Source organism: Carassius auratus, unplaced genomic scaffold (genome assembly GCF_003368295.1).
Source record: "Carassius auratus strain Wakin unplaced genomic scaffold, ASM336829v1 scaf_tig00216266, whole genome shotgun sequence".
Taxonomy (NCBI): Eukaryota; Metazoa; Chordata; class Actinopteri; order Cypriniformes; family Cyprinidae; genus Carassius; species Carassius auratus.
In genome coordinates this window covers 10,997-71,944 of record NW_020528482.1, presented here as the reverse complement: position 1 = coordinate 71,944, position 60,948 = coordinate 10,997, and the positions used below count along the sequence as shown (strand labels likewise).

General features: G+C 39.4%; 3 protein-coding genes across 9 annotated transcripts; 1 reads left to right on the top strand and 2 right to left on the bottom strand.

The window, feature by feature from the left end:
- Window positions 1-1,312: 1,312 nt before the first annotated feature.
- On the top strand, window positions 1,313-3,399 carry LOC113097416 (zinc finger BED domain-containing protein 4-like). The gene is made up of 3 exons (XM_026262659.1): window positions 1,313-1,545; window positions 1,926-2,882; window positions 2,985-3,399. The coding sequence occupies exons 1-3, from the start codon at window positions 1,389-1,391 to the stop codon at window positions 3,263-3,265; spliced, it is 1,395 nt and encodes a 464-aa protein (XP_026118444.1). The 5' UTR covers window positions 1,313-1,388; the 3' UTR covers window positions 3,266-3,399.
- A 5,890-nt stretch (window positions 3,400-9,289) lies between these two features.
- On the bottom strand, window positions 9,290-25,732 carry LOC113097414 (uncharacterized). Of its 7 annotated transcripts, none has more exons than XM_026262655.1 (11): window positions 25,267-25,732; window positions 25,041-25,161; window positions 24,649-24,880; window positions 24,235-24,511; window positions 23,976-24,153; window positions 23,798-23,874; window positions 23,386-23,557; window positions 23,165-23,289; window positions 22,198-22,369; window positions 21,817-21,965; window positions 9,290-13,414 (listed from the first exon to the last, which is right to left on the bottom strand). In XM_026262655.1, the coding sequence occupies exon 11, from the start codon at window positions 12,714-12,716 to the stop codon at window positions 11,640-11,642; it is 1,077 nt and encodes a 358-aa protein (XP_026118440.1). In that variant the 5' UTR covers window positions 12,717-13,414; window positions 21,817-21,965; window positions 22,198-22,369; window positions 23,165-23,289; window positions 23,386-23,557; window positions 23,798-23,874; window positions 23,976-24,153; window positions 24,235-24,511; window positions 24,649-24,880; window positions 25,041-25,161; window positions 25,267-25,732; the 3' UTR covers window positions 9,290-11,639. The 7 variants fall into 7 exon arrangements, with proteins under 7 accessions (XP_026118440.1, XP_026118438.1, XP_026118439.1 ...); XM_026262650.1 differs by lacking the exon at window positions 9,290-13,414 and adding an exon at window positions 16,373-21,705; XM_026262651.1 differs by lacking the exon at window positions 9,290-13,414 and adding an exon at window positions 16,373-21,667.
- Window positions 25,733-35,850: 10,118 nt separating this feature from the next.
- Window positions 35,851-39,015, bottom strand: LOC113097415 (zinc finger protein 271-like). Its single transcript, XM_026262658.1, has one exon. The coding sequence runs from the start codon at window positions 38,697-38,699 to the stop codon at window positions 37,467-37,469; it is 1,233 nt and encodes a 410-aa protein (XP_026118443.1). The 5' UTR covers window positions 38,700-39,015; the 3' UTR covers window positions 35,851-37,466.
- Between the last annotated feature and the right edge of the window lie 21,933 nt (window positions 39,016-60,948).

Here is a 60,948-nt window from a genome sequence, read left to right as displayed (position 1 = left end):
TATAGTCCACCTAACAGAGAGAATGAAAACTAATTAGTGAATTCAGACAATGATCAACAGCTGCTGTTAACGAGTAGAATCACTGAAGAAAAAAGAAACAAGACAAACACAAGAAATACAACTGACTTCAGCCACAGCTTTAGATGAAATCAACTGAAGATTTAAACAATCAACAAACAGCTTTATCAACTTCACTCATTACTAACCAGACTGACTTTATTTCTATCAGATCAGAGATCAGAGATGAAAAAATCTTATTGAGAATTACAGAGATTTAGATGATAATGTTACTGTTTCGTCTGACGTCACCATTGTGGAGATCAGTGTTTGCTTTAGTTGGGCTCCTGACCCTTGACTTTTGTACTTCAACTTTTGTTTCATTGTTATATTTGTATCTTTATGATACATCTGTTACAGCAATATTAATCTTCATGGTCAAGTGACTATGACGGTTTCTGTCAAGCATGATCTACTAGACTGACTTGTTGCTATAATAGTCAATTCATAATTTGGTGTTGAAATATATGAGTGAATAACACTTTTCTTTTGTTTGTTTCTTCAATTTTATTAGGGATGGCTGACGCGAAACTAACGTTTCGACACAGTGTCGAGATCCCGAAGCGTAGATGTTTCGAAACACTGCTCCGAACTGTGATTCAAAACACCCATGTCACGTGACTATGGCTAAACGAAGCTTCTGCGCGTTTCATAAGTGTCTCGACCGACAGGTGGCACGCTTGCCGAGTCTGCGTTTGATTGACAGGGGCGGGAACAAACCACACAATCGCACATCTGTCTCAACTGCCACAAAGTTTAAAAGAGGAGTTAATGCACCTTCACCTCGTGGGTTTTTGTGAGAGGAGAAAGATTTTGAGATAGCGTTTACGATTTATTGACATTTATAGTGCGATTTAGTTAGTTATATTTAGGTTACATTTAAGTTAAATATATTTACTGATAAACTAAAGACAGTGACAGATAGTTAGGATAGATATAGTGACATATTTATATAGGCTAAGTTAGATATTGACAGATAGCACAGTACTTAGAGATATAGATTTTAGATAGATTCATATATATATAGATAGATAGATTCATAGATATATAAATTTATATATAGATTCATATATTAATATATATATATATATATATATAGAGAGAGAGAGAGAGAGAGAGAGATTCATATATATATATATATATATATATATATATATATATATATATATATATATATATATACTTTCATAAATATATAGATTCATAGATAGATATATATATATATATAGACATTAATAGAATACAGAGAAATGGAGGCTCCACAGAAGAGATGCCGTAAATCTGTGGTGTGGGAGCATTTCCATTTGGAAACCCCAAATAAAGTGAGATGTATGTATTGTGATAGGCAGCTAGCCTACTTCAACAATACATCATCCATGATGCGCCATTTGAGGAGCACTCATCCTGCCATTTTGCAGTGTGCAGAGGATGGTAACATTCCCCCTGTACCTAGGCCTGCTACTGACACTGCTGGGCCATCTAAACAAGGTATACATTGTTTGATATAATATCTACTTCATGTAACACTGTTTAGAAAGTCCATAGTTTTAAATAGACTTAGGCTTGTGTCCACCAGCCTTACAACGTAACGTCAATCTTTTCCAAAACTCCCAATCATGTTGAAAACAGCTTCACTCTGAATATGTAAATGTAACATCTCACAAACTTAGTCACTGTATTACATAGATATTTTTATAGGCTTGAAGACAACATTTTGGTTTTCCTAATTGTTGTAATTTTATATTGTATTTGATCTGTCTTTGCACACTGAGCATACACTTTTCCAAACTTGAAAAAGCTTTTATTTTTTTTGAAATTTAGTTTTGTGAAAGTACTTTTAATCTTTTATCTTTATTTTCTTTTAAAAGGCAGACAGAGGGAATTGGATGAGGCTCTTGTAGACATGGTGGTAAAGGATTTGCAGCCCTTCACTATCGTGGAGGATGAGGGTTTCATGGCTTTTGTGAACAAACTTGATCCAAGCTATGTCCTCCCATCCCGGAAGGCACTTAAAACGATGGTAACCGAAAGGTACAACATTTCTAAGGAGAAGACAATGGAGGACCTAAAAAAGGCAGATTTTGTTAGCCTTACAGCTGACATGTGGTCCTCCATTAATATGGACGGATACCTTGGTGTTACTTGCCACTACACAACACCAGAGGCAAAGCTGGCAACTGTTGTACTGGGTGTAAGGAGGTTTTACCAAACACACACAGCCCAGCATCTCATGGAGGCTAAAGCTTTGCTAATGGCCGAGTGGGGAATAACCACCAAAGTTCAGTGTATGGTGACTGATAATGCATCCAACATGATCTTAAGTGCCCAGCTACTGAACCTTCGGCATGTCCCATGTTTTGCCCACAATTTAATTGTAAAAAAGGCCCTAGATCAAACCCCACTCATCAATGAAATACGACAGAAAGCCAGAAAGATAGTGGGGTTATTTAGATCTAGCTGCAAAGCAAAGGACAAGCTTGTGGAGATGCAGAGCTTGATGGGCAGACCAGCTCTGAAACTGATGCAGGAGGTGGACACAAGATGGAACAGCACTTACGACATGTTGCAGCGCTTGTATGAGCAACGAGAGCCAGTGGGTGCAGCGCTATCAAATTTAAACAGTGATACTGCTCCGCTGACAAGTTTTGAGTATAACATTATACAAGAATCATTGTCACTACTGCAGCCTTTCAAACTCGCAACGACAGAGTTGTCAGAGGAACTTAGAGTGTCTGCTTCAAAGCTCATACCACTTTACAGGATGTTGCAGCACAAGCTATCGCAGAAAAAAGGCCAATCAGCACAGGAATCAACTGCACAATTAGGTAGGCCACAATGACCATACTACTGTATGTAATGTATTGGCCACAACTGTCATATTATTTTTTATCAATATAACCAATATGGTTTGCTTGTGTTTTGAACAGGCACACACCTGCAAGAAGGTCTGCACTCAAGATGTGGTGGGTACGAGTCATTCAGAGCCTTGGCTCTGGCTACACTGCTGGACCCAAGGTTCAAAAATGTTGGTTTTGGAAATCCTGCCAAAGCCCAGGAGGCTGAAAAGCAGATCACACTGGAGTGTGCTTCGCTGATGCGTTCAAACACACCAACTCCTGGTAAGCAGTTTCACTCTTCATCTGACATTATGGAGTTATGTCATCTGAATAATTATGTGACTTATACTTCATATATGCTGTCAGTTTAGACTTAGTAACTAATTGTTGTTTTTACTTTCATTCAGAGCCACAGTCAACATCAGGCCCATCATCATCATCATCAACAACAACATCAACAACAGAAACCCAGGACAGTTTATGGGAACTTTTTGATAGTCGTATCCATGAAACCCAGGCGATACACAGTGCCACAGCAGATGCCACAGTAGAAGTTAAAAAGTACCTAAAAGATGCATTTTTGCCAAGAACCCATGATCCACTAAGTTACTGGAAAGAGAGAGCTGTGATTTTTCCTCATTTGTATGTCCTTGCTAAAAAATATCTATGCATGCCAGCAAGAGGATTGTGAGAGGATTTTTTCTAAGGCTGGAGAAATTATCAGTAAAAAAAGAAGTAGGCTAAGCCCTTCCACAGCAGAGCAATTAATATTTTTGAATAAAAATCTTAAAAAAAAAAAAAAAAAATTAGACCAATGTGGATTTATTTGTTTTATTCATTTTTCATGACCAAAATAACCTAGTTATTATTATGATATAGGATAATATAGGATATTATTATAGGATTTAAAAATATCACCACATTAACGAAAACAAAATATTTTTATTTATTTTTAAATGGCTTGTTGTCAAAGTTGTTTCAGATAACATGGGCAATTGGCCACTAGGTGTCACCGTGGAGACGGGTGTCGGTAAAGTTTCGAAGCCTCGAAACAAATACGGCACTTTGCTTCAACTGTTTCAGTGTTTCATGAAGCCTCGCTCTGCCCACCACTAGTATTAACCAAATAATGGAGCCACAGCCAACACACTAGAAGCGCTTTCTGCTTACCTTGATGTTTGATAGCGCCAGGGAATGGCGGAAGTGCGGAAGTGACGGAAACGCGTTACCGACGCAACAATTCAACATGTGACGTATCTCAGGTAGCACATCATTTACCTTTTTATACACTCTAAAAAACGCTGGGTTGTTTTTTCAACCCAACTGCTGGGTTGAGGGCGTTGGATAGGACTTTGGGATGTTTTAACCCAAGTTTGGGTTGAAAATAAGTATATATATTTAAAAAAAAAAAAACGGACGCGGTTTTCGCCTCAGACACGGAGGTCTTAACTGCCTCATATAACGTTACTGAACGGAGGATGTACTTTTAATATAACGTCTGTGAATGTATTTTGTCATATTTACATAAGATTTTACATTATCTGTACTTTTTGAGGCGTTAATAGACAGTTATGGTCACGGTTACGCTCATGTTAATTTGTCTTTTTTTTCGCGGTTAAACTGAATGTATGTTTGTCTCCTAAAGGAAACGGCATTGTGTAGTAAAGACTAGCATAATTATTTTGAGGCTGTTAAAGTGGTAACTGTTAAAAAGTATGTTTTACATGTAATATTTCTTGTCGAGCTCCTGTCTTCATTGTCCTCGCGCTGAGAGTTAAAGACACAGAAGCTGTTTGTGTGAGGAGTCACAGATCTGTGTGAGGATGAGGAGGAGGTGTTCTTCTGAAGAGAGGGACAGACGGTTTAAGGAGAGTAAACTTCAGAATAACATCGTTATTTTTATTTTTACTAAGACTAAAATAATGTTTGTTTTTTTAGATGTTGGAATCCAGAGACAAGATAACTTCATTCTTTTGAGACTGATGTAAGTTAAGTTATTATTACTTTTTTTTTTTAGAAAATTAATGTTTCTGCTGTGTCCTGCCTGTTAACTTCACATTTCTGTCTGTGTGTGTGTATATATATATATATATATATATATATATATATATATATATATATATATGTATGTATGTATGTATATGTATGTATGTATGTTAATATTTTATTGAAACCATTGATGTCCCTCTTTGCAGAACTCAAAATAACTGGAGTTAAGGACACAGAAGTCTGCTTGTGTGAGGAGGAGGTTTTCTCAGCTTCTTCTGAAGAGAGGGAAAGATCGTTTAAGGCAAGTAAACTTCATAATTTCATGTTATCAGTTGTTGTTGTGTTTTACTAAGAGTAAAATAATTTTTGTTTTTTGTTTTTGTAGATGTTAAAAGCAAGAGACATGGGAGAGCATCATTCCTTTGAGATTTTATGTAAGTTATTTTTAGAAAATAAATTTTTCTGTTGTCTCCTGCCAGTTTACTTCACATTTTGATGCAACAACAGTGTGATTACGTGCTCATTTCATTTAGACCATTGATGTCTGTGTTTTTTATTGCAGAAATCAAACCAACTTTGGAGTTGTCTGATTTGGAGAGTCATTATTCTTGGTCTTCGCTCTTAGAGGTAAAGTTCACACAAAAAATCATTTACTTGCCCTCAAGTCATTCCAAACCTATAAGACTTTTGTCTGTCTTTACAACATAAATTAATACATTTTCAGTTTTCTCATAATATTTGTTAATCCATTTATAGTTTAGATAATCAGTATTTTCAAGCTTCATAAATATAGAGTTATTGTAGAAGTAATGTGAATATGAATACATCTTAAATTATATGATAGCAAACATGTATGTTCAAAATAAAATACTGGTCTCTCAGACCAGCAATGGAGGACACAAAAAGAGAATATTAAATATATTCATATGTTTTCCAAAAAATGAGCAGAGTTTGTATGAGTCTGGAAAAACATGGGGAGAGTAAATTATGAACATTTTAATTATTTGGTGAACTAACGGTTTGAAGAGCAGCCCTCCATCTACATGAATATTGTGAGGTATGTGAATGTCATGTCTGTTTTAATGTTTCTGTAAAGAAGCTTTCTGAAAGCAATATTTATTCAAACAATATCGCATGTCCTCACACTAGTGCTGCCATTATAGCATTCTGGAGCACTGTGGTGGACTGAGACATTAAACAACCGCACAAAGTGTTGAAACTTTAAAACCGATTATTTACCTATCCTTACGGATGTGAATACACCTCTACCTGAAGTTGGATAGTTTAATTAAATGTTTAATTTTTCAAATGTGTTTCTCTTAGGCCACTGATGAAGAGCAGGCGGTGACTGGGATGAATCCTGGTCAGAGAGGAGAATCTTCTTTCCCCTAAACAGCACTGGTTTTAAAGGAGGACGCTGCCCTGGATGATGTAGAAGATGTCAGATGCTGTGCTGATGGGGTTTCTTCATGATTACATCAGATATGCTAAAGAGATCATGAAAATTGACCGTGATGCATGATCTGTATTCATGGACTATGAAACAAACTGTAGGTGTATAATTAAAAAAAAAAAAAAGTTAAATGCTTTTTCTGTGTTGTTTAGTAGAAGAGTTTACACTCTGTCATTCATACACCTGCTCACATTCTTTCACACACACACACACACACACACACATGCATCTGTTAAATGTTATAATATCAAAGTTAATGTTGTGATTTATTTGTGTACTGTCATGCCAGAATAGTTGGAAAAAAACCTAACTAATTGTAAATTTATTGTATGTGTTTTCGTATATTTTTATACAATATATACAATTGAACAAAGTCCAATTTGATCTTAAGTTATATTCATCAAATGTTCAATGCTTTATGAACTCTGTAGCTGTTAATGTCATCCTTTTCTGCATTTCTTCTAACATGTTACTGTTTGACTTTTCTCTTGTTTTTAATAAATATTTTCCTTTTGATAATTATTATTTGTGTGTAAAAGTGATATTTAAAATGAACAACATTTGTAGGTTTAATGCCTAGCTCCATTTGGGTTAATTTTAACGTAGAAATGCATTGTTTCCCCACATGGCTGCACTGCGAGTTTATTTTCTGCCAGCAGGAGGCGCTAAGAGCGGGAGAGGTAGGTTTCTCCGGTAACGGCTGCAGAGCGGTGCTGAGCTCACAAGTGCTGCCTTATCAAGCACATGCGAAATGATATCGAACATTTTCTAAATACAGTAGTTTTCCTTCTGAAATACAGTGATAAAAAAACACCCGCTCTGGTTTTTGAACCCTTCAATATAGTAATTTTAAACCATAAAAAAGGCAACCCAGCAGGCTGGGTTAAATATGATAACCCAACTGGTTGGGTTAAAATAACCCAGCGCTGGGTTTGTCCCTTTTTGACCCAGCGCTGGGTTGTCAAAATAACCCAAATTGGGTTGTTTTTAACCCAGCAGTTTTTAGAGTGTAGCCTGTGAGCGCCCTCAATTGGCTAAACACAGCAGGTGACGTAACAACTGCCACATCTACCCCTCCATTTTGCATCGGCGCCACGACGATGGACTAAAAAGAAATGGGAAAACCCTTGACCACATCAACTCCAAGGCCTAAACAAACCTGAAATAGAGTTGGAGACCGTCTCAGAACTAGCATATGCTCCATTTCTCTCTTCTCTTACAGCCTGAGGAAGATGATGAGGATTTGAATGCTGACCTGCCCTAGTTCGGCCAGAGCGCCGAGGTACTACCACCACCTCATTCTGAGAACCTTCTGATTCTACTGGGACAGCACTTACAGGAGGAATACCTGCTGATGACAACTCCTCTTGGATCCCCGACTGTACCAAGCGCCCAACATCTCGACACTCCGTTCCTTGAATAGTCTGAGGAGTCTCAGGCACCAACATCACCAAATCAACATCATCTACCTCTACGTACTCCTGAGGATCCTCTTGGTTCTCTACACTGCCAATGCATTGCTCGAAAGGCAAAACCTCTCGCTGAACACAAGCTTTCAACAGAGAACGATGCACTCTCCTTATCTTGCTCAGATCTGTAACCGGTGCAATGATATAAACTACACCTCCCTCTTCGGGAGGGCGGACCACCTGATAGATCACTGAACTCCATAAGTCCTGGATCTTATGGCGACCCCGCACTACCTTATCTCTCAGGTAGACTAACTGACCTTCAGCCAAGGGTAGATCACGTACATGCTGGTCATGCTGCCTCTTCCGACGATCTGCTGCAGCCTTCAGCCGTTCCCGTGCCCCCTCAAAGGCAACCTGCAATCGCCTACGATGTTCCACTACCCAACTGTGTACACTTCCTGCAGCAGGTTCGGGCACCCTACCTAGCAAAAAGTCTATCGGCAACTGGGGTTCTTGACCAAACATTAGGTAATATGGGGACTCTCCAGTCACTTGGTGAGGAGTGGTGTTGTAACAAAAGATTACTTGAGACAAACAGGACACCCAGTCTCTTTTACGAGAGTAAGGCAATGTTCGCAACAAATTATGCAACGTGCGATTAAATCGCTCGCATTGTCCATTACCGGCTGGATGGTACGGGGTGGTACGAGATTTCCTTACCTGATAAAGCTCACAAAGCTAACGAATGAGCGCAGATTCAAAATTACGCCCTGGTCTGAATGAAGGCGGCCTGGGACACCAAACTTGTAAAACCACTCCTCAACCAGGACTTGTGCCACAGCCTCAGCCCTTTGGTCGTGAGTAGGCACTGCCATAGAAAATTTACTAAACACATCAGTCATGACTAATACGTTTTCTTGGCCAGAGTATGAAGGTTCCAGTACCGTGAAGTCAATGGCAAGGACTTCATTAGGCCTTGAAGCTAATAGGTGGCCCATGAAAGCACGTGCTACTGGCCGATTATCTTTAGCAAGTTGGCACCGTTCACACTCTTGGCACCAACGTGTAATATCAGCCAGCATATTTGGCCAATAGCACCGCTGCCTCGTCAACTCACTGGTGCGTTCTACCCCTTGGTGTCCATGCTGTTGATGTAACTGTGTCAATACCTCATCCCTTAAAACATCAGGCAACACTAATTGGTAACACTCTTCACCTCCGTCAGGGCGGAATATCCTCCGATACAAAACTCCTTCTCTTGTTTCTAATCGATTCCATTGCTGGAGAAGACTCAAAACTGGTTTATCTAGCTGTCGCCACTCTGCTGACCCTGGTCGCTGACCCCGCTCCCAGAACTTTATTACCTGGCTGATAACAGGATCAGCCTCTTGAATAGACCTTAAGTCCAAAGCAGAATAACCTGGCAAAGCACTAACGGCCCTCACATCTGCCTGAACTGCAACTCCTATGCCAATGGCCTGCCACAGTGACTCAGGAATGGTCACGCCAGCAGCTTAACTCCTTGACTTCACCCTGGATGACTGGGTTCTGGCGGGAGAGAGCATCTGCATTACCATTACTCCTTCCTGATCTATATCTTACCTCAAAGTTAAATGCAGCCAGCTCTGCAGCCCAGCGCTGTTCTGTAGCTCCAAGCCTTGCTGTGCCCAGGTGACTCAGGGGATTATTGTCAGTGAACACAATACACTTGTGACCTAAAAGATATTCCCTGAATTTTTCAACCATGGCCCACTTGAGAGCGAGAAACTCTAGTTTCATTGAGCTGTAATTACTCATATTTCGCTCAGTGGGCCTTAAACTACGATTGGCATATGCTATCGGTCGTACCTTACCTTCAAATTCTTGAGAGAGGACGGCACCCAGACCCCCATGGCTGGCGTCTACTTCCAAGATGAAGGTTTTAGAAAAATCTGCATACGCAAGTACTGGGGTAGATGTTAATTTCCCTTTCAAGTCCTCGAATGCTGTCTGACACTGCTCTGTCCATGCATTAGTCAAACTCTGCCCTCTTCGTTTACCTGCCTTACCTCCTATCACTTCAGCCACCAGCCTATGCAGGGGTGCTGCCAATTTGGCAAATCCCTCCACAAAACGCCTATAATAACTTGCAAAGCCAAGGAAAGTTCGCAATTCAGACACCGTCTCAGGGCAACGCCATTGTGCAACAGCCTCAATTTTACATGGATCAGTTGCGGCCCCTTGCGCAGATATAACATGCCCCAAGAACTTCACTTCAGGCTTAAAGAAAGCACATTTCTCCAGCTTTGCCTTGAGTCCCTCCTTCTCCAGGCGACCCAGGACCATCTCCAATCGGTCCAAGTGCTGAGCTACAGAAGAGGAAAACACCACAACATCATCAAGGTATAAAGGACTGGCACCGTTGATCACCAAATAGTCACTCCATTAACCTTTGGAACGTGCTTGGGGCATTACAAAGGCCAAAAGGCATACGGTTCCATTCAAATAATCCAAACGGAGTACAAAATGCAGTCTTTGACCTATCTGGTTCTGAGACTGGAACCTGCAAGTACCCGCTGGCTAAATCCAATGTAGAGAACCAACGTGCCCCAGCCAAGGAGTCCAAAGTCTCCTCGATACGAGGCAGGGGAAATGCATCCCTTCTTGTCTTGGCATTTAGGTGACGGTAGTCCACGCACATGCGCAGACTACCGTCCTTTTTTTTTACCAAAACAATGGGCGAAGCATAAGGACTACAACTTTCCCGCACTATTCCAGCCTCCAATAGCTGGTTTATATGAGTTTTTACCACCTCATACTCTGAAGGAGGAATTCGTCGGTACCGTTGACGAACTGGGACATTATCTATCAAAGGTATGTCATGAGATATCAAGCGAGTAGAACCTAGATCGCCTTCATGACCTGAGAACACCGTCTGATATTTCTGCAGAAGGGCTCTAACCTGACCCTGCTCTGGACCTGACAACACCGATAAATCAAGGGATTCGATCTGATGGGACAAGGAATGAGCACCCGCTACACTATGAGACTGAACTGTAGCAGCTAATGGCTTTTCCTCACTGATTCCTGTTGGCAAACTGACCATAAATACCTCCCTCACGTTACCTACCACTGTGGTAGGGCGAAGAACTACCTCCACTGTGCCAACATTCACTACAGGAACATAAACTGTCCCTCGATTTACCCTTACCAAAGGTGATGCTAGAAGACCAGCTGGGAGGCCTGACTCAGGGGGCTCAAACAAAACAGTACTGCCGGGGTCCAAAGCTGCACAGGTGGCAGCCACCAGCTTCATTGTACCACCTGGGATACGACACACCCTACGTCCGCGTACACGCACACTTCCAACATGAACAGAGAGTTTCTTAGCATTTACCTGATGACAATATTGCAATGCACTGGACACATCAGGCAGTTGTGTAATCACAGGTAAATCAAAGAGAGCGCTGCCATGTTGCCCAAAAAGCTCCTGATAACACCGGCTAAGGATGTTCATCCCCAATACCCCAGGAACATCCAAACTCATGCCACCAGGAGGATCCCGAACAACAAGGACACCACACCCGATGACCAGCCGGCCACAAAATTCCACATCTAGCTCCAAATATCCAACATATGGAATGCTAAGCCCATTAGCGGCTCGAAGCTGTAACCATTGACAATTTTGAAGGCGATCCTGACCCCACGGTTCAAAATGTTGGCGGAAACAGCTTTCGGTAATTGTCGTCACCATCGAACCTGTATCCACCAAGCAAGGTACCGAAACTCCCCCCATAAGGGCAATCACATGTGGACAAGATGAAATCAAATTAGAAACTGAACGGTGTGTGGCCATTTTACTCGAGTCAATTTCTTCCCCACCCAGGCTGTGACTCCGCGACCTGGTGGGAACTAGTTTTCCGACGGTCTGGGGGAACGAGGACGTCTATTCTCAGCTGTATAGAGGCCAGCAGTAGGCTGGGGAGGGGGCGGGAACCTCCGTTCCCCATCACAATCACGAGCAAAATAGCCTGGTCGTTGACAGCGCCTGCATATAACTGGGCCAGAATGAGGGGAACGATTATGTGACGTTTGGAACCGGGCTAAAGTTTGGGTGAGCTGATTTAGCTGTTGTTGTTGCTGTCGCCACATTTCTCTTAATTCACTGAGCTCTGACTGTGGTGACGACCTAGAAACTTCAACCGTTGTCCCACCCCGTACCCCATACTGAAGTCCATATGCTAGCGGGACAGACTGACTACGCCCTCTTGCCCCCCCAGGCATCCCCTCTTGTTCCCACCTAATTGCTTCGCCGCGAACTTCTAACAAACTAATAGTAGGCTGGCGTCGTACTAGCTGCTTCAATTCTCGTCTTAGGGCACTATCCGGAACATGCTCAACAAATTGGTCACGCAGCAAGGTTTCTGTATTAAGGATGGACTGCGGGGCCCGATTCTTAACCCTTTCCAACAGGCCCATAAGCGCAATAGAAAACTCCAACAGAGTCTCGCCCTCTTGTTGCTTTCTGGAGAAGAAGGCCTCTTGTAATGCTACATATGACTGAGAACAACCATAAAGATCACGCAGTGCTTTAATAATCTTATCAGGGTCCCCACGTTCTAAATCAGAACGATACCTGATCTCTTCTCGAGCCTCTCCCTCCAAGTGGTCAAACAGAAAGAAGGCTTGGTCTGCATTTGACATATAACGTACCCTCATGCATGCCTGTGCCTCCTCAACCCATTCATCAATCCTCAAACCTGATTTTCCATTAAACTTTGGGCACCGCCGATCTCGCGGAACAAAAACAAATCGTTCAGGTGCAACGGCACCAGACGGTTGAGGGGTAACAGGCGGAACAGTGGAGGTACTAGGCAGGGTGGCATCAGGACCAGACAAACCAACTGGTGTCTGTACCTGCCGCAACAGTGCATTATCAGCTCTCAGCTGCCCTACCAAATCCCTCAATTCTTGTAATTCATCCTCCATTATTGGGTTTTTACCTCTTTTTCCTGACAGGAACACTTACCACAGAGAAGGGAAAGGCCACCAAATGGAGCTCTGACACAGTACACGGCTGCCCTGTTTCCAAAAACAAACAAATACAGAATATAAAAGGCACACAAAATAAAGAAACTCAATGTCTCTGACTCAAACTATGGTGAATCCTGCCGACTACGCCACAATGTGGCGCGGGGAGTCGGTGGGGACTGAAAATGTTACGTCACGGGGGAGCGACTTACAATAATAACTATAACCAGACTACACCACGATGGGAATTTCACCCAAAGATTTTAATCAAACCACCTTTTAAAAGGGCAAACACAGGTTCGTATCACCAATTATATACGAGTCAGAGACAGAGGTAACAATATAAAAATAATCTTTTTATTGACAGTTAAAACCAATATTAAAATAGGCAATGGAGCATTTGGTTATTCAGCCCAATGGGCCACCAAGAGAAATTTGATACAATGCCAAAAGGCAAGGGGCTGGAGCTTACCACAGGACAGCGGCTGACCAGACCACACCACCTATAAGTGAATCACGGTGTGCACACACACGTGCACACACACACACACACACACTTGAAGACGCACCACAACACACTGTGAGAAATCACTGCACACTGTGACGGGGGTGCCACCACCTAAAATAAGCTGGTCCTCTGCCCTGGTGCCCAGACCCTGCCAAGACAAAAATATTTATATTTATATGAAGAAACAAAACAACAATATAAACCTACCACAGAAATAAACAAATAAATGGAAACAGGAACAAATTCAACAAGATATAAGAATATGAAGGCAGAAAGGAGGTCAAGCAATTAGGACTTTGTCGTAAAACAATTCAAATATCAAAAATAATAGCAGAGAATGCAACTGATGCAGGTAGACAAAATCAATGAAAAACAACCAGAGCAACAATATTGAAAAAAAAACAAGAAATCGAGAAAAAAATAATATTTGAAAACAAGATGATAATATTAGAAACCCGAAGGATTGTTTGGGGAAAAAAGGAAAATAATAATAAAAAATAGTTTCTGGAAACAGGACAGCAATGCAGCTGTAAAATGACACGAGTGCCTCAAATGAAAAGCAGCTACTGGCTTCTCCAAACTTATACACAAAAACGAGACCGTTAGGTTGGTTCTCTCCCATCCCAATACGGGAACAGATCAAAAATATCTTACCAATCGTCAAGGAGATTTGAATAGCACACACGACAGGACTCTTACAACCAAGGCCAGGATAGGAATTAACAATATTACATCGACTGCATTGGGTCTCACAGCTGCGACAGGGGCAAGTTATCGTTCTCAACTTTCAGTTGCTATAATATGTGCGTCATGAATAAATACACAAAGCATTCTTCCTACCGTCGTTAAAGTCTACGCACGGCTTGTTTACATAGCCGCACGGCAGCAATCACTGAATCGAAACCGATGCTCCAAATTAATTGCAACCTATAAACACACATGAAAACTGTATTAACCAAATAATGGAGCCACAGCCAACACACTAGAAGCGCTTTCTGCTTACCTTGATGTTTGATAGCGCCAGGGAATGACGGAAGTGCGGAAGTGACGGAAACGCGTTACCGACGCAACAATTCAACATGTGACGTATCTCAGGTAGCACATCATTTACCTTTTTATAGCCTGTGAGCGCCCTCAATTGGCTAAACACAGCAGGTGACGTAACAACTGTCACATCTGCACGTGACTGTTTTGAACCCGTGTTTAGACCCGTGTTTCCCTGTGTCTGACCCTACCCGCACCCCTATCCGACACAGTTGGATATTTTTCACCCGTTTCAGCCAAATTTGCGGGTACCCGAAACCGTGCAGGACTCTAGCCGTCATATTTAGAATGAATGATAATCTCTATTTTTATAAAAGCTCCCGAACAAAAAACATTATTAGGCTATATTCTTTTATGATAGGCAACGTGAGATAAACTCTCAAAAGGCTTGTGACAGATAATATAAGTTACTTAATAAATACACGATTGTGATAAAGAATAAGAAGCTGACGTCTGATTTCTTCAAGCGGTCATATTTTACCATGCTTACTATGGTAACATGTTTAGCGTGCATATCTTTTTCATCGCTTATAAATATTTCTGCCTTGTATGGTGATTATAATCCACATTGGATCAAGTTATTTCAAACACTCGCTGCTGACAGAGTTTTGAGCTCGACTTATTAAAAAAAAGTGTTTAATGCTGGTGTTAAAGCTGTTATCTTTCTGAAATGATCCGCAGGGCAGACTCGCTATTTTTATAAAAGCTCCCGAACAAAAATCATTATTATATTTTGATGATATGCAGCGTGGAGCTAAACTCACGATACGACAGATAAAATGTTACTTAAAGGGGTCATGACATGGGTTTCTTTATTTTATTTTTATGGTCCCCTAGATGCAATTATAGTATTACTATAGTAAAAAAAAAAAACGACAGTGCGTATGGATCAATTACTAACACCCTCAGCCAGAACATTTGCGGTAGAGGTGGGCGATATAGGGTCAGTATCGCAGATACCGATACCAATACGATACTTTTTACTTAAAAAAAAAAAAAAAAAACTTGTGTAGGGGAGTGCAGTAGGTCTGTCATTATTTCTGAGGTGGATGAATGATCAATTATTTAGGCAATATTTTTTATTAATGTATTGAAGTCCACAAAATTATTAGTTATTAGGCACTGTAGAATGAATTCTTTACAGCCTTTTAAAAAAATAAAAATAAAAAATAAAGAACAAAAAAAAAATATCTCCTTTTTTTCTGGTTTTAAAAGCAAATGAAATAAAGTGCACCCAATTATTACTGAAAAACAAACAAATAACAAATATACCTGTGCAATTACATTCCCTGAGCCCCCCTTCTGGACTTCAATGTGCTATCAGCTTCGCTCAACTCTGTTCGCTGCTCCTCGGCGCGTTGTGTCAGTGAGTCACGTGACGACACAACAACGACTCACAGCAGAGCAGCAGGAGGGGGAGGAGGAGTAGCAAAATGGGCCAGGATATGAAAGCAGCGTTTGCTCAGGATTGTTGAGGTAGAAGACACGAGCAAAGTATAATGAACGTAGATGAGAGATATTTAAATTAAAATATCGATTCAATTACAATTGTATCGATCCGATACCAATACCAGTGTTGGCATCGATACTATCGATATTTAGATCGATCCGCCCACCCCTAATTTGCGGATTGAGCGTAACTGTTTAGTAGCGGGTAATGCATTCGAAGCGATGGCTCTTGCAATGATAAAACCTTATATGTTTGAGCCAGAATCAGATGAGGAATCAGACGAAAATGAACCATCACCACAACAACGAAGACTGGATCAGCCTGCGTCCACATGGAAAGGGAAACTATTTTGAATTAATAAAAAAATTGTAACCCGAGACATTTGAAAACGGATTATTGTTGCATAATTATCCTATAGCTTAATTTGCTAACAGTTTAACATTATTTACCTAATTTCAATGAAATGATAGGGTGTACCACGGACAAATATGCATGCACAGGCCATATTTGAAGATGCAGCATTGATAAGGCAACATTTTTAATTTTCTATCACATGTAGGCCTACTAGAAAAGTGACATATTTTCAAGATTCTCTTATACAAATGTGTTTATATTAGCCAGTGATTAAAAGTAATATTGTAAATATCCTTAAAATGACAATTCTACATAAATAGGTGTCATATCAAATACATTTATGATTGCTTTAAACATTCACAGGTGCACTTGTGGCAATTGTGGTGCAATGTCCTGTGGCAGAATGGAAAACTCCATGGGCCACTTGTTTACTTTCACTTTTGATTTCACAAATCAATGACGTAACTGGAGGCATGCATATCAATTAAGGGAAGAAGTAAATATAGGGGTGAGGCTCACACACGGAGAAAAAAAAAACGTCACCAGTGTTCAGTCGTGAGAGGTGTGGGAGAGAAGCTGAAACAAACAGTCCAACATGCGCAATCAGTCCCACACACACTTACATGTTTATTTTATTTAGTTTTGATTCTGTTATCGAGCCTGATTGATACACATGGTTTTGTTGATTTTGTTTTTTCCTCTTACTCCTACGAACTGCTTATTCAGTGTGTTACTTATATGAACAAATTGGTATTTAAAATGTAAATGTGAATTACTGCTGAAAGCCCTGTTGCCACGAACTGTGACATAATTGACTTACTATGGGTTAAAAATATATGCTTGGAACAAAGAGAAAATAAGTTAAATTGAACATTTGACTCATCTGAAATTGTTCAAATTTTCTATTAATCTGTTTTCTTTTGTTTTGTTTATTTTATTGTGGCTGTGATTTTTCTTTTCATTTTTTCCCTTTTATTGTTTGGTGGTAATAAAACCAGTGGTGACTTTCTTTGGCAGTGTGTGGAGTAAATCTATTGTTGGTAATTACAAGTTATGATTGGGGGGGGGGGGGGGAACAAAAGATTGAATAATTTGAGTTTATTGAATGTAACAGGTGGTATTTAGGCTATCCTGGGTTTTTGTTTTGCCAGGCCTATACCTGTCTGGCGCCCGAACAAGTTGAATTAAATTTATTTATCATTTATCAAAGTTAACCGCAAATTGTTCTCTGGGGCCCACCACCGTTACAGAGTGGCGCCCGAACAGGGCAATGTAGGCAATGTAGTAATGGGTTGCAGTTTTCCTGCTGGTTTTTTGTTGTCACTCTTGAGAGTTTGACATGTTACACACCTCTTGACATGCGTTTTTACATCCGCCCACATGCCAGACCAGTAGGCAACATCTTGTACTCTTTTATAAGTCTTGAAAATTCCAAGATGTCCACTCATGGGATTGGAATGGTAATAATGGAGAATTTTGGGTACAAGCCTGCTAGGAATGACAACACGGTAACGGACTCGACCATCGGCCAGATGAGTGGTGTGATACAATTTGTCTTCCAATACTGCATACTGTTCCTTCACATCGAGTTCGTCCATTGCTAATGCCTGAAATATTTTCCTAATTTCATAATCATGATGTTGTTCTTTCCAGATGCTTTCAGGGGTGATTGGAAACTCTGCCTCCTCTTTCTGATTGGTGTACACACTGCATCCAGGTAGGTAATACCTTCGTGAAAGAGCATCAGGTGCTACATTCAACTTTCCTTTCCTGTACTCCATCACAAAATCAAACCTTTGTAGTTGTCTTCGTGGAGCTCATCACCCATTGCAATGCAGAGTGGTCAGTGATTACGGTGAACAGTTGGGGTTCTAAGTAATGCTGCCATTTATCCAGAGCCCACACCACAACAAGACATTCCTTTTCGGTGGTAGAATAGTTTTTCTCTGCTTTATTCAGAGACCTACTGGCATAGGCTATCACTTCCTCACCTCCTTGTTCTTTGCGCTGTGTTAATACAGCACCCAAGCCGATGTCGCTTGCGTCAGTGTACACTGTAAAGGGTAGTTGGAGATCGGGGGGTCCGAGGATAGGGGTGACGTAAGGCATGATTTTAAATGCTCAAAAGCTTGTTGGCATTGTGACGTCCACTGAAATGAGTGTCCTTTCTTTCTTAGGGTGTTGAGAGGCTCTGCGATCTTGGAGAAGTCTGGCACAAATCGGTGGTACCACCCCGCCAATCCTAGGAAGCGCTGGACTTCTTTAAGATTATGTGGCACTGGATAAGTGCGGATTGCTTCCACCTTACTTGGATCAGCAGTAATTCCCTGTCCGTTCAATACATGACCAAGGAAGGTGATCTCATGAAGACAAAACTTGCATTTTGTTAGGTTTAATGTCAACCCAGCTGTTTGCAATTGTTGAAGGATGCTCTGGATGTCCAGGAAATGCTGGGCCATAGATGGTGAATAAACAATGATATCATCAATATAGACGAAACATATTTTTCCAAGCAATTATTTCAGGACTTGCTCAATCAGCCTTTGAAAAGTGGCTGGGGCATTCTTCAGACCAAAAGGAATGGTACAACCCCCCAGAGGTGATGGAGGCAGTCTTCGACTTGCTCTCAGGATCCATGGGTACCTGCCAATAACCACAGTTAAGGTCTAAAGTTGAAAAAATGGCTGCATCAGAAAGTGACTCGAGGATCTCTGTGATGTTAGGAATTGGATATGCATCGCTCTCAGTGAGAGCATTGATCTTTCTATAATCAACACAGAACCTGAGACTTCCATCTTTTTTGGGGACTAAGACAACTGGTGATGCCCATGCTGAATAAGAGGGTTCTATGATGTCAGCTTTTAGCATTTCTTCAATCTGTTCCTTTACTATGGCTTGCTTTGCTGGTGTGAGCCGATATGGTCGTTGTTTAATGGGTACGGGATGACGAGTGTACAGACAGTGCTGAAGAACAGTTGTACGTCCAGGTCGGCGAGTACACACTGTTCGATGGGACTCCAAGAGGTGGCGTAGCTGAATTTCTTCATCGTGGGGTAAAGTTGCTTCTTTTAATGCATTGTCAATTAATACTTGATCCTCTGTAACAGTAGGGTCCACATCTCGAGATGCCCGTAGAGGTTGAGGAGGAGGAACAGAACTTAGTAATGAAAGATTGTGTTGGGAACTCCTAGACTTCTTTGATGCTCGTTGGCATGGATCTCTACTGGCAGGTATACTTGCTTGTCCCAGTTGGAAGTAGTATTCCTCCTCAGGAGCACATTTGAAGGAGTATTTTCTGTCTGCGACATTAAGTTGGAGGCCACTCAGGAAAATGAAATCTAATCCCAACACTGCTACATAAGTAAGGGATGTGGAGGTAAGCACTACAGCCTTCATAGAAGTCTTTGTTTTATGTAGGGTAATCTGCACCTTTATCCACCCCAGGGGAACTTCAGCCTCGCCGTTTGCTAGGTATAGAGGCCCCAAGTTCCATGGATGGAGACTATCTTGGGGTTTAAGAGCCTTCCATAGACTCTCATGTATCAGAGTATAGCTAGCTCCAGTGTCCACGATAGCTTTACCTTTCCAGGTGCCGATGGTGATGGGGACTACTAGCTGTTGGGGTACTGTGAATTGTTGGTTGTCACCAACCTGGTTAGTTCTCAGACTGGAGGTAATAGATTGGAACGGTGGAACGTCTCCAAGAAGTGATGCCGCAGTGGCTGAGACAGTGCTGTGGGAGGGTAATCCCCCCTGTTTTAGATTTTGGGGTGGTCGTTTTTGGTGAGATGGTTGAGACTGATGGGTTGGTTGACTTGAAAGAGATGTAAAATAAGGGCAGTTCCCTGGGGAATGATGTCCTTTACACCGCCAGCACTGAACTTGGGACTTGTCCATAGAGCGATTCGCTGGAGGTCTGGGCAGTATAGGCTGTTGTTTAGGGTGTGATCCTCCATCATACCGGAGTTGCTGCTCATAGTCCTTTTCCAATTGATGACCTAGCTTCACCAATTCTTCCACGGTAGACACTCGACTGCGTAGTTGACTGGCAAGGTGAGGTTTAATATTTTTTAAAATCATTTTTACAATGTCGCATTCTGTTAATGTGCTCTTCCATCTCTTGCACAATGCTCTGTAGGAAAAGGCAAAATCTCTAATAGGTTCTCGTTCTCCTTGAGTCCTAGTCCTGACTCGCTCGGCTAACTCGTCCTCATAGTCCTCTGAAAGAAAAGCAGAGAGGAAAGCAGCTTCGAATTCAGTCCAGGAGAAAGTAGAAGAGCGAGCAACTTCCCACCAGTCACGTGCAGTTCCATGTAAGACTGTGCGAAAAGTAGCCAGAAGATCCACATCTGATAAGGGGTGTAAGGCCAAAAAGTCCTGACATCGAGTTAAATAATTTAAAGGGTCTGCGTCATCAGATGGCCTTCCAAATGTGGGGAACGTTAGTCGAAGATGGTCACTTTTTGCTGCCGTAGCAGTAGAAGATGTGGTGGTTGGCACTTCTGGGCTGGGGGGTGCAGAGAGGGAGATGGGTGTAGATATGGATACCTCTTTTGATTGATCAATCTTCTCTTTTCTTTCCCACATGGGCGTGTCCACTTCAGGGACCTCAATATCCACACACGTGGAGGTTGATGGGGAGGGTGTGGAGGTCATTTTGATGTATAAACTATGTGTAAAGTAAAATCAGTAAATGAGTGTGTAAATGTTAAAGGGAAATTAACAAACCGGGACAAAATAACAAACTACAATATTCAATAGGGGCAAAATAATAAACAAAAAGGTTAAATAAACAGTTCCACCAATATTAGCATTTAGTAATTTCTTACAGATACAAACTTTCAATTTTCTCACACAATTGTTTCAAGTGAAAAAAGGAAACAAAAACATTCAAATAACTTTTCAAAAAAGTTCAAATTCAAAAAATCAATCAACACCCAAATTCAAAAAAAAAAACACAAACAGTCTGATTTTTTTTTTTTTTTTTTCACATTTAAGTCATAATTCACACTTGATCTGTGGGTTCAAGGTCCCTGTTCGGGCGCCACTCTGTAACGGTGGTGGGCCCCAGAGAACAATTTGCGGTTAACTTTGGTAAATGATAAATAAATTTAATTCAACTTGTTCGGGCGCCAGACAGGTATAGGCCTGCCAAAACAAAAACCCAGGATAGCCTAAAAACCACCTGTTACATTCAATAAACTCAAATTATTCAATCTTTTGCCCCCCGAATGTATAATTTGAAATGTCTTTTCTCTGTTTCCATCAGGCGCTACAGGCATTTGGCTTACATAAGCTTTGTCAGTTGGTGCTGGGGCTATCTAGGCAGAAAGATCAGGGTTGTAATACCATCATGTGTTGTCTTGTGTATACGGCAAAAATTCCCAGATGCGTAAGGCAGCTATGTCGGATTCAAACTGCCCCTTGACTAAACCTTGATACGTGCTCAGCAATGGCCTCCTCCAATGAAGGTCTGTCATACTGTGTGCATAGACTGTCAGGCACTTTAATTTTTTGCAGTTCCTCCATGTAGGGAAAAGGATCTGGCAGAACCTTTTCAAAAAGCAGTGTCATCAGATTGTAGACGTAGCCTGGAATTTTTTTTTTTGAAATACTGTAAATTAAGTTCTATGCACTTTTGTGTATTGTATTTAGTTTATTTTTTTTGTAAATTACTAATTAAAACATCTATTCAAACTTACAGTACGTTGGGTTGGATGTCACTGGTTTTATGGTGTACAATCCTTTTTTAGCCTTGGGGAACAAAAGTCTGTACATTGGCTTTCCAGATGGTATAGTAGCCTTTGGACGGTTAGAATTTTCATTGAAATGCATGCCAGCCAAATACAACCTAAAACAGCAGAAAAAAACATGTAGTTACTAAAAATTAGGAGTGACAGTGTTATTATTTTTTAAGATAAATTTAAAATAATAAGAAATGACAAAGCATTCAAAAAACTGCTTTTCAAATTACTTTACAGCTTATGCTAGGCTTCCTGTATTACATACAATTATGAAATTGTTGGACTTTATGGTTTATTAATTGTCAATAAGATGGTTCTATACAACTTTGCTTTGCATACCTGCACAGCATTCCAATAAAAGGAAATACCACACTTTTGGGGGCAAAGTGTAAAATAACACTGTGAAAGGCCTCCAAGGATGAGGTCTGGAAGTGAGGGCTGAGCTTTGCTACATCTTTGAGGACTCTGTTGTTAATCAGCACCTTTTCGACTCTGTAAAGTGGTTTTGAACCTGGAATAGTAGTATGTATTAATGTGTGTGAAGGATAATGGAAACAGTATTAGCACTGTGGGAAACGCAGATGAACAACAGTCAGCCACTTTGATTGGTAATGGTAATAATATGAAATACTATGCACTCACAAGGTTTGAAGTGTTTACTGCTGCCCTTAAAGGCGGTCGCACACCGGACGAGACGCGCCACGTCGCGTCGCGCCACATGTAGGACAACTCGAGGTATCGCACACCGGACGCGCACATTCTATATGCGTGAGCTCAATTTCGCATCAAGATGGGAGAGTTTTAACTTCATCAATTATTTTAATTTTAAATATATGATTTTAATTGATAAAAGCTGAGTTTTTAACGTTAATTAATTAAAAGAATCTGTGTTATTATAATAAGTCTGTTATTTTTTTGTTGTATCTGTTGTCTAGGCAACTGTGCTGCTGAAAACGTAACCAAACACTTTGTAATGTTTTATTTGAATGAAACAAGTGTGCTGTACTTTAATTTCAGTTTCAGTTTATAACATCTGGGTTTTTTAATATAAAACTATGTGGATGGCGCTCTGTGGCGCGGCAGAAATTTGAACAGCGTTCTGAGTCGTAGCTGGGCGCCACGGACAGACGCCGAATGGCGCCGCCGGTGTGTGTACTCACATAGAGAATAATGTGTTCGAATTTTAAAGACATGACGCGACGCGGCGTTTAGACACTCGATGTGAATGTTCACATTGTGGGTATAATAGATCATCATGGATGTGAACATCCTGAATGTGATTGATGAGGGACTTCCACTTGGCTACCTTCTCTAGTCCTGATGTAGAGGATGCTGCAGTCCAGTAGAGATGGTTTCTTATGCTGTGCTGCCACTTTTTCACTATTGAACAGTCCTTGTCTCTGGCAATTTGCTCTAACTTCTTTGACAACCCTAATCAATTGTAATACCAAAAATAAATATTGTTATGTAATGAAAAAAAAAACTCCATTTATTAACATGAAATGTTTTTTTCAAGCTCAAACATACCTTTCTCCAAATGCCAGACATCATAGTACTGTGTGACATTTCTTTCTTTCAGAAACTTTTGAATCTGGAGATGTCTGTCTGTCACAATGCAGTCTAGCCTTACACCACATTCCTCCAGCCATTCCAGGCTTCGTTTTAACCCTTCTTTCTCCATGTGGTAGCTACCACCGACCTCATGTGAAAAAATTGTTATCAGGGCAGTGAAAGTCAGTTAACTTCATTCCTTTAAAACAGTAATCATATCCGACTACATCTTTGAATTATAAAAGGTCTATTATAAATAGCAATCGTAATTTATAATACAAGTATAATTTAACATTGTTTAATTTGAAACAGGCAAGGCATACTCTGTTGCCATTCTTTCTGGTAATTTTGTGTGCATTGACATGATGTGATCTATGCATTTCCTCACTTGCACTAGCTGGATGTCTATTATGAGGTTCTTTTGAAGATCCATTGTGGTGTAGCTCCCATACTTTGCTGAATGGCCTAAAATGTCACAATACAAATAATATTTTATAAAATAGTTTATACAGGAACAAATTATTAAGACCGCAGAAGAACTTGCATCACCAAGCAGGACTCTTTACCTGGGGAATCAGCTCTCATATCGCCACCAATTATCACCTTGTCCGCCTCACAGAGATCCTTCACTAAATCCACCTGTTCCTTCTTCCACATATATATTATAAGTGGTTCCAGGTACATGCTGGCATGCCTTCTGAAGGTTCTGTATGTGAACATCTTCAAATGCATTGACTCAAATACCTTCAAAAGAAAAAAATAATAATTATGCATTATACGTTTAAACTATTTTATACAGTAAAAAAAAAAAAACACCCAACAAACCTTTTTCATCTGGAAGAATGAAGCTCCAGAGAAGTACAGGGAAGCAGACAGCTGGAGGTTACCAACAGGGGTACTGCCAACTCAGGGTTGGCTCTTCCACTGTCAGAAGTACTCACAATGCTGGCAACGTTGATCAATGGCCAAAAAAGTCCCATTGCTACGAGGCTGAATATTGCAGGCTCTTGAACATACTGGACAGGTCTCAAACAGTTCAAGAAGACAGTTTTCAAACACAATATATTTGGTGTCTTCATGAGAGGCTTTGGATGTGTACATGCTATCACAAGAGAAAATTAATAACAAAAAATTAATGTAGTGTATTTTTTTTTCAACATGATCAGTTTTACGAGTCAGTAAAACATACAGTTCACATAAATTTATGCTAAATGTAACATGATAAAGACAAAAACTTACGAATGCTTTGATGGTTCAGTCACACTGGTGACAGACTGAGCAGGGTCATATGTTACGTCCTGAGTGTCACAGACTTCTTCAAAAGACACACTTTCTTCCTCCTCCAATTCAAAGCGACACCTTTTGGAAGGCTTTTCATCTTTTAAAGGTGTTGAAGTAAAATGATGTGAAGTAGTCCAGGGTATGGCGACATCACCACTTGAAAGAATTGAGAACTGCTCCGTTTGTGTTTCTATAACGTTAGAAAATACAATGTAAAGTTTTATTCTATCAATTGTAATTGCAGTATTATAAAAATATGGACTATAAATACTTCATTTTAGGCAATAAAGCTTCTAAGCTTCTTATAAATATAATTATGATGACACAGGTTAGGATTATATAAATAATACCTTTGCTACGACACTTGGGTCTCATGGTTCGAAACGACAGCTGTGTGCCCACAGATGTATTAGTGGGTTGGTCAGTTTGACAGCCAACATCTTTTGATATGGGGCGTGAACATGGCGGTCTCTGAAAAACAATATGCAAGTAAACTAAGTAAAAACACTGTGATTATTCATTATGAATGAAATTGCGTTTTAAAAAGTAGTTTAAAGTTTTAAATACATTACTTACAGTTTGCGTCGTCGTTGTTGAGCACAGAATAGTCGGCACGGCCTTGTCTTTGAGCAACAGTTTTTTGACAAAGCCAGCATCATATTGGTATTTGTCATCCTCAAAATGTATAGAACAAACACTTTAATTAGCACTGCCGTGACTGGGACCTCCGCAAAAAGTAAACTGCATCCATTTTTCCCTGACGTTAGGATCTTTCGGCAGCGTATTCAAAGATGTTGTTTGTCCACAGCCAGGAACAGCACATCTGCGTGGCATTGTAATTTTCCTGTACACAGACCAACTCGCTGTCCGTCGACTGAACACTTGTGAGGCGCGCGGAGTGACAACGATACGAAATGAGCGTAGTTGTCTTGTGCTGGAGGCGGTCATATGCAAATGGCTGGAATGTCACTTCGCACCGTGACGTCACTTCTTACCATGGATCCAGAACGCGCTGTATTTAGAGCTTGATTAAATAAATGGCTCGTTTATAATGGGGAGGACGTCTTAAGCTATGAAACTTGCAGGACGTTTTAATGGTACAAAGACCTCTTATATTCCAAAAGATCAAGGCAAATTTGGTTTCTCATTTCATGACCCCTTTAATAAATGCACAATTGTGATAGAGAATAAGAAGCTGACGTCTGATTTCTCCAAGCGGTCATATTTACCATGTTTACTATGGTAACGTTAATGTTTAGCGTGCAGTTATTTCAAACACTTGCTGCTAACTAAGAGTAAGTTTTGAGCTCGACTTATTTTAAAACGTTGCTGCTGTTAAAGCTTTTATCTTTCTGAAATGATCCGCGCTGACGCTCTCCAGACACGGAGAAACTCCGCCTTTGATCATAACCCCTCCTCTAGCCCCAGCTGGCCCGCTTTGGCCCAAGGTTTTTGTCGGGCCAAAAAACCCTGGCCATTGGCCCCGAGGAAGCCCCGGCGAGGCACGATCAAGCCCCGGAAGTGACAGTGGAAACGCAACTGGCCCTGGCACGCACTAGCACACCTGGTCTTAGCTCGATAGTGGAAACACGGCTACTGTCACCCAGTTGCCCTGCTGCAGGGGCTCTGTTGCCGGAACCGAACAATGTACAGGAATCCCTGAGCTAGACGCATCCAAAGCCGTATCTAGAGCCCTAACATTCTTACTGTCTCTAATTCTGAAATCTTCTCTGTCAGCCTAACTATTTCCCTGCATTTATCACATGTGAACTTGTGAAAAACTGCGAGAGAGAGGAGAGGAGAAAAGAAAACCGCAATAGGTTCGAATGAAAACGCTAATGACAAGGTAACGAGTGCTAACACTTTGCAGGTGTACTGCACTCAGGGAAATGAAAGTGAATGATCAAAATGAATCTGATAAGATTGATCGATAATATCAGAAATATGGTGTGAATTAAGTTATATTTTATCACTTTAAAAAACAGAGAGTGACAGTAAGATAAAGATTCTAGAGAAAAAAAACGGCTACACGGAGCTACGATTAGCTACAGAAGGCCAACAGGAAGTAGAGAAAACACTGTCCAACAGCGACACCCGCAGTTCAGCTGTGAGTCCCATAATGGGGAGGGGTGTTGGCTAAAAGGTTAACTCAAAATTTTAATAGGTTTTCCCTTTTGGCTTAAGCCTGTTAGTGGCAAAACCCCAAAAGAAGGATTTTACTCAATACTTAGGTTAGCAGCACCAACCCCTAGGTGTATCAACTCAACAGCGCCACCACCCTGTAATTTTACCTAACATTAGGAGCAAAACTACTATTCTCTCTCTTAGCTGTCTACTTCAGATTTGACCACTGTTGCCATTTTGGTGTTGTACCTCTAAAAATCATAAAAGCAGAGAACTTCAGAATCATTTAACCAAATTTGGTGAAACTTGAACACTTCATGTGAAAATTGTCTGACTCACCCTACCTTCCCTTTTCACCCTGGGATCCTACCTAATTAAGGCTAAAGTAGGTCAACAAGAGAATCGATAAGCGTCCGCCAAATATTGAACACGCAGCTAGAAATGCTCTGATTTATGTTTGGTTGTGAATCCTACCAGCTTTGAAACCAATACTGTCATTGCTATTGTTATTTTTCCGCCACAGAGGAATTGTAATACCAATTACAGAAATTCTCATTTCCAATGCCCTGTTTAGAAGCATCCTTCTAAATCAATCTTAACAAACACACCCACCAGATAACTACTTCACTGATAACTACTCATTTGAGCATTACACTCTCAATATCAACCCACACTTGACACTGCACACTTACACCACTGTTTTGCCTTATTTTGGTTTTGTTTTGTCCTCTTCAAGGTCTGTGTCAGTCTAGGTTCAAGATCCCACTGAAAGCGGCAAAACATGTCTCGCAGAAAAAAAGCCTGTTGGCCACTGGGAGGACCTCGAGACTTGGTTAAGTGTCACAACAGAAAGCCTCCTACCGAAGGCTACTGAAACACTGAAGCATCAGAGACAGGACCAGCTGGATGATAACAAGCCTCATGAGACAAGACACAAGTCAGAGCAACAGTCAAAAAGAACTAGCCAAGATCACCAGCTCCTTAAGCCACACACTCATCACCACCCACAAGCTGAGTGACAGGCATGCCGCCCATCTCCAGCAGGAGTGAACCCGCACACAACGATGCGTCACACAGCTAGAACTGGAGGCTCAGGAACAATGGGAAGTGCCCAATGAAGTGGAACAAGGTGCCGAGGAGATCACCAGGCTAAAATAAACACTAGTAGCTACTACACAAGAAAGTGATTAAGTCAAGGCAGACTATGCTGACCTCTCCAACAATCTTGAGTATGCGGAACACCATCTTGGCGTCCTTGCATGTCCACGGACAAGTGCTCAACAATTGCAAGACTTGGCGCACAAGTCCCGCGCCGGTACATGACCTAAACCAAGGAACAACAGTTGGGATGGACCACATGGACGACAATGCTCATTTGGGAACTCAAGAGGAGCAACCAGCCCAAGGAAACAGTGAGTCACAAGAACATCTCTAGACCCTGAAAGTGCTGTATTGGTCATCTGCCACTCCTCTGAAGAACACCAGATCAGTCCTGACATCCTACCCATTTCTTCCCAAATTCCAGTCCCTCAACTCCTGGGCAACCTCATTGAGAAGGGTATAGCAAGAAATTTTTACCTCTCCATCATCTAATAGCTAATAGTCTAATAGCACTCTCAAACTTCAAAGGTGTGAACTGAATCTCCAGGCATATTCCGACACAGGCCTACAACTAAAACATGTGGCCCATATTCACCTAAATGTGGGACCATTGAATCTCATCCACCCAGTGTACGTTTCAACACTCAACACCTATCCATTTCCAATTGGGAAAGACCTGCTCAATCACTTTGAAACATTTAATAGACTTCAATCACCTGAAGATATGCGCTCAAGTCCGCAAGCCTCTGCCCTTCCAGTCAGTTAACCCCAACGAGTTGCAGTGTCAAGCCACAGACACTGCCCACCCCCCATCCCCCCATTCACTGACTGACAATGCAAGGTCAAAGCAAAAAGCAAGCTCAACTCCGAGCATCAAGAACCAAGATCCTTTCATCTGCTCATTGCAAGCGTCTGACTCAGACTCAGGTTCTCTTTGAATCATGACTCCCATAAATGTCCAAGACACACCAGTGTCTGATGCAGTACTAGTTCTGTGGACTGAAAACTCAGAAGAAACCGAGACCGAGACATCAGAGCCTACCACACGCCTCAAAGCACAACCGCTTCCCTCTTAGTCCGTGGTCAACAACCATGGCTACTTCTAAGATTGTCCGCACTGTAGACCTATAGACACGATTCACTACTTCATCATTGTCCCTAACCTACCTCATGACATCTACATAGTAGCAGACATCATGGTTCATCCATGAACGACGTCATATGGGCTCCTCCATCACAACAACTGACACTGTAGTCAATTTCAAGAACCTTCGATCTGGTCAAACAATTCCAAATGCATGCGCAATGATCATGGAGCAAGAAGTTACAATAACTGCTTAAAGCAAGAGTTTCAGCATCCGCCTCAGCATGCGACCTGGCCAAACTCTCAACTGTAAGCTAGGTTTCTTCCAACCTTCCAGGACCTGCCTAAGACCTGCCACACCTCTCATGGGAGTGTCATCTCATGCTGTGTATGTGTTGATCAACAACTGTACGGCCAAAGACATCAACATTCCCAAAGCCAGTCATCTGGGATGGCTCATCAACCAAGCATTCCATGACTTTGAGCTAACAGTACCTGTCATTGGCCCTGTACCAGCCGAACTAATGTCAGATGAATCGACGACACTGTAACTTTCACAAAGCCCTGTGAATTCATTGCCATCACTTTTATTCAGCCAGTGTCCAAAGAAAGTGTCTCTCAGTCATAACTAACAGATGACACTCACTTCACTGTCTATGCTGTCTCAACACAGCCTGTGACAGAATCACCTGCACAGGTGACCGCCAAGGCCCAGAGTACCTCTAATGATTCAACAGAGGAACCTTACACCAGGTTTCAATGTACAAGCCCAACAAATCCTGAGTGAGGTGGATGTCCTCCACAGTGACATGGATTGCCAAGGACTTAAAGAGGTTCTGTGTCAATACAAGAACTCCTTTGCAAAGGATTCGTAGCCTGTAGCCTGACAGATATCCACATGGTGCGCATCCCAACACATACAAATGCACCACCAACATTCGTGCGGCAGTACAATATTACAATATTCCGATAGCATCATACGAATCGGTTCAAGATATCATTGACTCCATGCTTGAAAAGGGGGTCATTCGGCCCTGTAACAGCACCTACTCTGACCTAATATGGCTAGTCCTAAAGCCCAATGGCAAATGGCGGCCCACCATCGACTATCGCAAGTTGAACCAACAAATTCCCTTTTCGCGATGGCCTATGACTCAGTTGGACCAAGAGATTCCCAAAATCAAAGGCTCAACAATCCTTTCCACATTAGACTACACCTCTGCAGGAGCATTACACAAAGAGTCCCTGACTTTCCTGCACTATAACCCACCCACCTCATCAGTAGCAGCTATAACCTGCCACCAGCAGGCCACTGGTATGCAAACCCCCACCTCCTCACACAATGAACTCTCACATCAATTTGCCACTAATGATATCCTCACCCTCCAAGCTTCAGATCCAATGCTATCAACCAGTGCCACTCCCATTTGCGATCCACTAACTTATCCCCTTTCCACCTCTGACCAATTCATCTGATCTCTGCCAACTTCACTAAATCAAGCACATGCTGCATCTCAAAGGCGGCGTTCTCACATATGCCTGAGCCCCTAACTGCGCCAAAGCTCATAGTTCCTCAGGGCCAAAGGGGACTGATGCTGACACTCCCCCACGATGCACCATGGGCTGGACACCATGGTGCCAAGACCACCTACGAAACGTTCAAGCAAGTGGCGTACTGGCCTGACATGCAGCAAGACTAACAGAATATGTAAAAGGATGCCTAGTGTGTTGACAATCCCAACCGGCAAATCCAAACAACTGTGCATGGTACTTCAGCTTCACCCAGCCAAGGCAGAATGCTCCCCATCGCCTGTCACAGAAATTCCTACCTCACTGGACAGGACCCCACGAGACTGTAGACAAGCTCTCACCTGTTGCCTATCAGATCAAAAACAGACAAGGGTGCAGCAAGCGAGTCCTTCGATTGGTCCTTTGAAACCAGATAGAGAGGCAACCAGGGCTCAAACTGACTGACACAGACCAACAATCCCATGTTATATACCACACTAATTATAACCATCATTTTAAGGAAACATATAGTTTGTTTTAACAACCCCTACATACACTCCTCCACAGCACTGCTAGGACCAAAACCTAGTGGAGAGGAGTTGCTCAACACATGCAACACATCGGTCGCTGTTGGACAGTGTTTTTTCTCTGCTTCCTGGTGGCCTTCCTGCTTCTAATAGTAGCTCTGTGTATCTATTTTTTCTTTAGAATCTTTATCTTACTCTAACTCTCTGTTGTTTACAGTGATAAAATATAACTTTATTCCCACCATATTTCTGATATTATTTTAAAATTAGCACGCATCCAAACTTTAATCGAGGATAGTAAGAATGTTAGGGCTCAAGACTTTGGATGCATCTAGCTCAGGGAGTCTTGTACATTATTCGGTTCCGGCAACAGAGCCCCTGCAGCAGGGAAACTGGGTGACAGTGAGGCGACATAGTCGCGAGTTAAAACACTTCTGTTCCGATCAAAACATCAAACAGGTTCTCTCCACTCAGTGATACACCCACTGAGAAACCTGATGAAATTGCTCTAGTTAATAATAATAATAATACATTTTATTTAAAGGAGCCTTCCTCGGTATTCAAGGACACCATACAGGAATACATGAAACAGAACTTGACATCACTGAATTTTATGATGTACTGCCTATGACTGTCATTTTGCATTACTGACGCACTGTTTTCCTAATGAATGTTCAATCAATTCAAGTTTATTTGTATAGCGCTTTTTACAATACAAATCATTACAAAGCAACTTTACAGAAAATTATGTTTCTACAATATTTAGTAATAGCTGATAAGTGGTGATTGTCATGCTGTGTTCACACCAAACGCGAATAGAGCATCTGGCATGAATGATTTCAATGTTAAGTCAATGCAAAGGCGCGTTTACGTGCGTCTTGAGGTCTCGCGGCGCGAATGAACCGTTTGGCGCGGCGCGGAAGACGCGAATTTGCCTCATTCGCGTGTCTAGTTCGCGAATTGTGCTTTTGTGCATTTATGTGTTTGACACGAATTCATGTCTGCCGCCCGGAGTTGAAAAATTAAAATTTTTGCATCAATTCACGCCACGTTAAATAATCAGGAGCCTGCCCAGGAGTCACTCATTCAACATGGAGGAATGACTGATGTTGTCAGTGAGCAGTCAACCAGAGCTTTATGACACAAGTATCACACACAAGCTCATATTTCAGGAATAAAAAGGACCTAGCTTGGAAGAGTGTGTTGTAATACACATTTAACTTTTGAGTCACGTACACGTTTATCGACCCGCGGCCTTCCTGCTGTTTTTTTGCAACTAGTTTCCCCCTACAGCTACTTTTTCGCTAACAAGATAATGCGTTTATTCAGAGGACAAGTGCAGGAAAAAGTGGAAAAGACCTGAGTGCTCGATCAACATCAGCCATCTTGCAAACAGACAACCGCTAGCACGCGAATGCATTTAAAATGTTCAAGCAGCAAACTAGACGCGGTAGGCGCGAATTTGACGCTCTATTCGCATTTGGTGTGAACACAGCATCAGTTTGTGCACGTATGACAGGATTTTTAAAAAAATTAATACAAGATGTATTCAGCCAGACGATGAACATTATCAATATTATTAATAATTATTATATGATGCAGTCACACTTATAGCAATATTTGTTGGTTCTGTTTGTTGATTCAGGGATAGCATCATCTGGGGTCCTCTGAGGGTCAGCATCATCTCTTCTCAGGTGTTCTGGATCCAGACTGGAGCTTGTGTAAATCGTAGTGGCAAACATAGAAACAAATAGAGACATCATTAGCATAGCTGCTGATCCAACAAAGTAAAATTAATTAGTTTAACCCAAGCTAAAGAATAAAATGTGCATTTGATCAGATGCAACTACACTCACAATTTAAGATACATTATTCAAATGCTTGGCGAAAGAGATGCGTTTTTAATCTAGATTTAAACAGAGAGAGTGTGTCTGAACCCCGAACATTATCAGGAAGGCTGTTCCAGAGTTTGGGAGCCAAATGTGAAAAAGCTCTACCTCCTTTAGTGGACTTTGCTATCCTGGGAACTACCAAAAGTCTGGCGTTTTGTGACCTTAGGGAGCGTGATGGATTGTAACGTGGTAACGCAGGAGCTAAACCATTTAGGGCCTTATAGGTAAGTAATGATAATTTGTAACTGATACGGAACTTAATAGGTAGCCAATGCAGAGACTGTAAAATTGGGGTAATATGATCATATTTTCTTGACCTGGTAAGGACTCTAGCTGCTGCATTTTAGACTACCTGTAGCTTGTTTATTGAAGAAGCAGGACTACCACCTAGAAGTGCGTTACAATAGTCCAGTCTAGAGATCATAAATGCGTGAACTAGCTTTCTGCATCAGAACAGATAACGTTTCGTAGCTTGGGAATGTTTCTAAGATGTAAGAATGCTGTTTTTATAACATGGGAAATATGATTTTCAAAAGACAAGTTGCTGCCTAATATAACACCCAGATTTTTGACTGTAGAGGAAGCAACAGTACAAGGAAGTAACAGTACAACAGTACATAACAGTACAACACTGAATGTTGTTCAGTTGCTTTGACACAATGTATTTTGTTTAAAGCGCTATATAAATAAAGGTGATTTTACACTAGGGGTTGTTAACGACTAGTGATTTTTTTTTAAATCAACTTTTAGGTGATGAAAGTCAAGTCGAAGTCGACTAGTCGCTGATGAGATAAGTTTGGAGCTGTAAAAATTATCTTTACACAGCTATGGTATTTGACACAGTGCTGCATACATGGTTATTTCTCTTATAACAGCTCATTTTTATCAGTTCATTTGTCTTTTGAGTGGTTATATTTCTCACAGATTTCTATTCGTTCTAAATCCGATACAGATAAAGTAGCACAGTAAAGATTACATTCATATGAATGCATTAGTAAGAGCAATTGTGTGTGTGAATTCATTCTACCTGGCAGCGTCTCTCTACTAGTGAAGTTGTGGGATTTAGTTGAGACATAAATTCAGAACTTTTCAGTGTCTAAGCTATTTTATTGAGCAATCATAGAACAGTGTTTACAGTACATTTCCACACTGAATGATTCTGTGTGCAAGCGATCTGTGCATGACTTATGAGCTACTGTCTGTAGCCTATGTGTGTGCGTAACAGTGCAGCAGCATATTCGATTAGAACAGCAATTAACTTACCTTTATGATAAGCGGTTTAGAATGTGCGTTCTCCCGTTCAATTTCCAGTGTCCAGTAATATAATCAAACATGCATGTGGAGTGCTTTCATAGTATGTATGTATTTGTTATTTTAACTGTTTGGAAATGGAGCATAAATGTGGAAGTCCTTAGAAGATTTATCCTGTTGCACCCTCTATAGGACCGGCGACTAGTCAACGTCAAGTTTAAAGCGTTATGACAGACTATTGAAGTCAACTAGTGGACTAATCGAATTGTCGGCGCAAACCCCAATACACACACACACACGTACATACAGATATGCATTCTCCCCCCACCCCTCGCTTTTGCCGCTTTGTACCGCCAGTCTGAGAAGCGGGTCTTTGACCAGCGCTGTAATGGCAAATGGCTGATCGCCTGTGCTGGATTACTTCGACCCCCCAATATCCGTCTACAGTTGTAAAATTGTGTGTTTAAGGTGTATTGATTATGTGCTTTTGTGCTGCGGTGTTTTACCTGTTCTCACACTGCTCCCAAAGGAGCATAGTGTGGGTATTGTTTTTATTCTCCTCTCTTTTCTGTTATGATGTATCACTTTTCCCCTGTACTACTGTACTTCATTGCCTTGTACCCACGTGCAATGACAATAAAGTTGAATCTAGTCTAATCTAATAAAAATATGCATAATGAATCTACATTTTCCTCTTACTTCAAATGAAACCTTAGTTTGTGGCTCATTATTAGCCCATTATATTTAATAACAAAACATGCTAAAACAGTACGATAACAAATTATCTTTTATTAAACTTTGAACTTTTATTAATAATATAAGGAAAATGTTTTATTTGCATTGTAACACACAAAAAAAGTATTTGGGTTTCCCATTTCTTTAAAACTATAGTAGTATGTGGTCCATTATTAGTCTATTAATTAAAACACAAGCCATAAAAAGTACAATGGTACAAATTCCCATTGGCATTTAAACATTTGAATTTTATTAACAAAAACTAATAAGATGGATATTGTAACCAAAATAAATAAGGTATTTTTCCCCTTTTAAAACAAATGCTTAGTTTGTTGTTCAATGTTTTATTTATTTTAAATGGAAACAGCAACAATAATGAAAAACTCGCTTAGCCTATATTACAGGAAGAAATTAAACTTATTAACAAAACTTGTGCTTTTGGATCAGTATCTCGCATCAGTCTCATCATGCAACAAACCAATCCCTGTTAAAGCCTAAATAGAAGCTCTGCATACGCTTGCACCTGTTAATCGTTTATGTTTCATAGTTTATTTTGCTTTGGTGCAATAGATAAATAATTTATTTGTTTTAGATTTTTTATGTTTAGATATTTATAAGTCTTGTCCCACGCCGCTCTCTGTTGCATCGGGTCTCGCGGGAGCAAGTCTGTAATCCACTGGCACTTGACTTGACAGTGCGTGAGCTACATCCTCTTTACAATCTCTAGATTATAAACACTGCATTCTGTCAGCAATGTAACGCAGCAGTTATGTATTAGACTTTACTGTAACAGACAGTAACAGTTGGTCTTACCTGAAGAATACAAAGCATTTTTTTGTTTAATTCGTATAATTTATCTATTATATTTATCTGTTTGTAATTTCGCCTATTTTCTTAGCTGCTTTATTCACCTACAAAATCACCCCAACCAAATAGAGCAGTTCAAGTCATCTGTTTATTTTTTTTTCCATATTGCAATATACATCGTTAAAACAAATAATGACAATGTGTGTTTTTTTTCCAATATCGTGCAGCTCTACTAGTAAGTTTAATCAAGCTAATAGGCTCAGTAGCTTCTGCAGCATGAACACAGACATGTTCTCCATTGTTGTTGGTGTTACATGACGTAGCGGTGTCTGACAATAGTAGAGAAGTGGGGTGATGACTTTGTAGGGCTGTGACGGTTGCTGTGACAACTGCGTCACCGCGGTGGTCGGTTGCCATCGCGGTTGTCTACTGCCACCGGCGGTAGTGCATGTGACGTCACACACTCTATAGCAAGCATAATACACAATCTTGTATATACGTGTAATAACTAATAGTTGCAAATTCTAAGTCTATGGTAATTAACAAATTACCTCAAACACAGCGCTTCCTTTAGATTGTCAGATTTGAGCTCAGGAAAATAGTTTGCATTCAGCAAATTAATTTAGTGTTGAGTCATCTGCATTTATGATCCATGTTTGCACAAGTTCTCGTGATCGCAAACGCTGGCTGGTCAGGTTTAGTGAGGCTTTCTCCAAACTTGCCAAATACAAACAAGACAGCGATAAATAAAAATGGTAACAAGAAATATGGCAACGATTCCTATTTTAAAGAGAGCGCGTGCAGATGAGGAGTTACTGAGCTTGCTTAGTGGTGGAAAAGTAAACCGGACGCAACACTACCGCATTGCGACAGGTTTAGTCTGTCTAGTGTCTATACAGGACATTTGGACTCGGTGTCAGTACCTCACAGACCGGACGGGGATTTATCATGTCGTGTTGTGCTGCATCCAGTGTAGCATCACTGATTATAATGAGTATTTTGTCAGAAGTTCTCAAATAAACACAAACTGACAAGTTAAATAGAATGTGTTAGATGAGTGAAACAGTGCTGGGCTGATTTCATAGATGTGCATACATGTATATAAATATATCCTGTATATAATATATATAAAATATATTATATGCATGTACAGTTTAAGTCAGCTTTAATCACCTTTTTTGGTAATTCCATGAATTAACTGACCACGACACTGCTTGCACATAGTTTATTTCGCAGTTTGATATGAAAGGATACGCACAAAGGAAGCCTGCAATGGCGCCTTTGAGCACAGGACAGTTTCCGGATTCGCTTTACTTGCACCTGATAATAAAGTGAAGAGGAGCGTGTGTCTGAAACATCTCCTGTTCAGTCATTCTGCGACTAATATATTCATTCATTAATATATATATATAAAATATATATTATTATTATTATTTTTAATCAACACCGCGCCACACGCGGTTGTTGGTCCATGACTACCGCGGTGGTAAAAATCAGCCACCATCACAGCCCTATGACTTCGTTTCACAAAATATATGGATTGGCAGAACACAAAGACCCAAAGGTGTCATTTTCAGATTTATCCACTCTGGGACCCAAAGAAATAGTGAATTCATTCTCCCAAAATGCTGGATCCGTCTGGACGAAACACATATACCTAACAAAATATTTACATAAACATCTAAATGCATCTCCGCGTGTACGGGCCAATGTACGCTTCCCACGTACATTGCGGTGATGTGCTTTCTATCCAGTGTGAAATCTCTCATGTGTTTTGAAATTTGATAAACGACAGAATCTCTTGTCACAGTGTGAACACTTGTAAGGTTTCTCTCCAGTGTGGATCCTCTCATGTGTTTCGAGACTTGATGATTTACTGAATCTCCTGTCACATTGTGAACACTTGTAAGGTTTCTCTCTAGTGTGGATCCTCTCATGTGGATTGAGACTTGATAACCGACTGAATCTCTTGTCACAGTGTGAACACTTGTAAGGTTTCTCTCCAGTGTGATTCCTCTCATGTATTCTCAGCTCTGTTGACTGACTGAATCTCTTGTCACATTGTAAACACTTGTAAGGTTTCTCTCCAGTGTGGATCCTCTCATGTGTTTTCAGACTTGATAACACACTAAATCTCTTGTCACAGCGTGAACACTTATAAGGTTTCTCTCCAGTGTGGATCCTCTCATGTTTTTTTAGACTTGATGAATCACCGAATCTCTTGTCACAGTGTGAACACTTGTAAGGTTTCTCTCTAGTGTGGATCCTCTCATGTGGATTGAGACTTGATAACCGACTGAATCTCTTGTCACAGTGTGAACACTTGTAAGGTTTCTCTCCAGTGTGATTCCTCTCATGTGCTTTCAGAGTTGATGATTGACTGAATCTCTTGTCACAGTGTGAACACTTGTAAGGTTTCTCTCCAGTGTGATTCCTCTCATGTGCTTTCAGAGTTGATGATTGACTGAATCTCTTGTCACAGTGTGAACACTTGTAAGGTTTCTCTCCAGTGTGAATCCTCTCATGTATTTTCTGAGTTGATAATTTACTGAATCTCTTGTCACAGTGTAAACACTTATAAGGATTCTCTCCAGTGTGAATCCTCTCATGTATTTTCTGAGTTGATAATTTACTGAATCTCTTGTCACAGTGTGAACACTTGTAAGGTTTCTCTCCAGTGTGAATCCTCTCATGTATTTTCTGAGTTGATAATTTACTGAATCTCTTGTCACAGTGTGAACACTTGTAAGGTTTCTCTCCAGTGTGAATCCTCTCGTGCTGTTTTAAACTGCTTGCTGAACTAAAAGTCTTCTCACACTCAGAGCACACGTACTCTCTTACACCAGTATGTATTATCTGAAGATGTTCTTTCAAACTTTGTACATGCAAAAAACTGTTACCACACAAATGACATGAATGTGGTTTCTTCTTTGCATGAACTTTCAAGTGTTTCTTCAGAAGTGAAGCCCATAAAAACATTTTATCGCACTGATCACATGCGTTCTGCTTCTCTTGAGGACTTGATTCTTCATTTTCCTCTTTTTCTTCAATGAACTCTGAAATAAAGGTAAAATGATTTATTTTTGGTATATTGCTAAAACCTCTTCAACTCTGCAGACCCAGTACAGGGTCCGAAAATAGCATGCAAGATGTTCATGTTTAATTTGCATAGCCTTCCTTATATGGTATCTGCCCATAAATGGGTTCATTTGAAAGCTTAGAGCAGTGGTTCCCAACCTCTTTCAACTCGCGGCCCACACAACCAAACACATATGTTTGCGCGGCCCACTTCAAAAAAATTAACTGACCCCGCTATTGTTGGGTTAATAACTTAGTACTCAGAAGCTAGATTTTAAACTATATTTATTGAATAAACTAGGGCTGTGCGATATGGACAAAAAAAAAAAAAAAAAATATCGCAATTTTTTTGATCAATTTTGCAATTGTGCTTTTACAGTCATAAATGCATTCAGGATTAATTTGAAACATATTTCCAAAAGAAAACCAATCAAAGCTTTATCAAAAAGTTGTAACATCTCTAGAACAGACATAAGTCAAAATGATCACTATAGTGAAGATGTAAAAAAATGTATAGACTTTTTTTTCTTTTTTGCCATGCATTGTTCATAGAGCTCATTAATTGTAGCGGTGCCTCAGGTGTTTGCAGTGTGTATACAGTAGGCTATGTGTATGCGGTCAGCAGTGAGAGCGCATAAATATAACGCGAAAGCACATTAAAATAATGCACGAGTGCGAATCTCTCTGTTCGCAGCAGATTTCCTTTGCTCTGTCACAAAACCGGTCGAGCTTGCTCAGATACACGCTGCTTTGCGAGGAGAGAGTGTGCACACTTAAAACGTGTCTCCTCTCACTTAAACTGCATCCTGTTCACTAACAAATTCACTCTATGCTCATGTGTTAGACATGAATTATTTTCGCACATTTTTATTTCTAGCCTTTTACCTGAGTGAGAATGCTCTGATCCGTCAACATTGGCTCAGAAAAAAGGCGCATCACAGACAGTGTGTGAACCTGGAGTTAGGCATATGCGCACGGTCAAATCGTGATTTTAGGACGTTTTCTTTTAATCGCACAGCCCTAGAATGTACTGGAAATGAACAGAAAATAATTGGCGGCCCACCTGCAATACCACCGGACCACAGGTTGAAAACCACTGGCTTAGAGTGTTTTCTTTACAAAGAATACCATTAATTTGGGTTTTATGATACATAAAGTAGTCAAATTAAGCTAAGAAATATATTCCCCCCCCCATAAATTTCCGATTGCGAATAATTTTTCATAAGCATGTGTATTTAAAATATTTTTCACAAAATAGTCAAGTCATATATCACAAGAAAGCTCTCATTCTCAGGAATCTGATGATGTAGATCATTTTATTGTGTGACAATCACAGATCGAATGATCTTCAACAGAATCGCGATGTAAAATTTCTCACCTCATTGCAAATTATTATTTATCCATCTTAGCACCGCTTCAGTCAGCCACACATATAATCGATATAATCTTTTAGATTAGAATCTCTTCTTTCAAACAAGACCATTTTTACGTTTCTACGTGCTTCCAATGGTGAGATATAAAGCGTTTTGTACAAGTGCGCCTGTGAGACAGACGCGCAGACGCGCTCTCCAACTCATATGACAAGACTAAGCGGCTTTCTTCAGCTATATCTCTCAGATCTCTTTTGTGAAGCCCTATTGGTCGATATAGCTGTCAGTCAAAGCCCCTGTCGTCCACTTAGAGGTGCGAAAAAATGACACCATTGTGTGGGTCCGGGGGCAGGGAGTGGACACCGATGACCATTTCCTGTTACGCTTGCCGATGGGATTGTGTGTTCTCGGCTGCTTGTAAACAGAAACTACAAACAGACGCCTGTTATCAAACAGGAGTGGATTATCAATGATTAATAATCATGCTTCAAGTTATGGATGACCACCGTCACCGTGGAGAGGTCAGGACGCGCATCTGGTGAGGCGAAACGCCCGTTAGACACTTATATATGATTCTGAATCGTGAGAGCTCCAGTAACAATAGCTTACCTGTTTATTGAAAGGAAAAGTACAGTAGATCACGCATCTCAGTGAAATTACAGTAAATACACATGAATTATTACAGTTCTGGGTGGATGAGCATAAATTTGTTTGTTGACGCTCCGAAAGTCATTGTTAAAGCTTCGCGGAGCGGTTTTAGCGCTGAAAATGAGTCAAAGCAAACAGAGAGGACCCTGGATCATATTACAGATGATTGAGACAGGTAAGAATAACTCATTCAATCATTACACAATACAGAATAGACATAAATGAAATGATATGAAGCTGGAGATTGTGGATTCTATTTTAGATTGTGATAGACCAGATATTTTTTATAATTGTATGCATGTTGCTATTGTGCAATTTGACTTATTCTCTTTCAAAGACTGTTCAGAAAATACACACACAAAAAAAGCACATTGTATTGAGATGGTTCTTCATATGTGAAACAACATAAATAATACTATTTGTCACAAACAGCAGCTTTTTATGTAACTTCTGAGTGTTTTCTGTAAAATAATATACAGATATCACATTATTCCATACTGCAAGTGTGCAAAAGATGACTTCATACTTATTTAGACTAAAATTTTATACAAAAATGGTATTATTCCTTCCTTCAGTTGGAATAGAATAACTTTTGCATAGATTAGGATAGAAAGAATTTTCCTCTATAAGCTAACATGTGCTAGAAAAACATGAATTTTGTCTGAAGTTGCTAGGCCCTTCAATGCCTGAGCTATACCATTTCAAACTTCAGTTTACACAAATAAAATAAAAAAGCGCCTTATTTTTTTTCCCTATTTATTATAACACAGACAGCATATATTGTCATTTTTATCACTTTCAACAGTGTTTTGTGTAATTTCAAAGGGTTTCCTTTCAAATGATACCAAATTTTTTGAGCTTACACTTTTGCATGTGTATAGGGAAGCATTCAAAATTAGGTAGGAAAATGGAAAAACGGAAATCCCCAAAATAGCATTTGTGCTTATGAGCTAAAAGCTGAGAATGTCTGTAAATACACAATTTACTTTTTTTGCTTCAGATTCATTGACTTTTACTAATTTAATAGGTAAACTGGGTGAAATTTTTTTAAGAATCATTGTTTTGGATCAATTTGACTCAAGGGTTTTTGAGCTGTATAAAAAAATATATACTTTTTACTAGGGATGCGACGTCGGCAGATTTAAACCACTTTACCACCATCACAACCCTAGTAAAATTAATATATGTATATATTTATATACATATATACATTTATATACATATATACAGTAGGTAGACAACCAGAATGGGTAATACCGCCATGTGTACAGGGCTGCGGCGTTAACTGCAAGTCAGTCGCGTGTTAAAACCATTCACGAAACTACCGCCAGGTGGCACAAAGGGATGAATTGCAAAGTTAATGTAATTGTAAAATTAGATAAAAGTAAAACAACAACAACATTATGATATAACATTGTAACATCTTAAAAAAAATTTTTTTACAGTGAGTTAATTTCAAATCGTAGGATAGTCTTGGGCTACAGTCTACTCATCAAAAATTAAAAGACCTTTACACAAAGGATCTAATGGGTGCTATTGCTATTAAACAGACATTAAATATGATCACTGATCATAATCTAGATGTGCTCTGTTTGAGAGAAACCTGGCTAAAACCTGATAATTACATTATTTTTAAATGAGTCCACCCCCCAAGATTACAGTTATAAACATGAGCCGCGTCTGAAAGGCAAAGGGGAAGTGTTGCTTCAATTTATAAAAAAGTTTTTAGGATTTCTCAGAGGGCAGGCTTCAAGTATAACCCTTTTGAAGTAATGGTGCTTTACATTTTTCCAGAGAAACAAATGTTAATGATAAATCCCATTATGTTTGTACTGGCTTCTGTATACAGGCCACCAGGGCACCATACAGACTTTATTAAAGAGTTTGGTGATTTTACATCCGAGTTAGTTCTGACTGTAGATAGTTTTAATAGTTGGTGATTTTAATATCCATGGTGATAATGAAAAAGATGCATAAGGATCAGCATTTATAGACATTCTGAACTCTATTGGGGTTAGACAACATGTCTCGGGACCTACTCATTGTTGAAATCATACTCTAGATTTAATACCGTCACATGGAATTGATGTTGATGATTTTGAAATTATGCAGACAAGTGATAAAATCTCAGATCATTATTTAGTTTTGTGCAAACTTCATATTAGGACTGTGCAATTAATTGAAAAAAAATTATTCAGTTTAGATTTTGGCCTCCAATGATTATGAAAATCCAATGATCGAGATAAAACGATTATTGTGCCCCATTCCCCCCACTTTTGCAGCACTGCACTTTCGTTCCTCCATAAAAGCCCAATTTCCTGTGCAAATCTGTAAAATCATGTAATGTGACATTTGCAAAATGACGTGCTTGAATTATCGAAGTATATTTAGGGCCCGAGCACCGATGGTGGACCCTCTTGTATCTGCTCCGTTTAGTAGGCCCCGACCACCAATGATGCGAGGACCCTCTTGTATCTGCTCCATTTATTTTTAGGGCTCAAGCCCGAAGGGGATTATTCTTATTAGGGCTCAAGCCCATTGGCCCTCTTGTTCCCCTAAGGATTATTCTTACTATTATTAGAGCCCAAGCACCGATGGTGTGAGTAGGAATGGGCATTTTGGGAAATTTCTCATTTCGATCATCGATAGGTTTCAAAAACGATTAATCGGGGGTTTAATGAAAAAATCTGAAGATTGTTATGAAAATGAAAAAATTAAAAAATAAAAATCTGACATGAAAATCTGTCTATGAAAACATGAACACATGATTAGGACAGGTTAGATAATGATTATGATGAAGCAATAAAGCAGCAAGAAATATCTGCCTGAGGTGAAGTGTAGCCTATACCAATAAACGGAAGCTAATTCTATGACACAGCCTATGATAAATCAGTTAACTGAGATTCATATCAGACGTAACATTACAACTTGTATCAGCACAATAGGATGCTAAGTTATGCGATAGACAGAGAGAGAGAGAGAGAGAGAGAGAGAGAGAGAGAGAGAGAGAGAGAGAGAGAGCGCAAGCTCCCGCTGATGCGTTTTCATGAGCGCTGAAAGATGGGCAAGGACATTTTTTTTACTATGGCTGTGTCCAAATTCAGGGTCTGCATCCTCCTTAGGATCCTTCCTACCCGGTTGAAGGAGGAGGGGTCCTCCGACAACCGCAAAAAACGGAAGTCGGTGTTTGTGAATTTGGACAGCCTACCCTTCTTTCAGTTCCCTCTCTTAACCGTTGCTCATATCCTGTCGCCTAGCAACCGTGACAGCGGGTGCGGACGCGGGTGAAGAGCTCATCGTTCTCTCCCCGGAGCTTTATAAACACTTCTGTCTGCTCTTTCGTCTTTAGAAGCGTTAAAAACAGCTTCAATCACCAACAAATTAGCTGTGTGTAAGAGGATATTCACACAGGCAGTAAGGAAGAAGCTAGTTTACGAAAGTAAACGGTTTTTTTTTTTACATATAAACATACAAATGTAAAAAAAAAAAATGCTTAACGCTAAAACAAAATGACTAACTAGACAACCACTGAAAATATATATTTTTGAAAAGGCAGTTTTAAAAAAACTTAGAAACATCGAAAATAATACTCCTCCCCGACTCCTCTACCGCTCGCTTCGTCCTGCCGAAAAGAATAATGGGATAGGTAGGATGGGAAAGGATCCACCACACCCATCCTTCCAATTCGGGGAAAAGGAGGACGTATTTGTGGGCCGCATTTGAAGGATCCTACGAATTTGGACGGCCTTCGTCGTGGCGCTGTGACGTAACATCCTTCAAATGAGTACTCCGTAGGATGTAGACCCTGAATTTGGACACAGCCTATAGATTCCTATAAAGTTCTTATTATAAATGTATGGCAGATTTGTGCTATATTTTCATCTACATTATTAATTGTAATAAAGTTTTATTTTTAAGTTAAGTTTTATTTTCCATAAACCACCTGCGCGTTTTCAAAGCCATAATAATTTAATTAGGCCTATACCCACAAATATGACGGAAAAAAAGCTTGGCTGCATTATTATAACATCAGTAATAAAATATCAATAATAATATTAAACATTAAACATTAAAAATTAAACATTTAAGATCAATATCATTATCGGGCATTGCTTATATGAGCATGAAACGAATCGCTGATATGCAGCGATTTCAGCATAATTGTTCATGTTAATTAATCAGACGTAGACAAGCTCTTGCAACTTTTATCTGAAAAAAATTTGCCGATGCAGATGTGAACTTGACCAAAAGTGTAACTCGATCGGATTGTGCTTTACAAACACGAAAGTACAATAAATTCACATTAGTGTCACTATCATAATTTTTTATGTATTTTAATATTTAATTATTTTTTTTGTATTCAATTTGCACTTTCTGATCAAGCTAAATATTATTTAACAGCATGGAAATCACTGATTATTGCTAAATAATTGAATAAGATTTAAAATATATTTAAGATAAAAACTATGACAAACAAATAATTTAGATTTCCGTCATCTTTAAGAATATAATGTAATTAGGCTACAAATATATCCAGTGCATTTTTATTTTATAAAAGACCATTTCATTATTTGTCTGTGATTTAAAAATTAACACACAAAGATACTTTTTCTTTTTTTGCTACTTTATTCAACGGCATTTTTTTTTTTTACTTTAGCAGCATATTTTGATCCAGCGGTGAAATGTAGTTTTTAAAAGATAAAGAAAAAAGTTCACCAAGTTTAACCAAACAACTATTATAAGGTATAAAACAGAGACCAAATAGCCTAGATATTTTAACTATGGCTAAAACTCAAAACTAAAATAATTATATTACATAAAAAAAAGATATTATATTTACCACGACCGGTGAAACATTCAAATGTCTATTCAAAAAGATAAGTCGGTCTACGCGCTCAGATGAGAGCTGCGTGCGCAGCCGGTTTACATTTAGTGGAATAAATTCACTCCGCTGGAACAGATGTTGCAGGGACAGCCAGGTACCACTGGACAAGTAAACCTTCTCTGTCCCTGAAACTAATGGGCAGCAAATATTTCACCACCATTTCAGCGAATAGCTTTGTCGTCTTCTCGGTTCTGCCTGCATTGCATTTAGGTCTTACGGCAGGTGATTCAATGCTCGTCTGAGTTGTCGCTCTGTTATCGGCAGATATTTTATGTACAAATTTTAGATGATAGCGCATTGTATTTGTTGTAGATTTGTGTGACAGCTTGGCGCTGCACAGCTTACCCTGAACTGTTTTTTCATCGCTCTTCTCAAAGGGAAGCCAGCCATCACTACGTGACTTTGAGACCATAATTATGTCTTCTTACGTCTTCTGAGGCATCAAGTGGGAAGCTAACCAATCAGAGACCAGGGCGCCGCCCAACTTGCTGCCATAACCAATAAAAAAAAAAAATAATAATAATTTTGATCATCATTTACGTGATCGATCATCGCTGTCGCGGTCGAGTACTCGATCACTGTTGCACATCCCTAGGTGTGAGGACCCTATTGTCACTGCTTTGTTTCTTATTAGGGCTCAAGCCTGAAGGGGCGAAGAGCCCTATTGTTCCCCTAAGGATTATTCTTTTTTTTTTTTTCATTAAACCTTCCGGGGGTTTTGGGGGGCCTTAACATGCTCAAAAACTCTTGAAAATTGCCACACACAGGCTAGGACCCGGGCGTGGCACAGGGGCTCTACAGCGCCCCCTGGAACACATTCTTGAACCATAGCTTACACATACTTGCATGTATTTATATGAAACTCAGTACACTTATAGATCTCATTGAGCTGAACAACTTTCATGCTATATGTCATCGGCTTCGCCAAACAGGAAGTCAGCTATTCAGGGCTGTTTAAAAAAAGCATGCTCTGGAATTTGAAATAATCCTCTGAGGACTTTCAACCGTTTACCTAAATTGTTCTTATCAAGACGGACAACTTTCTAATTCACAGTCATAAGCTACGACCAACAGGAAGTCAGCTATTTTGATTCAAATATGTATTTTGGGGAAGATACCGTTGTGAATTAATGCATACTCCTCACAGGGGAAGTACACTATACACACCAAACTTTGTCTACATGATGCCAAGACATTGAGGAACATAAACTGTGAATGGATTTTGGATAAGTTGAATGGTTTTGCCATGGTGATTTTTTGAAATAACAGTAAAAAGGGAAACATTAATTGTCTTGTATTTTTAAATTGCAGCTTCCAAACATTTCAAAACCATTTTTCATTTAGAGAACATGTGATAGAGGAAATATGCATAGTTTCACGACTTTACAACACTTTATGATTAAAATAAAAAAAATTGTCAGACATCTGATCTCACGCTGTCACTCTGTGTGAGTGCTGACTGAGTGTGTGTGTGTGTGAGAGAGAGAGAGAGAGATGGGCATGAGCCGATTGGCAGACAGAGAGTGAGAGAGACTTAAACATCTCTTTAATCACCAGAAAAAAACTATTTTACTATTAGTAACTACTTTACTATATATATTTTTTTTTTTTTGTCGTTGTTGCTAATTGTGCTGTTTTCATTACATCTTAAGATATCTATTAGGCCTTGTCCTTTTCTGACAGTTTCAGGAATTAAACAAATTCTAAAAATACTTATTTGTGCTGCAAATAATAATTTCAAACTCATTTGATACTGACCCTCTGACTAGGGGTCGACCGATTATTGGCGACGATATTAAGCATTTTTATTGTTATCGGCATCGGCCATTTTCAAAACCGATTTGCCGATAAAATTATTTTATTTTGAAATAAGGGATCTGGCACTGATCCAGCCACCTCAGTCAGAGCGCACCGCTCTGTGGCCTACTAAGCCCTGCCCATTGTCGGTCTGATTTGTTGTGAGTCCAGGGTATATACAGCAATCCTTAAGTTAAATTTACTACTTTTTAATACCTTTTTTACTACCTTCAGAATATTTTTTAAAACCATCACGACACTGAATTGCAAGTGTTAATCAGCGACCTTTCTATTATTTACACAGATTTTGACATATATAACATAGAAAAAAGAATAGATTTAGAGTAAATAACTTCGTAAATAAAACTTAGTAAATAAAATAAAACAAACTACATAAAATTTGCAATGGAGAGAATGTATAGTTCCAGCACACTGGCTGACATTCATTGCAAGTTGATGCATTACAAACGGGCATCTTCTATGAACTGTTGCGGATTCTATGAACTGTTGCGGATTCAAAAACTGCGCCACGAATTTGCGGCAGTGGTGGTGGAGGTGCAGCCGCGCAGACAGCTGAGATTGGTAGAATTAACTGCTCTCTCCGAGCACGCATTCCATTTTTATGTTTAGTGGATTGCATACGCGACCGAAGTGCGTTAGCTCCCATCCAGTTGACATTGATGTTTTTTTTACACACCGAACAATAAGCCTTCCTGTTAGTGTTGTCACGGTACCAAAATTTCAATATTCGGTACCGATAGCCATGAAAATCCACGGTTCTCTGTACCAATTTCGGTACCAAAGCAAAACACAAAAATATGCCAATTAAAAAAAAAATTACTTTTTACACTAAAAATAAAACCAATGCCATTCTTTATACTTATTGTGTTTAAAGTTTTTCTACATGTTATATAGACGGTTTCAACGGCATCAACATAAACAAACGTTAATGCGCGTGAGCGCTTTTGTGGACCTAACTTAACTTCCGGTAGACTTCCAAATAGAATCAATAACAACAGTCAAGTCTCTCTAGAGTAGATATTTTTTGATAACAAACAAAATATGTTTGCTGCGTGGATCAGGCGGACTTAATGAAAATGCAAATTCATTATTTGCCAGCAGGAGATGTTTTAAAGCATAGACATAAAGCGCGAGAAATAGAGGTTTCCCCAGTAACAGCTGTAAACAAAGCAGAGCTGGTACGCTCATATGCTGCTATAAGGCATATAACATGCAAGTCTTTCTTTCAGAGATGCAGCGATATAAAAACAACTGTGCCTCGTTTTGATATTTAAACAAATGTAAGGAATTATTATTATTATTAAACGTGCAGTACGTTACGTAATGTTATGTTACTCGTGTTTATTTAACGAAGCCTTTTTGAAAATCGATCAGTTTTAAAATTGTGGCGAGTCTCCAAAAATAAATAAATGTATGGGAAACACATCCCGCAGCACAACCACCTGAGCCCAATTTCAGTCTACTCATCACCTTGGCTTTAACTGCGTTTGTAGAAGTCACTGCAGCCAGACCGATATAACACAGACCGGAAGTTAACTTAGGTCCAGGCGCGTGCGCCCGATGAAACCGTCTATAATTATGAAAAACAGTAAACAAGTTTCACCCAAATTTAATTTGTCTTTTAATTTATGAAATTTAAACATTTTATTTTTGGTAAATAAAGGGGATTTGCTATTAAAATTAAAACATGGAAGAAATATTGTGATTTATTTCTTCAATTTAAATTTGTAAAAAAAAAATTATTTTTTTTTTCAACAGTAGTAGCAGTATCACATACATTTTACTAAATAATAGTAATATTTCTAGCACAATGCCCTTATGTAAAAATTTACTTTAAGGCCTAATGAATGCATATTTGTCATTTTAACTGAACTTAAGACTGGTGGTGATACTTAAGATATTTTTGGTTATTGAGGGTTTCTGTAACAAAATAGTAATAGATCAAATTAATTATTATTAAAAGATAATACTACTACTAATTCTACTATCATACTAATGTATATACAATGCACTATGAATTGATGAGCTGCTGGGTTCATGAATATTAATCACGTTGTAAGCGTTTGGTCAAACTGATTTGCTGAAATCAAAACAGGGACGGTACTAAATCAGCGCCAGCCAATGAAATTGCCATTTGCGCATTAGCTCCACCCACTACCAGAGAAACCGGTATGTCTTCTGCTTGTTCGAAAATGAATATGAATAATTCTAAATGAACTCCGTTATTTTGACAGGAGAAGACAACAAAGAATAGTTTACATATAGCGTGTCGATTCAGCGTGGTAAGACTCTCGCTCTCTCTCTCTTTGCATGTGTGAGAAACAGCGCTATCAGTAAATCTATTAGAAAACTTGCATTTGCCCATGAAGACGACGATGGTTGTCCAGTCTTTGAAGATATGCCTTGAAGCAAGTCTAAAATAAAACGGAAACCAGCCACTTCTGTTGAGCGCGCAGTGTTCTGAGATGATGCCGAACGACCACTGAATATGACGTCAGCATCAAACATACGTTGAGACGGAGACGAAAGATCTTTGATTATCTGCCCAGATATGCTAAAGCCCATATTTAAACGAACTAACGCGAACGCAGATAGAATTTCAATCAGAATAGGACACCTGATAGTCTGAAAAAATGATACCTAATTTGGAAAAAAATAATACCTCTGAGACCACATTTAACACTTTTAATGGCCTTAATTTGACTATTTTGATTTATCACTTTTTAATACTTTTTAAAACCCCGCGGACACCCTGGAGTCACGAGCCTGGCCAATCAATACGGCTGGTGCTGCTGGAAAATGTTCCGCTCTCACACCGAAAGCAGTGCACAGGAGGGAGCTGCTTCAGTGATCATCATCACACATCAATAAGTTCTCTCTGAAATCTCTCGAAGGTAAGAATGCAGTAAACGTTCCTGAAGTTGCAATAAATCACTACACTGAAGTTGCAAAACACCTAAATATAATAGATTTATGATGACAAGCCCCATTCAGTTATTATACTGTGAATTCCCGGTCAATGTCCGTCATTGCAGTGATATGCTTTAACGGATCATCACATCAGTGCGGAGATTTAGTGAAACTAAAACCTACTTCTCACACCATTCGGCCAACTTAACGTTATATTGTGAATAGATTATCAACACGAATGAATTCACTCATGTCTGCCGCGTTTTTTTTTTTTGTTGTGTGTGTTGTTCACATAGCTTCACTGAACAGCGTCCGTTCCGTTAGGGCTCTTAGTCAAAAAAATTAAGCATATTTGGAGAAATATTGCTTTATTCTAACATGATTGCAAAATAATTTATCATACATATTCAGATTTACCATTATGCAATTTTGAAGAGCTGAAAGGGCATCAAGCGCGAGCTCTGACGCCCTGATGCGACGCGAGCTCCCTATTAAGTTATCTCCGCGGCCGCGCTCTCTCATTTGACTAATAACCCTATGCTAATAACATAAATTGTCAGTAATCTCACATTGCACGTTTCTGGATGACGCTGTCCTGTATACTTCCTAGTTTGTATCGCCGTGATAAACAGTCAAACAAACATTTAACACATACAAAAAAGGACATTGCGATATTTTATTTTTCTGCAATATATTGCAATATTTTTTCTTACAAACAAAAATGGGGTGAGCACACTTACATTCTCATTTTAAATGATTTAAACATCGACACCATTGTGTAAATTGATTAATATGCGCGAGGGAGAGAGAACAAAAAAGCGCTCGTGTTGTTTGAAGACGGATCGCTGTCTCTATGTATCTATGTATCTATGTATCTGTCTCTATGTATCTCTCACGCGCGCTCTTTATCTGTCTCTCTCGCGCGCTCTCTCTGTCTCTCTCGTGCACTCTCTCTGCCTCTCTCGTGCACGCTCTCTATGCCTCTCTCACGCTCTCTCTGTCTCGCGCTCTCTCTCTCTCTGCCCTGTTAAACTTGCATGTGTTTTTCAGTCCTGTGATAAACTTTCAATCTATGATGGTTAAGCTGTGCAACTAATCCGCGAATCACATTCGGATTAACTAAAAAAGCACACACATACACATGTGTATATGTGTATATATATATATATATATATATATATATATACGCGTGTGTGTGTACTGTGTATGTGTATGTTTTTTTTAGTTAATCCATTGATTTGCATTAGACTATTAATTGAGTAGTCACCTCTATTATTTTAGGTTATGTTTTAGTCATCAGAAAATAATTATGAGAGGTTAACCTATTGCACATTTCTAACATGTAAATTATTGATGCCAATACTTCCCTTTCCCTAAACTGTTTAGCTGTAGTAAAATATCCATAGGCTTAATCATGAAACATACTGTGGTCCCACTTTTATTAATATTAATGTTGTTATCATGAAACATACTGTGGTCCCACTTTTATTAATATTAATGTTGTTATTATGAACAGTTCTCAGAATTAAAGATGTGTTAAAATAATTTAAAGAGTCTTTGTCAGAGGCCTTTTTATTCTTAATTTTGACATAAATGTTAATTTTTACACTAGACACATATCGGTTCAAAATATCGGTTATCAGTCTCCTTGATCTGTAATAATCGGTATCGGCCCTGAAAAATGCATATCGGTCGATCCCTACCTCTGACACCCTGTGACATGACATTTATCTGAATTTACATAATCTCATCGATGTAACAGTAAATCTGTTCACCTCACAGATGAAGACTAAGCTGTGATGCAAGCACAACTATTTCACAAATGCTTATGAGTCAATAAAATCAAAACACTTTAAAATTATTTAAGGATTTGGTAACACTAAAATTATTTTTTGATTTGTTAACATCATTAAATGCATTGGTAACACTTCATAAAAGCTGCACTCATCTAAGCATTAGTAAATAGTCAGTTCATGCTTTATATAGCCTCCCAAAATTAAGTCATTATTTAGCATTTTATAAATACAGCTATATTTAAATTGTTCATGGTTTATATGCACAGTTATTTTGAGGAGATTAAAGGCTATATATATTAGGGGTGTAACGGTACCTGTATTCGTACCGGACCGTTTTGTTACAGGGCTTTCAGTGCGGTGCACGTGTGTACCAAATGACGGAATGCAATATTTTGTGCGCGGAAAATAAGTACATTTTCGTGTTTCCAAATGAACATATTAAGTGGCAGAAGTCTCCACGTTCAGCTCAAATCCCGCCCTGCAGCTGATTCTAAGGCCAGCGACACACTAGATGCGTGGCGCAAGCATCTCAGCTGCGTGGCGTGTCCGTTTTTAATTCGGCTTCCATGTTAACAGGTTAGAGCTTGCAGGCTGCCTGCGTTGAGACGCGTTTCTCAGGCGCGGCTCGAGCAGCGCGGAAAACGCGTGCATGCTAGAAATAGAACCGACGCCTATTTTTCACGTGACATGCAAGCACGTAGGAAGCGTTTCCAGGCAAAATAGAATAGGAAAATATGTTTATATATCATTTTGTACACAAATACATATTAATTAATGACACATTGATGTTTGAAAGTCTATAGGTTGACATAAATTGAGATATAAATGTAATTTAAAAAATAAAAATAAATTAATAATTATCGCTCTTCAAATATTGCACCTGTCAAACAGTCTATTTTGCCGTCAATGTTGACGGTGTCCTTTATCGGTAGGTTTTATATTTATGCTCAACATGAAGTATTAGATATTGTTGTCATGAAGACAAGAGCCTGGTCTGTCAGGAGTCTCCCTGTCACCTACAGCAGCAGGTGAAGCAGGCCTACAAGCTGGGATTGGTAATGCTGCACTGTAATCATAGTTATTTAGGGCCCGAGCACCGAGGTGCGAGGACCCTCTTGTATCTGCTTTGTTTATTATTATTATTATTATTATTCTTTTCCCGAATGCCACAGAGACCTGGACCATACCTCCACGCACATATGGACATTGTGAATTATCTTGTTTTTGGTGTAAGTTACTACACGATTCAGGAGTTTAAAAGCCACAAGTCTTTGGAAAGTTACTAGTCTTTCTGCTGTGGCTGGGTCCATCTGCAAGCCTCCAGGTGATGGAAACAGTGTTGTAATGGAGTCTATAAACGCCTCAGATGTAAAGTTATTCGCTGTCAAAGTGACACAAAAATGAATGGGAGTCAATGGAATGCTAACAGCAGGTGGGGGTCCGCTAGCCAATGGCGGCACCTAGTGGCGCTTCAATAAAATATGAAACCCTGCCCCCCTGCTCAGACCCCTCCCAAATCAACATGTGACTCCTCACTCTCAATAGAGATCTTGTAAAAAGGTTCTACATTGTTAATAAAAAGGGCTTTGATATTTGTAAATAGATAATATTGTGATACCTTTGATATTTCAAATTGGTATTGATGATGTTTACATGTAAAATAAATTGCAATCGCTTTCTTTTACCATCTAGCCTGACAGTGATCGTTTTTTCATGAATAAATAGGAGAATAAGAAAAAAAAAAAATCACAAACCATCTTCAATTTAACATTTATTGTCAATATTGGGCTTGCGGTTCATGGAAGGTTGTATCGGGATGCTGGATAGAGGGTTGCATCGGGTCTGGGCTCCCGCGGGCCCCATGCAAATCTCGCGAGAGCGGCCAGTTTGGCCGGTTTTACCTTTGGGCAGTCAGAATATTTCGCAGGAGACCCGTGGGGAATGAGGGTGTGTAGTAGAACTGGAGTGCAAAATGCATTTTATTTTGAGTATTCCCGCCAGAGCATGTGAGCGGAGTCGTAATATTTCCTTAAGAGCAATGAGCGCCTTTGTGAAGATTCAGCTCCTCATGCTCAACCCAGTCCATAATCTAAGCGTTCTTTATGTGCATTTCATCTTGTGTGTGGTTTACACATGCTTTATAATCTATTTGTATTTTGTAAAGACGCACATTTCAGCTCATGTGTTTGTGTGCATTTGTGTTTTAATGAGCCTGTTTTGAATATGCTATTACACAACAACGGCAGCTATTTTCACGGAAATTAAGTGAACGAAAATCAAACAAACTTCTTCAGTTTTTGCTCTTTAGGTATGCTATGTTTGCAAAGGTTAGATTATTATATTGAATACATTTTAATGATTCTAATACAGTTAATAAAATTATTAAGAAATTAAGAATTTCGTTTTGAAAAATTGCCATTTATCAGCATGCATTATTTTAGACAAAGATCCAAGAATTTCAACATAAAATGTATCTAGTAGGCCTAATTGTTTGTGTTTTATATATATATATATATATATATATATATATATATATATATATACACACCCAGGAAAAATCATATAATTAAAGATGAATGAAGAATAAACACCAACCCTCGTGTTTTATTCTCAGCATTTCTGGTTCCTCGGTTTTATTCTCAAGGATTCTTTTCCTCGTGTTTTATTTTGCAGGTTTCTGGTTCCTCGTGTTTTATTCTCCAGGTTCCTGGATCTTCGTGTTTTATTCTCAGCATTTCTGGTTCCTCGTGTTTTATTCTCAAGGATTCTTTTTCCTCGTGTTTTATTTTGCAGGTTTATGGTTCCTCGTGTTTTATTCTCCAGGTTCCTGGATCTTCGTGTTTTATTCTCAGCATTTCTGGTTCCTCGTGTTTTATTGTGCTGGTGTCTGGTTCACTCGTGTTCTCTTCTCTCTCTTCTTTCACAAACTGCATCTTCATGGCAGCAGATCTCAGTTCAGATGATAAACTCCTCCAGATATTCTTGCTCGCTTCAAAACTCAGTCACGATTGTTAGGATGAGAATATTACAGGTATTTTACTGAACTGATTCAAAAACTATTTTTTTCTCTTAGAAACGTGTCTAACCGTTTGTATTAAGGCAGCACACCGACATAACAACAACAGAGAGCGCGGCGAAACTGAACTTCTTCCTCTGAGGTTAAATGGTGTTTGTCAAACAAACGTACATGTTTAGCGCCTCCCGCTGGACTGGAACTAAGCGACGAGAGTAGTGATGTGTCCTTCTGACAATTGTGTATGACTCGGGAAGAACGAGTCGTCTCGGGGAGTGATTCGTTCCGTCGCGCATGAGGTTAAAGGGACTATTTTTTTGTACAGACATAATAACAACAAAACTGTGTGCACTTTGTTGTGGAAATTCCAATTCAATAACAATTTGTAGAGACTTAGAATGAAAAACCAAACAGAGTTCTGTCTTTGTATTGCTTTAATTATCTGCAGAGAATGATCTGGTTTAAATGCAATCAATGCCAAATTAACAAAACTAAACATTTCCATAACAACTTATAAAATGAAGATAACAAACTAGGTGTGCTGTCTCTGCAGGCTTTGTCTGCACTGATTTTCATTTACAAACACGTCATTAAAATTAACTGTAACTCAAAGAATACTCAATGACGAGACATGTTAGAGATATCTATAGAAAGCCTGACATGTCTACTTTTAACTAAACAAGTGCTGCCGAAAAATATGGAATGATATTCCGGACATTATTCAAAAGGGATTGCAAATTGTATTTGCAATTGCGTTTTCAATTTGTGGACGCATAAAATGTGACATTACCATTTGCATTTTCATTTAAGCGAACGCACAGTGTCTGCCACATTTAAAATGGAAATGCAAATTCCGTTTGAAATTGTGTTTCCCATATCTTACGAGCTGAGCCTGTCATTTTTAAATAGCAATATTAATTACCACATTTGCTTTTTCACTCTCTCTGCAATGCGCATGTAAACTGCCAAAACTCAAATAGATTTGCAATTCCTTTTGCATTTGAATTTCCGACATCTACACAGAAACATGTCAATCAAGTGACAGGGGTGGGGCCATTTTATTGGGTGTGTTTGCATTGGGAAGTTACGTCACTCACAGTTGACGGTACTAAACAATTATCAATAGACGATTTTGCGGAATGTTTTGAAAAAATGAAAGTAATTGATGAAATTGTGCAAGACATTTTGACACTCAAGCAGCAAGTTAATGACAGTTCATATGGTACAGATTTCCTTTTACTCATAAGCCATTTGGTTTTGGACAGGTTAAATGAGTTTGTGGCCTTGACGTACAGCATCATCAGTAATGATGTCAATCTAATGCCGCGTTTCCACCGAAATTACCCGGAACAATTGTACCAGGAACCTTTTTTCCCCAGGAACTGAGGCTTGCTCATTGCATGATTCTGATATTCATGTAAAGATTACAAGTTATTGGTATGATCACCCATTGCGGCTGAAGTAGGATAAACAAAAAAATAAAAATAAAGTAAGTCTGTGTTGGTGCAGGTTTCGAACACGCGCTAAAAAAAAGGCGCGCCGCAAGACAACAGTCACGAACCACCAAGCTACCGATTTACATTGAAGCAACTCCGGATCTCTGGATTCAAGAGAGGACTCTCTGTGTCACATTGTGCAGCTGCTTAAGTGAAATGTGACCATGTTAATGCGTTTACCTATTATGAAAATAAACCATAGCAGAACGATGACTACATTTTATTGTTCATGATGTTAAAGAATATTTCATGACATCTCAGACAACTGTACATTTGTGGCTACTGTGGTTTCAGAATAAACGCTATCGTTAACTCATATTTACCATAGTAAAAACATGGTACATACCACATTTTACTAGTTAGACTTTTTCCAAAGACTTTTTCCAAACTATAATTCCTGACTAAATGTATAATCAAGTGAAATATTGTGAAGTTTCGATAACAATATACAATACTATACCATTCAAAAGCTTGATGTAAATAATATAAATGTAACAAATAGATCTGTAACAAATGTAAAAACAATGTTGTTCTTTCAATTTATCCCCGCTAAAAAAAAAAATAATAATAATTATTATTATTATTATTATTATTAGAACAATACATGTTTTTTTATAGAAAATAAGGTTGTTAAAAGGATTTCTGAAGGATTGTGTGACTGGAGTAATGATGCAAAATATTCAGTTTGAAAGTCAGCTTTGATTGTTCCTAATAAACTGTTTAATTGCACTCGCCAGTGAATATTATATCATGTTGTAGGATAATTAAATATATTCTAAATAAACTTGTTTTATGGTGTCTCCTTTATCTATACACCTTTTACCTATTTATTTGTTATTCTAAGGTAGGTAATGAAAGTCGACTCTGTACAAAAATACTTACAGTTTGCTCAGCAGACTTCCCTGTGGTCAGTTCTTACTTATGGCTCTTAAATTACTACTCTTGCAGACCATAACTTGTCAATAATAAAATACAAGTTTTATTAAAGTTAACAAAAGTTGCATCAAAGTACAATAGTAAAGTTTCAAAATCAAGGTATAATCAGCTGCGGCGTCGAGGGATACTGTGCTTGTTCAGTATCCATCCGTCGAGTCTCTCTCTCTGTCTTTTATACACAGATGTCGAACGCTGGTTCTTCTGATGTCATCACCTGGAGTGCTGCCAACTCCTCTGCCGAGGCTTTCAGTTGTTTACGGTGCACTGCTTTAGTACTTTTCCTCTTCTTTTTCCTCTTATCTGTCTGTGAAATACACCTTAACTACTATATTGTCCATTTATCATAACAACTATTTCTAATACATAAGTGTTTCTACTCTAAATCAGTCAAATACATTTCATGCAAGTAAGCAGTTTTCTTAATTTTAGTGAAGTTACACAATACATTTTCCATATAGCATTAATCACAGGGCTACATATTTGTACTTAAACAAAAGCATTATTACTACTCAGGTTACAGTATATCTGTTTATAGCAAATTAAGCATTAATCAAGACAGTACAATTGCAAAATCATCATCACCATTAACAAACTACAAACTTAAATTTATATAGATTTATTTTGTCTTCACATTCTTTCTTGTAACTCCTCCCTCACAGTGGCACAACTGACTGAAATGGAGTTAATTGGTATTAACTAAAGTTCGGGGCTGGGGCACGCCCAAACAATCACCTGACTTCCTAGAACCTCCATATATAGAGTCTGGGAACATGACGTCAGCAACGCAATGCATTCTGGGACTTTGGGACATGGACGCTGCTGTATGTATTGTATTGGATTGATAATAGACTGTTTTGTTTGCTCTCTACAGCTAAAAAATAAGTTACAATGGTAAAAGCTTGTTGTGTAATTAAGCGCCATACTCTTACTCATGACCAGCATGGAAAAATAATCTGAATGGAGTGCGATTTTTCAGCTTTCCCGCACCTTGATCTCAGGTCTCCGAGTTAACAAAGTGGCGTCACATGGCTTGGTTAGCAGCAGTAAGAAGGAAAAGAAGGATTGTCCCTTTGGTCTGATACATTCACATATATATATATATATATATATATATATATATATAAATACAGAAATGTACATTATATAAACAACTTTTTTGGATGTGATTAATCAATTTTACAGACTTAAGCACTATTCGGACGGGACTAGTTTTCTAAACTACGTTTGAGTTTCGATTCTCACCACCTGACGTCTGTGATTTTCATGTACCAATTCGGACGGGACTAACATCTCCGTGTTTATTACAGAGGTGGGAGGGTCTGATTTGTGCATCTGGGGTCACAGAGATCACGCGCTCTGTATGCGTGCATTGCATTCATTCAGAATGATTGCCTTAGTATTATTACACAATAAATACTAAATGGATAGTATAGCAAAACCATGTTAATGTGTGGTTCCTTTAGTTTAACGTGTTTTCCTTTATTTTATTAAATGTATTTAAAACATTATGTAACTGAGTACATAAATGAACGTGAGTAATCTTACCTAATGCTGATATTACAATAGCCGGTATTAACAGTTTACGCGATCTTGCTCTTGTTTTTTTTATTTGTATTATATTTTTTATTAATATCTATTTGCCGCTAAGCAAATATATCAAACATCCGCGCGGTAGAGCATCTACGGTAATTCACGTTGGCCAAAACACACAAGGAAACGCGTTGTGAAATAAAATATCACCGGCAATCACAGACATTCGCATTCGGACGGGATTAGTTTTCTCAGAGGATCACTGAGTTTGCTGAAAAACGGTAGGTAATTTGCTCTGGAATTATCACAGAGGTTGTGTGAGAAAAACACAGACGTGGCAGATTCGGACGGGATTAAAATCACCAAGTACGTCTGTGAAACGCAGATTTCTCTAACGACCCCCTGTGAAACTAGTGCCGTCCGAATAGGGCTTTAGATTAAATGTTACCTATGCATGAATCACATCTCCTGCATTATCAGTGTTATGCATATTGCATAACACCTGTTACAGTAATAAACGGGAAAATTGATCAATTCTGTATCTTTTTATTTGTGCATCATAACACACTGAGGTTCATTTGTTCAGTTTACAATAACGCATATTAAAAAGTAAAGGGGCAGTGTAACTCGCTCGTTGACGCGGAAAATTTGTAGGTTCTGCACCCATCCATTTGTAAATTGCAGAGAGATTTATCCTTTTTAAACTGATCAGAGGTGTACTCTCTGACACTACAAACAAGGTAAGAAAAGACATTGGGGAAGGTTACGAGCGGCAGCTCTTTAAGATCATCCGACCACTCTTTGTGTTCGTGCAGATTGAGTGCGTTGATTGTCTTGATTTTTTTCTAAATACCGCATCTTTGCTTCCTTGTTGAGTTTTTCTTTATATGTAATCTTACACTTGATCTGTATGTCATGTCACTTTCACTTTCACTTTTACTGATAAGCGTGTCCCCAAAAATAGCCGCGACTACCCAGAATACAATGCGCAGTGACGTAGTTTCCCAAGCTCTATACCGGGCCCTGCACACCGCACTGCTAGTCTCGTTCTCTCGAACCCACCCTTCCCTCCCTTCTCATCCATTTAGTCAACCTTCTCCCTCATTTTATCTTTACAAGGTTGTATGGGGGGGGTCCTCATTGTCTGGCCTAAATATACGCTAGAGATGGTACCCCCACCCTGAGTCTCTCTGAGCCCTCAATTCAAAACGCCCTGATCAACCTGACCTTCATCCCATTGCCTCGACCCCTTCATCCTCTTTCTACTTTTCCCCAGTTCCTTAGTTGTTTGTCGCTTGGTCCTAGCTTGTGAAATGCTCATTATGCAGCGTATTATGCTGGCCTTTGTCTTCTCAGGTGTAAATCACAATGATATTCATGATACCTTCATATGATTTTTACCAACAAAAAGTGTCTTAGAAAATTTAAATCAATATATTGTTTTCTGTAAGTGAGTAAACAAGATGATTTTCACATAATTTACAAAGAAAAATTCTAGGCTACATGCTCCAGTTTTCAAAAGAAACGGGAACCAATGTTCTTTATGTGTTTTATTGCCTTGTTCAAGTGATTTAACATTTGTAGTTTATCACTAACCACGCATAACATTTTTTTTCTCAAAAACACAATCATGTACATACATGCTGCTCACATATTATTATAGCCAAGTTTGTGCTGATTACAGTGAGATTAGACTTTAGCCATTTAGATGTCAGGGCATGACAAAACTTCTCCCGGCCTCAAAAATA

Coding starts and splice junctions, on each gene's coding strand:
- LOC113097414 (XM_026262650.1), bottom strand. CDS start 20,770: ATGACCTCCACACCCTCCCCATCAACCTCCACGTGTGTGGATATTGAG.
- LOC113097416 (XM_026262659.1), top strand. CDS start 1,389: ATGTATTGTGATAGGCAGCTAGCCTACTTCAACAATACATCATCCATG. Junction 1,546..1,925: donor TGCTGGGCCATCTAAACAAG/GTATACATTGTT, acceptor TTCTTTTAAAAG/GCAGACAGAGGGAATTGGAT. Junction 2,883..2,984: donor GGAATCAACTGCACAATTAG/GTAGGCCACAAT, acceptor TGTTTTGAACAG/GCACACACCTGCAAGAAGGT.
- LOC113097415 (XM_026262658.1), bottom strand. CDS start 38,699: ATGTTTTTATGGGCTTCACTTCTGAAGAAACACTTGAAAGTTCATGCA.